At 41.3% G+C, this 60,948-nt stretch overlaps 1 protein-coding gene across 1 annotated transcript; it reads right to left on the reverse strand.

The window, feature by feature from the left end:
• Positions 1–18,260: 18,260 nt before the first annotated feature.
• Positions 18,261–54,619, reverse strand: LOC139712065 (uncharacterized). Its single transcript, XM_071623902.1, has 29 exons — positions 54,490–54,619; positions 50,986–51,234; positions 49,991–50,181; positions 48,466–48,744; positions 47,812–47,900; positions 45,677–45,901; positions 44,851–45,150; positions 42,950–43,060; positions 41,820–41,877; positions 41,175–41,279; positions 40,551–40,708; positions 39,520–39,732; positions 37,581–37,746; positions 33,966–36,944; positions 32,896–33,113; positions 32,198–32,428; positions 31,641–31,769; positions 30,449–30,547; positions 29,605–29,841; positions 28,007–28,227; positions 26,687–26,860; positions 25,557–25,638; positions 24,985–25,149; positions 23,961–24,138; positions 22,996–23,207; positions 21,834–21,930; positions 21,115–21,256; positions 19,760–19,886; positions 18,261–18,592 (listed from the first exon to the last, which is right to left on the reverse strand). Exons 2-29 carry the CDS (start codon positions 51,159–51,161, stop codon positions 18,404–18,406), a joined length of 7,551 nt encoding a protein of 2,516 aa, XP_071480003.1. The 5' UTR covers positions 51,162–51,234; positions 54,490–54,619; the 3' UTR covers positions 18,261–18,403.
• Positions 54,620–60,948: the final 6,329 nt, after the last annotated feature.

Genomic DNA, 60,948 nt, shown 5'->3' on the forward strand with positions numbered 1-60,948 from the left:
ACATGTTCTATTAAGTAGAAGTAAATGAATAGATGTCTCTTTTTGAAATAATCAATACCAGGGGAAAGACAATGCAAAGTGTTGGATATAAAATCTCTATCTCTATCTAATAATTTTGACAAATGATTGGCCACAGAATTTACTTCAGTTTAATCGGACGTTTACATGTGTTGACTTAGAAAAAAAAACAACCAAGATAATGTAAATTCCAATTGCTTTTTGATTTTCAGGAGTATTTACGAGTACTTTTGTTTGTGTTCATCATTTTCCCATTAAAAAGCTTGCTGAGACAGCCCGCAGAGGTCCATCGCCGCCAGTGTACCTGGCAGGCAATCTACTCCTTCAACGCTTGCAGGAATCCCTCAAGAACAAGCAGATGAGGGAACAGATTGCAGTATGTTGAAGACCTAGAGCTATTTTCTATGACATGTTTTTCTCTTTTTATCTATGAGGTTCAGGATGCAAATCAAGGGAAAGCACATGAATTTTACACTAAGAACTAGTTTATGTCAACCAAAACAAAATCAGAAGTCAAACCTTTAAAAGTTAAAGGGCCTTTACTCAGTCATATACTTGAGAAAATATACCAATCAAACAACAAGAAGAACAAACAGATAAATAAGTAGAGTCAATTCCTTGTTAATAGTTGGTAGGTCAGTGTTCTAAATTAATCATTTTATCACTTGTAAATAGGCTATCATGTTACATTCTCATAAGAAAGTGATGTATCATACGATTACATGAATGCCGAAAACATTTCTCAATTGTATCTCCTCATTAATGACAGGCTTTATCCAGCAAGTTACACCATGCTGAGATGAAGGTAGTACGGGCCAAGCGGACAGCAAATTTCATCGGGGGCATGGCCAGCCACTCCCTTAAGAAGGCGGCTCGCGCCCAGGAGGAGACTCGACTGGCCGAGCTGATGGTGAGGCAGGCGGAAGATCGTGCTTCTCGTGCCGAGAAACGGGTGACAGCGATTCAGGAGGATATAAGAGTAGCCGAGACCAACTTGCGGCTGATCGGAAAGAAGGTGATGATCGCTGAAGAGATCGCGGCGAAAGCTCAGCAAAGGGCGGTATCTACTGAAGAGAAACTGGCTCTGGCAGAAGAAGGAACTAACATCGCAGAGGAGAAATCTCGGCTCGCTGAGGAGAGAGCGACACGAGCCGAAGATAGGCTGATCATCGCCGAGGAGAATGCGAGACAGACAGAAGAGAAGGCGATCATTGCCGAGGAGAGAGCGAGGCAGGCCGAAGAGAAGACGATCATTGCCGAGGACAGAGCGAGGCAGGCAGAAGAGAAGACGATGATTGCCGAAGACAGAGCGAGGCAGGCCGAAATGAAGGCGACGAAGGCCGAAGAGAGGACGAGACGGTTCATGGACAAGTATCTGGATGCAACATCACAGATCGAGATCTTGAAGATGGAGTTGGCTTTGGCTAAACCTAAGAAAGATCCCCCAGGGAGCCATCTTCAGGTGAGTACTCTAATAGTGCGTTAAAAAAAAGAAAACATATTCAATGCCATCTATTAAAACGACAATCCGAAAACAAAAGATGAAGTAGAACATCTTATAGCAAATATAGATCATAATTGTATTCATTAAAGTTATGCAAAGAAAAATTAGCACAAAGAATGAAAATTTGTTCTTTTTTTTTTGCCTATCCCAAGGATCTTCAGACTGTCGTGACTGTCGCTTCCTTGGCCGTTTCTCCCTCTCGAAGTCCGCATGCGTGGTGAGAATACTTTAAAAATTTTGTTGTTTTTTTTAATTTAAACGCAATGCCTGTCCTTCGTAATCATTATTTTAGACTTAAAACTTATGCCTTTATAACATCCAGTCAAAATAAGGGTAGAATGTAAATTACAAATCAACTGACGCAGAAGCTCCAATGAAGAAATAAGTGACACAAGCTTATATTACTTCATTGCTCCCTGGCCTCCCCCCCCCCCCACCAAACAAAAAAAAAAAGGTTTTATAATTGTTCAGATTATGACGGGTGAAGTCGGCAAAAGTTATTTCATGCATTATAGGTAATATTGATAGAATGATGTTATTTCAAACGCTTACCTTTAATCGTCTTCTATATTCTGCTCTTTGTAAATCAGTACGCCATGTCAAGCCGCAGGCTCGGCACCTCCTAGCACTCTCCCATCCCCATCCTCACACGGTTCGACGCCAGTCGGCACCGCTGGTCATTCGTCACCCAGCCCCTCTCCTGCGTCAAACTCCCTATCCCCTGTGTAAGATTGTGGCATTTTAAGTGATGTTTCTCATTAAATGAATCTCCTACTTAATGGACTCTTTGTATTACAGAGTGCAGCTAAATGTGGGATATCCAACCATCTTGTCGGTTGGAAAATGAAAACAAATAAAACAAAAAAGTACGTTTACTTGACGAAGAGGGATTGTTTAACATAGAACTGAATATATACAGAAATAAAATTGCAACTGACCATGTAAGCTATCGCAGTTTTAACCGTCATTAATTGACAAAAGACGGCGTTTCAAATCGCGCAGAATTTCGATGATCATAATAGTACACGTATGAGTCTCCTCTCACATCCAACTGGACCCCATGGAAGACCAGCTTAGTGTAGCTGAATATGGGCTATCCAGCCATCTTCACAGATGGAAAATGAACAACAACAACATTGTGGAAGAGTTCTCTTTTTTTTTCTCATCGGAAGATCAAGAATTCTACGGTTAGTTTGCCTCTGTCTCTCTCTTCTTGCAGACATACGCCCCTTACGTCCAAACCGACATCTTCCCATCAGACGCTGGCAACCCCCACTCCTGGGTAAGAACTATTATAACCACAAACGTTGGAAACTATAGCATGTTAACATTTCTCGCAGTTTACCAAAGTCTAATTCTTCGACAATCGATGGTTGATATTATCTCGTTCTTGTGATGATAAACATTTTATCAGTATGCCAACATCATCCTTTCGTAACCAATAAGAATACATGTAATTCATTAAGAGAGAATTGACGAAATTAGTACGACTACAAGATTATTTTGTATTCTCTTTGTCAGGCCTACCAGCACTCCATCTCAGGTGGGTACGACGACTGGGGCCGTTGCCAATAGCAACACCACGGCGAGAACTCCAAGTCCTCGTGGTGCTGCTGCACCATCTTCACCATCCGTTACCAGCAAATCTTTGGTTACCAGCTCGTACATTTGGACCACCACTGATCTCAAGGAGTTCCACCCCACCAAAGGCTCCATCATCCTTGGACAGGGGTCCTACGGCACGGTTTATCTCTGCCGTCACCGCACCACCAATAAACCAATCGCCCTAAAGACTTTCACGCTGCCCTCGTCTATCAGCAAGATGACAAAGAAGGTAACTTTTCTCTTCTCAATCCCTGTTTTACGTATACATGTATATTGTAACTGTGAATTGATCGTTTCTTTATTTTTTTCTTTGTATGTGTTAAAAAAGCCACATTTCAATAGGTTGTCTACTTGATTTTAAAAGTGTGGCGACGATTTTTATGATAATATGCTGATAAAGATCAAAATGATCGTCACAGTTATAAATAAAAATGATAGGGATAATGATGATAACGATAAATAATAAATAACAAGGATATGAGGCTGGACATGTGCATTGGTATTTACGTTCTCCATTCATTTTTAACTTAATTCTCTTTTCAGGTAGCTGAGATTCAAGAGGAAGCCGCCTTGCTGGATTTATTTGGCAGGGAGGAGTGCTTCCCAACGTACCTAGGATGCCTTGAGCTCGGTACTGGGTGTATCGGCCTGGCTATGGAATTCATCGGTAAGCTAATAACAAACTTTGCAATGGTCGACTATACGTAACCAATTTTGCACCCAAACAATTATAAGTAATTGAGAATAACAGTAACGTCAGGACATAGGACACAAGCACCTGACCGAATGATGTCGAAATTTAGGAAACCTCCGATAGTTGTGGCATTCAAATTGGAGAAGGCAGTGAATGTTATTCATAAGAAACTACAATAATGTATTTTGTGCCATTGATTTGTGATTCTAAACAAGTGCTATAGGTCATATTGTTTTCATTCCATCTCACTGAAGTCATAGTCAAAATTCACTGTGAAATCATAAGTTTTACAGACGTCAAGAAAGTTTCAATTCAATATGTATGTTTACTGAAAGAAAAATACCAACTTAAATACTCTAAACCAGCGTTATAATCAAACTGTTACCAGGTGACGCGGTAACGGGAGAGACCGTGACTCTCCACAAGGCCATGCAGGGCGGGGTCCCCACCATCACCCGCTCCAACTGGCTCCGTCTGGCCTTGGAGATCTGCAAGGGTCTTGAGCTCCTTCATCAGAGAGGGTATCTGATGAATGACTTGAAAGAGGACAATGTCTTGTTGGACAAGTCCCCTTTAGGTGAGTTCAAGTTCATCAGACCAAAATACACTATGTCATGTCAAACACACTCGTCCCCCCCCCCCATTTTTAATGAGCTTTTTGCAAAGGTCACTTACGAAATATTTTGATTTTAATCCCTCGAGTAGCACACCTAACGTATCGACGGACAGCTAAGATTTACCAGATTCATAGATTGATGAAAATACTTCCCTCCTTTACATTTCAAAAGTGAGGTTAAGGAGTGTATTTCTAGCCATCATTATTACCATGAATGCATATGTTTGTTCCTCACTATACTCCAAACGCACACACAAGTCTTTTGAATTTTCTTTCTCCAATGTTGTATCTTCGACTCCAGGTCAATGGCGGGCCAGGGTAATCGATTTAGGCATGGTTTCCCGCCAGTCATCTTGCTCCCCCTACTATTTCACCGCCGAGGAGAAGTTGCGATACCTCAAGGGCGAGTTATATCAACACATCGCCCCAGAGGTCGCCGTTCAAGATCAGGCGACCGACGTCCTCAGCGATGTCTTTCAGGTGGGTCGACTGATGAACATAATGGGGCGAGCTGCAGGCGACGGGACTTTAATGCTCATCGGTGCGCTCTGCGGTGATCCCAACCGAGCTGCCAGGCCTGCCTTAGGAGCTGTGGTCCAAGAGCTGGAAAGGATGGTATAGATGTGATGCATCGGAGTCCGAACAGATCTCATAATCTCTCTTCATTACATTCTTTAAGAAAATATTATTTGGTTAGACATGCCTTTGGGATTTTATTGACGCAATCACCAATATGCAAAGACAATATGAATTTTATTGTTTTTAAGCAACGATTTTGTTCATAATAATCAAAACTGGTATCACGATGACGAAATCAAGATGATCAACTTCGAGCCAATGTATGAACAGTGTAGTTGGCATGACACTTATTCACTCAAACAAGGAAATAAGATTATATTTACATAATGCATCAATTTCATTGTGTATGTGCACTGTTCAGCTATGAAATTACCGTCAGACCCATGTCTGCTTTTACCAGATAAGTAAAATAAGTAACGAGGTCTTTCATTCGAAGAGGTTTATGACATCTTTTCGGACTTTGATGCAAAGGTAAGTATGTTTGTACATATTCCTATATCATTATCTCTCTTTTTTAATCATGATCGCTACGTCACATCGATGATGATGTACATGTAATCATCAAAATATACAAAAAGTCACGGTGAATGAAAGATGATTCATATTGGCTTGACTGCAAAAGCCCGTGACCACGCAAAGACAACCAGCTGGGCTGTGACTATTGAATGAAAATTACATTGTGACCGAAATGCAGCAGCTGTATGTAAAATGTTTAGTCCACAGTTTCTTTGCTTGTAATGGTCACAGATGCAAAACGCTGATTTCGTTGTCTCAATGAAAGGGTATGGAACAACACCGAAAACTGTATTGAAAGAGAACGAGAAAAAAAAGAAAACAATTTTCACGATAATTTATTTAACAACATAAATTATCTTCAAATTCAGTGACAATGTCGCCTCAAGTTCCCAATCTCTTTTGAATCACTTGGGGCTCATGCACAACCGGAAGCCTTAACATGCACTCAAACAAACATTGTATTGTGGGAACGGAGATGGAGTAATATTCAAGGTTGTCTATCACAATACAGAACGAGGTGGGGCTCTTCACAAAACAACGATGGCAACATCACAAGCAACATGTATGTTGTCAGGAGATGGAATATTAATTAAAAGGTTGTCTGTCACAGTGTAGAGCGAGGTGGGGCTCTTCACTTTATCACAACAGCAGCAACAAACAGCGGGTAAGTTGTAAGGAGATGCAAATACCAGGAGGATGCCCATCACAGTGTAGAGCGATCAGGAGGGGCTCTTCACAAAACAACAATGGCAACATCACATCAAGCAACATGTATGTTGTAAGGAGATGGAATACTATGAGGTTGTCCATCACAGTGTAGAGCGAGGTGGGGCTCTTCACTTAATCACAACTGCAGCAACAAACAGCGGGTAAGTTGTAAGGAGGTGAAATACCAAAAGGTTACCCATTACAGTATAGAGCGAGGTGGGGCTCCTCACAACGCAACAATCGTAACATCACAAGCAACAGATATGTTGTCAGGAGATGGAATACAAACGTAGAGGTTGTCCATCGCAGTGCAGAGCGAGGTGGAGCTCTTCACTCAATTGCAACTGCAACAACAAACAGCGGGTAAGTTGTAAGGTTACCCACCACAGTATAGAGCAAGGTGGGGCTCCTTGCAACACGTTATCAACAAGACAAGCAACAGGTAAGTTGTAAGGAGATGAAATCCTAAGAGGTTCTCCGTCACAGTGTAAAGAGCGACGTGAAAAGGGGGCTCTTTACAAAGCAATTAATAATTATACTGTATAAGCAACATATACCACATGCAACAGGTATGTTGTAAAGAGATGGAAAAACTATAGAGGTCGCCCATCACAGTGTAGATTACGAGGCGGTCAGGGCTCTTCAATAAATTGCAACAGCAACAACAGACAGCGGGTAAGTTCTGTTGTAAGGAGATGGAATACAACGTACTAACAGGTTGTCCATCACAGTGTAGAGCGAGGTGGGGCTCTTCACAAACAAAAATGAAACAGTAGCAGCAGCAACAACAACAACAACAAACAACCGGTAAGTTTTCAGGAAATCAAATTCAAATTCAAATTCAAATTTATTTCACATGCTAAAAAGAAAACACGTTCACAATACAACAGACGAGAAAAGTATACAGACATAGCACGTGAGGGATCAGTAAAGGCCGTATGAAGCCTATCGAGGCCGATTCCCTTACAAACATTAATTAGGACGCAATTTCCATCAAATATACACAATTGCACTTTGGATTAAAAACGTTTTGTATTTACGTTTAAAAGATGACAGTGTTGGACTCTCTTTAATAAAAGTTGGTAATTCGAATACTAAGAGGTCGTCCATCCATCACAGTGTAGAGCAAGGTTGGGCTCTTCACAAAACGCCAATAGCAACAGCACAACCAACAGGTGAGTTGTTGCATGGGATGTTATGAGGTTGTCCATCGACCACAGTGTAGAGCGAGGTGGGGGCTCTTCACTTCACAACGACAGAACAACAACAACAACAACGGCAACAACAGTACACGGAGATGGAATACTATCAGGTTGCCCATCACAGTGTAGAGCGAGGTGGGGCTCTGCACAAAACAACATTAGAATAACGCAAAAAGAACTGGAAAGTTGTAAGAAGATGGAGCACTAAGGTTGTCCATCACAGTTTAGAGCGAGGTGGGGCTCCTCACAAAAGGAGAATAGAGCAACAACAATGACAACAACAGCAACAACAAAAACCAACTGCTAAATACTAAGAGGTCGTCCATCCATAGAGTGATGTGGGGGTTCTTCACAAAACAACAATAGCAACAGCACAACCAACATATAAGTTCTAAGGAGATGTATGGAATACTATGAGGTTGTCCATCACAGTGTAGAGCGAGGTGGGGCTCTTCACAACAAGTGAACAACACAAACATCACGGTATTGAAGTTGTAAGGAGATGGAATACTACGGGGTTGTCCATCACGGTGTATCACGATGTAGAGCGAGGTGGGGCTTTTCACAAAATAATAGCAACAACAACAACAACAACAACAACACAAGCAACAGGGTAAGTTCTAACGAGTTAAAATATTAAGAGGTTGTCCAGGCTCGGTGGGGCTCTCTGCAAAATAGCAGTATAGCAACATCACAAGCAACAGTAAGTTGCAGGGAGATGGAATACTATGTGGTTGTCCATCACGGTGCAGAGCGAGGGTGGGGCTCTTCACAAAACGATAAGAGCAAACACACAAGCGAAAGATACCGCTGGAAGAAGAAATTACGTTATCGATCACAATGAAAAACGATGACGGCTCTTCACAAACTAACACTGCCTTCATCAAACGCATTCCGGTGTTCATTCTAATTAGGGTTAGATGTCATGTTGTTGGACTAGAAATGATCACAAAATCAAGTCGCAATGACGAGGATGGAAACAGTCCGCCACTCCACCTAGTTTTGAAGGAATATAAATGAACTGCAGACAAAGAAGAGTGTTTTTTAGCTCACCTGAGCCGAGGGCTCAGGTGAGCTATTGCAATCATTCATCGTCTTTCGTCGTGCGTCGTGTATCTCCCGCCGTCCGTCGTGTTCCGCCGTCCGTCGTGCATCGTTGCGTCCGTCGTACGTCGTGCGTCGTTCGCAGAGTGTCGTGCGTATTAAAACTGTCCTGGAAAACCCCATGACGGATTTTCACACACTTAGCAGGTAGCATCCCTTATAGGGGGATATGATCTCAATTTGTCCGAATGGGCATCACCCCCCCCCCCCCCCCCCCAGAGGGTGGGGGAGCAAACTCTCCAAGTTAAGGAATCTTTACAAATCTTCTTAGGATCTATAGAATCAGGAGTGATAGATTTAAATTAGTGCCATGAGTAAAGGTGACGGTAGTTTCAAGTTTGGTCATGGCAGATCGGGGGATGGGGGGGGGGGGGGGGGCATGGACATTTCACTATTTCACTAAACTTGCGGATATCATCGCTCGGGTGATAGAATGTGTATCTGTGCAAATGGTCATCATTCCCTATTTTGGGGTCCTAAGGGGCACAATGCCACTGAGCACTGTAGTGGGGGGGGGGGGGGGGGGGGGCAAAGCTTCCAAATTAAGAAATCTTTAAGAGTCTTTTTCTCTAGAACCAGAAGGGATTTCAAGCTGAGATAGTGCAGAGAGTAAGTAGATTGGTGACTGTAATTTCTGAGTCTGATCATGGCAGATCCGAGGTGGTCTGGGGGAGGTGGTCAAGTTCGGGCCCAGTTTCATGCTTTCTTCATCTTCTTGAAAGCATATTGTCAGACTTTTACCAAATTTTAAAGGTATTATCGCTAGAGTGTAGAATATGTATTTGTATAAATGGGCGCATATTCCCCCCTGGGGGAGGAAGCCCCAAATTAAGGAATCTTTACAAATCTTCTGTGAAATCAAAAGTGATAATCTAAGTCAGTGCTATCCACCAAATAAATGTGAAAGCACATTGGTAACGGCAGTCTCAAGTCTGTTCATAGCAGTTCCGGGAATGGGGGGGGGGGGTGTGTCAAATTTTGGCCTAATTTTCACATTAGTGTTTCTACTGCTTCCTGAAAGCATGTTGTGTATTTATAATTTGTCATCAAATTTGGCAGACTTTTTCACGAGGGTGACAATACATATTTAATACAAGGACCCTTTTGATATTCTCCAAATCAGAGAATCTAAAAACCAGAATACTCTTGAGTGAATACACTGGTGAATGTGCTTTCAAAAAATTAATGGTAGATCTAGGGGTCAGGTAGGGGCCGAATTGGGGACCAGTTTTCAAATTTTGATCTTTGCTTTTTTAAGTACCTGGCGGTATTTTTGCCATTGTGATGGAAGATACAAATAAGTACACACAAATGGACACCATGCCTCCCTTGAGGCCCTCAAAGCTGCCCCCCTCCCCCAAGTTTGCTAAGTTCCCTGATAATGTTCTGCAAGAATGCATGGAAAGCGAACCTGCGATACTCAGGTGAGCGAAAGGTAAGAGCCTGCCCCCTCCCCCCTCCCCCCTCCCCCCTCCCCCTCCCCTTTCTTACCGAAAGGTAAGAGCCTGCCCCCTCCCCCCTCCCCCCTCCCCCCTCCACCCTCCCCCCTCCCCCCTCCACCGCTCTCTTGTTTTGTTTCTCGTTCTTAAAATTGATATACATTTAATTAGCATTTGTCATTTAAGTACAAAGATCCGGTTCGGGAGCTTGCATAGTTGATGTACGATAATCTCCCTCTCCATTTCCTGACTTACCACTTCAATTGTATGAAGCAGATACAGTATCTTTATGACAAGACCTTTGGACACGATAAACTACCTCTATGTGCGATGAAGTGTTTGCAAATAAAAACAAAAAGACGAAGAGTTCCTCACAAATATACATTGTGTGCCTTGAGTCTTCATTTGAAGTTTCTTATTTTTGTCACTTACTAGTAGTAGTTAATGATAGGAGTGAGACGTGTGTCATGTCATGCAAGGGATGCATGAGAGTATTAAACTAGACATATCGCTACGGCTACTGATATGCCTCCGCCATAATGCATGGTTCTCCTAATAGGTCTATAGTACCATGTCTTGACAATGTGTGATGACAGTTTCACACAACTGGCAAAATATTAAAAGGACAGGTTTGACACAAATGTGCTGAATGTTCACTTTCCTAGAACTAGGTTCAATTGGATGAATGATTAAAATGTCAGAGTGCAGGTATTTGGGGAACTGATGATTTTTACTTGACTTTTGACCCTTTTATAAGTTTATGCATTGAGTAATTTTCAAGGTATTGAGGAAAAGTATAATTTCAGTATCAAATGGGAAAATAGCATTATCTAAACCTGGCCTTTGACCTTTGACCTCACAGTTCCAAAGAGAATCACTGTTAGGTTGAACATGCATAAATATGTAAGTTTCATGATGATACCTGGAGTTACTTTCGAGATATGGAGGAAAAAGTGCAATTTAGCACTTTCACTTGACCTTTGACCTTTGACCTTTTGGCAAGAAACTTCCCCAAAAATATATATTGGGTAATACATGCCATACATCAAGTTTAAAAAAAAAAAAACCTTCAGGCATATTGCATTCTAAGGAAAGTAGTGATATTTTGAGGAGTTGACCTTGACCTTTGACCCCCTGACCTTTGACCCACGACCCCAACTTCCCTAGATAATTACTGCCCATCAGTACAAGCATATATACTAAGTTCCATGAAGATACCTTGAACCATTTGCGAGATATGGAGAAAAACAAGAAATTTCAATTTTTTTTTTTTCACAAAATAACCTGTGACCTTTGACCTTTGACCCTGTGACCCTAAAATCCACACAGAGTATTATCCCCCAAGGATATACCCTCATACCAAGTTTGATGTAAAACCACCACACGGTTCTTGAGATATCGACAAAAACAAAATGGGACGGACGGACGTACGGACGGACGTACGGACGGACGTACGGACGTACGGACGGACGTACGGACGGACGGACGACCCGAAAACATAATGCCTCCGGCCACTTCGTTGCGGAGGCATAAAAACCCATCACAAATTAGAGCTCACACAGGGAGAATTATGTAAAATGTACTGGAAACACAGATGGTATATGATCATGCGGGATGTCTGTGCTGAAAATAATCACGTTGATATTGAAAATTACATGCCTGCATACACGTATAATACTACAGTATAAAGGAACCGGGGGGAAAAAAAAGATAAAGAGGGAAACAAATTAACATGCACCAGTGTACAAACACGACTTTGTCCATCGATGAATAATCCCAGGGCTGAGATTGGGGGTTTTGATTTCAAGGCAAGCAGAAGGAGGAGTGTGCGCATTGTTCATTAGGTGGAAGTGTATCCAAATTCTGCAGAGATGCTGGAGTGAATGAAATGAAAAATTGGAAATACATCATAGAGAAGTACACTGCAGTGTGTCTGTGTCTGTGTCTGTGTGGTATTGAACCATACTAAGGAAGCAACTGGAATAGGTCATAAAACTTTTACAGTGCACTCCCGTTATAACGAAATGCTCGGGACCGGCAGTGTTCTTTCGTTATAACAAAATTTCGTCATAACCGAACAAACACAATATACAACAAAAACAAGGAAACCACGTATAGCATTATATTCTGTTTGTTGAATACTCATCGTACACTGGAAAGTAATGTGAAATGGGATGGTACCTTTTTAATTTCGTTTAAATATTACATCTAAAACTGTGCGTGACACACGGAGCAAACACACGGTGATGTGAAGCGTTCTCCCATGCAGAGACGCTATAAAAATGCTTGTTCCGCTACGTATTTTCAAAAGCGATCCGCATTTCGTTATAACGAAGCACATTTCTTTCGTTTTTCTTTGTCAGTGGGGCTCGGAAAAGACTTCGTTATAACGAAAATTTCGCTATAACCGTGTTTTGTTATAAGCGAATTTTGTACCATAAACTTTAATGGCGATAATTTTGGGACCAGAAGTTTTACTTTGTTATAACGAAATTTCGTTATAACTGTGTTCGTTGTTAGGGGAGTGCACTGTACACGGGTAATTGGCAACAAAGTCATGCTGACATTTAAAACTCTCCACATCCCTTTGCCTGGGTGAATCAAATCTACCATCATATTTCTTTTTTTGACACCAACATCTTAAAACAGTACAAAGTACCATTGCAATGCACTTTGAAAAACTTGAACTATTCATTTATTTTTTCCCCACTGTCTCTTATGCAGAATAAACATTTACATGTATCTACCTTCCCAAACAGCTGCAATAATGGGATGATATGTTTATATATTTCATCTACACACAGGCATATAATACAATGTTTGACAATATACACGTATTTACAAAATTATATGTACAAATGTACCAAATAAACACAGCATGGAATATTGTCTTCAGACTGAATACATGGACTGAAATGTCTGATGAGAACAAAATTCAATGGCTAATCATTTTTCTGTTAGACATTATCACAATGAACTGACAAAGAACACTGTATAATAGATTTTACATTGTACCTATCAACTTTAGTAAATCTACAAAAGAACAAAAGAACCGAGGGAATTTTACTCATACAGAAACTGCATTAATCAATGACCAACATACCTTTTTCCCCCACAATTATTTCCATACTTTAACAAGCACAATAACAAATCCATACTGAGTCACACATCTTACAATTACACACACTGTGCTGAGATAGTGCAAAATACTTTTTAGGTGCTATTACACAAGTAACAACATTTATCACCACATATAAACTTATCTTCATACCAAGTACATGAAAAGAAAAATATCCCACAAAAAAAAAAAGAATAAAGAAAATACTGGGAATCCTATTATAACTAGAAAGAGGTATATGTACCACTTTTAAGGAGGGGAATTCAGTAGTCTAAACTATCCATTACTGTAATTAGCTGGTCTCTCTTTCTATTTTTGGTACGTTAACGACAAAGCATCATTATAACAATTAAAATCGGCAGTCCCAAGAACCTTGTTATAACAGGGTTACACAACACTTTGCTCTCCTTTCAACAGTGCTCTGTTTACGCTCCGAATTCATCAAAGTCTGGTGTAATAATGAAATGTACAATGAAGATATTGAGGTGATACACATTGTATTTCAGAAGCCTAGAGGAGGGTGGGGGCATGTGCATTATTGTTGACATGAGTAGAATCAATAACAGAAAAGGTAGACAACAATGACATTATATCTACAAGATTTTCATGGTAGAGACAACATCTGTACCAGAAAGGATCCGATCTTCAGTTGAACTTGATGGCATGTTATCATGGAAAATATAAGAGATTAATATATTCAGACCTGTTCACTGAGAAATCAGTATTACTGACTAAAATAAAGGGCGTATTGAGCACATGAAATGGAAGATCCTAGTTTTCTACTGTTCTATTCTTTTCCACTAAAATATTCTTCAGTTTGAGTTACAATTTTACACAGAAATATTGTGAGCATTTCATTTCATTCATGACTGATTATTCTTTTCTTTTTTTTTGACTTATTTCATCAATACTGGTGGAAACAAAGAATGCTTCACTGCCTGAAAGTACCAACAGTCCCCCACAATGAATGCGCACAAACTGACTAACGTCAGAGATATTTCCTCTACATTTGCACAAATCGACACGCCCACAGCAAAATGGTGAAGACAGTGAAAGCAACCTGCTCACTGGAAGACACTCTCAACCTTTATTGCACTAGAATGAATGCTCTCCAAATCCACTCGACTTTACCATATTTCAGTTTCCAACAAGTACCGAAAGCATCCATGTTACTCAGTAACTCACAAGGGCCAACTCGCCAATTTAAATGTGTCTGCACACAACTTACAAATTGCTCACATTATGGAAAAGAAAATTACTGTACTATATAAAGCTACTTACCTTCTTTGTACTATGATACATGGCAGTGACATTATGTTGGATACATTTTGGACAAAACACTGACAAAACCACAAGTATGCGAACATATCAATTACTAATGCCACATTGGAAAAGAATATTCAAGAAAATTCATTGATAACTTTCAATGCCCTTACACTCATAGATTTGGTCGATTTTATATGAAGTTACTAACAGTAATACCCACATAGCACCAATCTCTGATTATTCAATTAGTAATCATCACTTTTCATGAAACCCATAACGTCTCTGAAAGAACGACAAATGAATATCAAGAAGAAAAATAAAAAACCTACAAGAAAGCAATAAAGCAAATGCAAGACAGCCATGGCATTTGCACAACATCAAATAAAAGATTTTACATCATTTTGACATCATGAAGTCAGAAAATAAGCATCTCAAAAATAGCCATCTTGGTCTCTTTGACTGTAATGTCATTTACTGAGGATTTGTGATAGACACCATGACTCGTATATGACCCACCAAAACAAGAAGGATCCTAAAGTCGCTGATGGCTGAGCCGAGAAAATTGAGTCTAAAGCAGGGTGCTACATAACTTTATTTCACCACTTGCCCGGTTTGGCAAGCAGATTTTCAAATTTGCTGTGAAATACTTGCCCAAATAATGATTTTACTTGCCTGAAAAGAAAGTCTAGAATATAAGAAAATAATATAGAAAATCATGTGTAAGTCAAGGGCTTAATAAAACACTATCACTTGAATCCACCACAACAAACTTGGTCTGATTAAGTGTTGCCGTTGAAATGCATTGGGACTTCTTCACGTAAGTGTTGGAAGGTTGCTGAAATGATGTGTTGCATCACTAAACAGCTATTATCGTAGGGCTTTTGTATGGTTGACTTTGTGGTTTTGTTGGGGAAATAAGTGAAAAAACGGTGTCTTCAAAACCTTTTTGCTTGCCCAATTTGGGCAAGCATTTGTTCTCATTGTTCAAAAACACTTGCCCGAATTTGATTTTCACTTGCCCCAGGCAATCGGGCAAGTGCTTATGTAGCACCCTGCTAAAGTCAGATCATAAAAATCGGTCAGAAATGGTTGGATCCCTGTTTTTGGCATAATTTTGCAGTCTAATCTATCATCTATCATCTGCCGAAATTTTGAAGCTAAATGATCAGTGGAAAGGCAAGAAAATAGCATTTTTTCTGCGCCATGATTTTCCAACTTTCAACGGAACAGAAACGCGTCCTAAGATTTGGATTTAGCATCGCAGCTAGACTCCACCCCTAACAATGAGGGAGTGATCTCATTGGTCAGTGCGTGGCATCCTAATTACTGATTGGTCGTGCGTAGACCGCTAGCACTAAGCTTGAATGAACATCGCGGAGGTTGCTAGGAGCATACTTTCTATTGTCAAGAGATGAAACTGTCTTGCCTCCCCTTGATCATGATAGCATCGGAAGGGAAACTTTGAAGGCGGTTTTCTCGAAACTGATTTCCTTTAAATAACCACTTGACATGCACTAATAAAATCATCGATATCTCTGCAGCCGAGTACTTTTATGAGTCGTGTTGTATATGAAATCAAAGTGGAAGAGTGAGGGAATAATGTCATGTCATTTTCAATAAAATTGTCCTCACCCGACTTTCGGATTTTTTTGTTGTAGCGGGTCACATATATTTTTGCCATGCAACATTATTGTCTCGCTAACTTCTATTTCCACGACACGAGGACCTTCAATCCTTCAGGACATATGAAGTCAACAATTTCTCAGAACTCATGTAGTGGGACTCAAGTTGTGTTTTCTTTTCTTTTCATTTTTCTGTTGTTGTAACAGAAGAAGAAAATGATGCAAATGATGCCATACTCACAAAACTGCAACAGCTATTTCAGTACATAAACCAGACACCTACCTGGTATTCACATTTAAAGGGGAAATCCAGTCCAAATATAAGCTATAGTCTGATAAGAAAGAGTAAAATATTATGAGTTCAACCGTAAAGGTTTGATCAAAATCGGGTGAAATATAAGGAAGTTATGACATTTTGAAGATTCATTAATTTTTCAGGAAACAGTTCTTGGAACGGTCAATATGAATATGCAAATGGCAAAGTGAGCACGTCGTACCCTCTCAACTTGCCATATCGTTCATACATACATTTTGAAATTTACAGTTTTTCATTCAAATGCAATTGTGCCCGAGGCTCAAATCCTGGTATATCCAACTGTTCATTATTCTGAAGTTATTCAATCAGGAATAACATTATGTTTCAGATTTCAATGACAGAAACATTGAATTTTCGCCATTTTTTTTTTCTGTACAGGAACAATGGAAAATTGTGAGGTTATGACATTGTTAGCTCACTCATTTGCATATTCATATCCACTGTACAAGAACTGTTTTGAAGAAATTAGCAAAACTTCAAAATGTCATAACTTCCTTATTTTAAATCCAATTTCAGTCAAATTTTTACGGTTGAACTTGCAAGATTTTAATCTCTTTTTTTTTTTCAGACTAACTTATATTTGGACTGGATTTTCCCTTTAAATGATTTCATATGATGATATTAACAAGTTGCTCATTATATGATTTCACTATGCTGTTTTCACTTCTTTGCCTTTACTCTCCATATATTTTACTTCGATCAAGTCTTTGCTTCAAGGCAATACTGTACACCCAATATATTTAGTGAGTCTGATTTTTTGCATGTCAGGACTTCCCGATATTTTAGTGAGTGTTTACATTCATGATTGTGCGGAGTACAGCAGTGGACGGAAAAATCAGGAAGTGCACAAATTCATTCACACAGTAGGTGCACCATGACTTAGGCCTTCAAAATTATATTGTATATGGGAAATATTCCATAGGATTTTTATTTTCACGAATTTCATGAGTCGGGTGCTATTCACACATTTAAAGACATGGGAAAATATTGAATCTGATCCCGACATGAATGTGGCTGACATGCATGCATACGTTTCTCCATTCAGGACTGTACTCCACGACTGCGAATCAAACCACTCGCAAAATGGTTTGGAAGTCCCAATTCACGAAAAATTAGACAAGATGAATATATGGCGTATACAGTATAATCACGCACCCTGTTCATGCACTATGTACCATTACATGTATGTGTGCATTGTCGCCTTCGTGACAGGATGACAGCTAATATTTTTTGTATGTTGCCGACTCACAAAAATTCACAAAAATAAACACCCCACAAAATGTATGTCATCACAGTAAATACAAGTTCTTCACAGCTCATAGGAAAGTGGAAGAGTCTTTTCGGTGACTATCATCAAACGTATGCCCATGAGAAATGCAGTATTTGATAACCATGCACCTTGCCAAGAGCATAAACATTTTACCATTGCAATGGGCTATCCAGCCATCTTCTCAGATGGAAATGAACAAACAAATAAACAAAGCAATTCCATACATCATTTGACTTTGGAATGACAGTAGCAAATCCAAATGGGATGAGTAAGTGCAGGCCTCAGCCCTCTATGTTTACTCTAAAGAACAGGAAAGGACTTTTGGAACATTTCATACTGAATTGTACTTTTGCTTTACAAACTTGTTGCCGACTCAGCTTGTCTTTCTTGGGACAAACAGCATCCTGTATATGATGTCATCACCGACTGCCAGGTTGATTCCTAGGATCATGCATACAATGCTGTCATTCAGTATGCTTGACCACCATGTAGTGGTCACTTAGTGGTCTGGTTCAGTAATACAGACACTCCCCTTGTTGGTTTGACCCAAATGTTGTGGTCACTTGGTCCAGATGATTCCTAGCCACATTGGTCACCATAGCTCCACCATCAAAAGATAATCAACACAAGTATTTGTTGAGGATGATTCTCACAGACCCTATGCTTGCTAGACTATTACTGTGTGACTGGTGTCACTTAGACTCCAAGAGCCAGTCTTTGGGTTAAATTGATGACCAGGATGTTACCACCTGGTGATCTAAGATTTTTGAGCTGGTCTCCTGGTCAATTTGACTAAAAGATTCAAGTTACTAAGTCTGGATGGGTCTCACAGACATTCCCCTGTCAGTTTGATCACCAGGTTGTGGTCACTGGTGGTTTGGATGACCATGAATGCCTGGTGCTTTCCTGGGACCTTTGGCCTGTAGCTGACCGGTATCCTGACAAAGTGCTTGGCCCGGATGGTGTGGGTATGGTGATGGATGTGAAACGGTTGCTGCGGGCTGAGAAATTTGACCTGATGTAGATAAACAAAGAAAACCAGGAAAAAATAAACTTGGGGCGGAGTAACTACAGCTCACAAAACTTGGCAAGCAGCAAAGAAAGATCTTAATTTCTTTTCTCTACATGTGTACCATGACCTTCCCTACTTGATTAAAGGATCTTGATATTTCCCTTCCATCTATCCGCCATAATTCACCCATGAATTAAGTATAGCAAATGTCTTGAGATGATATATCCAGTTACACAAGCAACAAACGTGTTCTCTCACAAGTTTTTGATGGTTTGAATCACGACAAAAAGTAACAATAAACATTGAGAAAGAAGTGAAAAATAGTACAAACCTACTGAAAAAAGGTGTTTGGCTTTGCATGGCACATTGCACATAGCTGTTCAGCTAGAGGCATATGTAATACAGGCTTTCCAAAATACAGATGAAACTTACAGCCAAACTCTGCAAGTTATTCAACTAATAATGGCTCACATACAACACATCAGCATTCTGACTAATCTTACCCAAAACAAAAAATAAAACAAAAACAAACACAAAAACAAACAAACGTTATGGGAAGCATAATTTCTTCCTCCATTACCATCACTTAAACCATTTAATGCATCACACAAATTGCCATACGAAATTGAAGGACTTTATCTGCAACTTCAAACTTTAACAGGAGTACTAACTTCTTGTAACCACTTCATGGTAATCTAGCCCTCTGTGTAAAGTGCACATTACTGTATCTCATTCAGTTCTTTTTTTTTTGTATTGATGAACAGTGTCACCCATTCTCTGCAACATAAACCTCATGTGTACTTCAGAAAGCGGATGGTCAAGTTAACCCCACAGTATTTTTAACACTGTCCAAAGTCCCTGGCATAGAAAGAGTTGACTGTAGGCAGCTTGTGGACACAAGTGTCCATATGATTACACATGACACATGGTCATTTGTAAACTTGAATGCTCTGATTTCAAAGTAAACAACATTCTTCAAGGTTACTGCAAGTCCCACTGCAATACTTTGTATCACACTCAGGGAAGATTTGTAAAACTCCAGATATATAGGGATGGAAATTTGGGTCAGGATAATGGGGCTGGCAACAAACCCCCCCCCCCCCCCCCCCCCCGCCTTTCCCCATTTCCCTAAATATCTGTAACAATATCAAAAAACAAAGTTTATCTTACGACTTGAGCTTCTCTGCTGGTGTTCTTGCAGGTCAGTTTCAGTGTCTGGGACTGACCAACGAGGGCGGGCTCAAACTTGAGAGTGTCCTCCTTCAGCACGACCCCATGGGGCGTGTCTTGGTGAGGCCTGGAGAAAGACAGATATGAAGAAAGGGATAAGAAAGAATGAGATAGACAGATAAATAACAAGATCGAGAGAAAAGCACGGCTGAAAATATCTTCACATTTTAAAGGGATGGTATAGTATTGGTTGAGGTGAGGATTCAGTCTACAATTTTTGCAAGATACTTAGAAACCACTCTATGAAATGTTAAAGAGCATACAATTCTAAGAGGAATTCAAACATCATTTGATGAAAATAGGTTTTAAAATGGCCGAGTTATCCAAAAACAAAGTCACACAGAGAGATCCTAATAAAAGGTGGGCCCCCCCTCGACGTTTCGCACTATAATTCTGTAACGCGAGAAGGCCTCGTCACAAGGCTTCTTGACTTTCTTCGTTCAAGTCTCGCGCAACTTTTGAGACCAAATTTGCAACGTCTGCGCATACTTTTGCGAAGCCACGCCCATTTTTGTAATGGAATGTCGCCCCAAAACAGGCACAATTTTGTGATTTTGTGTACATTTCCCATGGAAAACGGTGCTCTGTCATGAAAGTCATAAAAACCTAATTATTTTCACAATTAATCACTTTCATTGATTAATTTTGTGCTAATTATGGTAGAATGGTAAGCCAAAAAAGCCCGGGGCCTTTAGGGTTAAGCACTCTGATGAAAGTTCGCAAAAGAAGGTGTCTACCAAGAAGTGAATTTACCTGATCACACACTTTTCACGTCTACAGTGCAGTCTGCCATTATGATACAGCTGATATAAATTTTAGTATGTGATGAAAGACATTTTACTGGTTGGTCCTATTTTCCTAAACTACACCATTGCAGTCCTAGGAGAGCAAAAGAATCAGTCTGAGAGTCAATGAATAATTGAATTGGCTGTATAATGACACTAGTAAGCTCACAGCTACTTTTTCTTTGTTGTTGTATTTCACATCATTGCTTAGGGGTAATTCTAAGAAAACAAATATGTATTAAACAATACTTGAAAATCCAAAATGCACACAACAATAGAACAATGCTCTACTTGTTGACAGTTTTGCTAGGACAGCACCATCAAACACAGTAAAACTGGTGAGTCTTTATATCCTACTCCTACTTTGATGCATGGCCAAAAATTTCCCCAGAGTTCATCATTTTGTGCATCTCTAGTTGGAGATTGTATGCATTCAGCAGCATGTGATGTCGGCGAGCAGTGTCTCCGTAAAGGAGAAAACAAGTCAAAAATAAAAGAATCCATACATACTCTTCATGGGGGGCTTTGTTCCTGTCGAACTCTGGCGACTGCCCTCCCCTTCTCTTCAACCTTCCCACGAGGCTTAGCATGACCTTTGACATGCTGGAGTAGAAGAGGGATCTCACGCTCTGCTCGGGAGCCATGGAAATTTCTGAATCATATAGGATTGAGGGAGGGGGGAAGAGATGGAAAACGTATCGTTCACGTTCACATTCATGTTTAAATTTATTTCCACAAATTACTAAAATTACACAAAAGTACTTCACTAAGTCAATCAATTAGAATACCAAGGTACACACACACCAGGGTATACATGCCAAAAACTATTTATGGCAAATATAGTATTCATGGGTAGAAATCATAATATACCAGTAGTAGAGATTGAGATAGAAGTGATTGACAGAATCTTTGTTTAGAAGCTGTCTTTTTTTTATGGGCAGATCCAGGTAATTTGAAGAAAAAAAAAATGTCGAAAAACTATTCATAACATATGGCACGTTTTAACTATTCATTTGGCCACAAGTGGTGATCAGAGTATCATAAATCAACATGCAATCAATAAATCAACATGCATACATCAACATGCACATTGCATAGATCCTTTTAATAACCCCTCTAAGAACTGACTCCGTACAGTAGCATCAACACTGAATGTAGTACAATACTCATGGTAACGACTGAGTTAATGTAAACACACACATATATACAAAACGTTCCTTCACACTCACCCTCTCTCGCATGCTCCTCTCCCAGGAATTTGACGTCAAATGACACTCCTCTCAGAGGGTTGTCGGCCGAGAGATGAGGTCTGCGATCGGACGGTTTCTGAACCAACGCCCTGCAGAAAGCCGATAGAGGCAAGGCAAGATACGACATTAAAGAATAGGTCTCTCAGCTGAAGGTGGTAGCATGATTTTTAATAGACTTCTAGCATGAAAAGATTAGAAGCCATGGCAAAGACTGATATTCCTGCACTCATCTATTTGATGCATTGTGAAATATGGACACTGATTAATCCTGAACAAACACCTCAAACCATTCATCTTTCCTTTGCTGCTTTATCACCCTCAATTCAACGAACGCTTCCCAGAAATAAGGTAATATACTTTCTCCTGGGGACATTTAACACACAAGTTTTACAAGACTACAGTACTATTAAATGTCAGGTACCCACTGCAAAACCTTTGTCTGAAGGGACGTACACTGTAGCAGACACGTAACACCTTCCCTGATGACGTATATGTCAGGTTGTATACCCAAAACCTCATGTTTGGGAGTTGAGCATCTATTCCCGTGCTCCAATACATGTACATAAACAACATCTTTGCACAATCATGTGACTTTGGAGTGGACCTAACTATTCTCCCAAGTGTGTGTGCTCTCACACTGCTTACATTTCACATCTTTGGTGATCCCTAAATACTTAAAAGCCACTGTAGCAAGGTCAAATTCAAAGTGCAGACGGGGTTCTGCTAATCACAGATTGTGTGCAAGGGGAACAGCTTATTGTGATACATGGTTCTTTGTAAAAGCTAAAAAACCTGACATTTCTTCTGGTTCAAATATTCTGTTTTCCATTTCATTTTTGCATTATATCACCTGATGTGAGATCACTGCTCGCACTGGTCATGTGATTACATTATGACCAATCTGTCTATTTTCTAGGTGTTTTTTTTTTAATGTATGAGTTTTGTTTTCATTTCTGATACATGTATATTTAAGTTGTATTTTATCCGCACGGACCTGGGGAAGAACAGTCTTTGGACTGAAGTATGTTGCCGTGCTTAAATACATGAATGAAATGAAATGAAATGAAATCATTGACCGGCATTCATGTAGGACAAGTAACATATATATACAAAAAAGAAGAAATAGCCAGAACCCTGTCACACACCTCCTGTAGCATCGTCTGAGGACCTCGTCTCCATAGAAGAGTCCAACTGCTGCCACAGTGTGAGGCTGGGAGTCGTGTGGGGAGGGGAAGTCTGCCTCCTGTGGGTTGTAGATCACCGTCAGCGTCTTGCTCATCTTCGGCGATATCACAAACTCGTTTGGCTCCACATTCAGGTGGCTACTCGTCAGCTTTGCCTTCGTCTGGGGATCTGTATCGCAAACAAATGAACAAAGAAAGAAAGAGATAGGCAAAGTATCAGCCGTATCTTCTGTGAAGCCTTCTTGTAATAGTCCCATGAATACAGACAGATGGCTGTGCTTAAACAAACAAAGGCTAGCTGACAATTACAAATTGAATTGCTACCTTCTAATTGTCAGAGAGAAAAGGATTACTTTATCAGGTAAATCTTTCATTAAGACAGTCAGTCATTCTGGGTGATTTTGTAGTCACCTTTGAAATTATAACCCCCCCCCCCTTGGGTCGTTTGGAATTTTCTCCACTTATTTTGATATGCACTTATTGCATCAAGTGATAATTGCAAATATTCTTGATAATAATGATTGCTATTTTTGCATATTTTTTTTTTTCCAATGATATATTTGTCCCTTGGGTATCAAGACCTCACCATCCAAAAAACAAAAATTTTCGAGAGAGCAATTTTTTTTTTTAAATTTTGCAAAGAGACATTAGTGTTGATGTTAGATAAATCAGAAACACTGTTTTAGATTACATTAATAACTGAAATGCTCTAAAACTCAAATCAGTATTCTAGAAATTCAACTTAAATTAAGAGTTTTTTGTTTTTTTGAATACATGCCAAATGAGATACAAGCTCTTGTCACCCCAGGGAAGATATGTAAGTAGAAGGTACCATGTATTTCCATCATATAATTGTGACAAAGGGAATGACATTACCTCACACTAGTATTGGTTACTGATATCAAAGTGCGTGAAAACTTACCACTGAAGCACATGACCTTCACAAAGGCGGCTCTGAGTCCCACATTGCGCACCTTGATGGTGTGTACCGTGTGTTGGCCAGGGGTCAATGCACCCATGTCTTGTGAATACATGTCCCCTCTCAGCTTCACGTCCTCCAGACTGAGATTGCTGACTCCACCGTATCCACTCAGGGGCAGCTTTAGAGGTAGGACAAAGAATTCTTTGTCATAACACAAAAGTGTACCAACTAGCAAGGGCCTTTATTCTTCTGCGTCAGTTCAATATATTTGTAACATGGAACATGGAGCAGGGGAATTTGTCGCTAATATTGTAACTTTTTTTAGGATGAATGCAAACTTGCTTGGGCTGTTTGCATATTTCGCAAGGAATACTACAGGATGTGTTTGCCTCTGCTCTTGAAATAATACTTTGGAAGGAGCTGTGTCCTAAAGCAGATCTCCTGTAAAGTTCAACGCCATCCTTTCAAATCCCCTAATTGGTCCATTCAGGACATATTCTTTTCAATCAATCAACATCTATATCAAAAATACAACTGCACTTTATAATACACACGTAGGTACCTATGTGTTGAGCACATGGTATTATATACGGTGCACTCCCGTTATAACGAAATTCTCTTACAACGATGTAAAAATTCAGGCCGCAACATTATCCGCTCTATGTTTTTTCCTCGTTTATTTGTTCAGTTATAACGAAATTTGGATAAACAAAAGAAAAATGCTGGTCTCGAGGACTTCGTTATAACGGGAGTCCGCTGTACAAGGTAATTCACTAGCATGCTACAGCCATGCATTTGTGGTTGTTTGCTGTATTAGTTTTGGTTTACACACAAGTAACCAGAAAGTGGTTGGAAACCAAGCACTTAGTGCCATCCCGAGAAGTCCGTAGTATTTCTGTTTTCCCACTTCAGTGAGATCTCCCTTCCTTGCCACTGTCAATCTCTATATGTGGGACTGAACACGTGCCCATCTTTGGTCAGAGACCAAGCAATCTCTAATACCCGCTACGGCTGCCCCACTTACTGTGTACTTGCTGTCGCTGTTAATGGGCTTGATGTCCAAGGTCCCCTTGACGCATTCCAGCTGGGTCGGTGTGAAGACGACGTTCACGGTGTAATCTTCCTGGCCATGAACAACAACTTGACGACTGCTGGAAAATTTCTCCTCTGCTCCTTTCCTGCTCAGGAGCTGCAGGGAATGTCATTAAAAAAAAAATAATTTTGTTTCCCATATGTTTTCCTTCAGCAGAATTGTTATATCCACTGCTATCAAGTTTATTTCTATCTTTATTTTCACAAATATCATATTTCATTCATCCGCTGGCTCAAGTTTGTGTGCTTCTTGGTCCCTAAAATACATACCCCCAAAATCTTTGGACATTTCTGAAACGTCATGGGATGTTCGTTGCAAAAGTGCACTGTTCTTTTGTTTTGCTTTGCCTCACCTTGTTTGCAGTAAATGCAATTGCGGAGGAGTTAGGGCCCAGTTCAGCTATGAAAACACAGTACCATTTTGGGAGAATATTTCAAGCCTTTCCAGGAGTCCTGATCAATTCTTCCTACATACATATGACAGCAGAAAATTCTCTTCCTCACCTGGAAATCTTCACTGCCACGGATGGTGAGTTTCAGGGGCAGCGTCTCACTGCCAGTATTGCGGAGGATGGCATTCAGTTTTCTGTAGGGAAGCAAAGTTATGTACCACACTTACAGAAACTTCCAGTGAAGATGGAAACAGCATTCTGAATCAGAGACTATCGACATATAAGGAACCACTTCACCTCATTCCCTGTGCTCGACTCCTACTGGAAAGGGCAATTTATGCTGAAACACACTGATGCATTTCCCTCCTTGATACTTCTGTAGATGCTTAATATTCCACAAGGGTAATATTTCACGAATTTCATGAGACAAAAACACACACAAATTTAACACCCCGCCAAAATATTGCCCTCTGGTTACATGAGTACTAATTATGAAAGCAATATACGTACATGCAACATGGGCAGGCAGCAGTTGCACAGTTTGCGTGTGTACTACATTATGAGGGCATGCATGCAGTACAATATTTGCATTCCTGAAAGCAAAAGCAACCATCTCCAAAATTGTTGTAAAATTCCCATTTTTGTGACATATTTGGTCACTATAACATCATAGTCTCAAGCACATTAATCACATCCTATACCCCTCATCAATGCCTAAATGTTCCATGCAAAGTTCATCCACAAAATGCATTGTTTTTTTTAGATATATTCTGTAACAAATGATGTCAACACCTACAGACAAATGAACAATGTAACATTTTACTTTTGTGAAGTGTACAAAGTAAATGAAGAAAGAGACAGTTAAGTTTCATTTCCATGTGAGTCATTCTGCCAGGCCAAGATGATACAAAGTCAGCTGATATACTGGTGTTCCAATAAGCAAAAATTTTTCTGTTTTAGTCCCATCAAATTTTGTTCAAATTCTTCATAATCTGATTGTTCTTAGCAGCGTTCATGAAGTTCATAAAAGCCTCTTTAGAGTAAGTGTTCTCTTTATTTCTTCATCAGAAATCTGAGTGGTAAATCTGGTAAATTTCCAAAGTAGCACTTACCACCGCAGAGAAATTATATCCAAATGTACCATTGCAAGCTACTATACTTCAGAACTGTTTGAGAAGAAGATTTAAAAAATGTATTTGGGGCACTAAGTCAAATATTCTGAGATGAGGAATTTGGACTCACAGCGATTTTCCCAGCGGTACACCTCCCCATACCATGGAGGACTTGTTGCATAGCAACGGAGGAGCGGCCCTGGTCTCCGCAGATTTCTGCTTCCATTTCTCCTTCGTAAGCCCCTCCCCCTTGAGGATCAGCTTGAAGTTTGGTCCGTCGGGCCGCACTTGGATCAATAGAGGTCTGCACACAAGGGAAATTAGAATCTTGGCTTGTCACATGAAACTCCTTGAAAAAAAAAAAAAATATGGCATTATTAAGCCTCTTGCCTTCAGATTATTGCAATTTCCCATAGGATTAGTGCAAGGGTCATCCAGTACCTGACAGGAAAGGGTTAAAACAGTAGAGCAAAATCTGGGTCTTATTGCATATGCAGATGCAATCAAATATAAATGAGGTAATGTAATGTAAGTCAGGTATTAGCCAATCAAACATAAATAAGATAATCTAATCTAAGCCAGGTATCAGCCAATCAGAACAGAGTATTCAGAAACCGAAGTTTGATTTTCTGACTTGTGTTTGAGCTCAACATTTGTGAAACAGGCATTGACTAACATAAATCTGCCCATGTCAATAAGTTAACATGTTCTCTGGTATTTCTCTCCTTTTTTGGGTAGGGTTGGCATTCACCCCTCTAAACATATAGGCCCAAATTCACAATGGTGGTTTAAATTAAGGCCACGGTTTATGCAAATTTCTCCTGCATAAAAAATGAGGGTGACAGACTGCATATGCCCACAGATATCCAACAACAATCGCACATTGATATTCACAAGTCAATGGTATGCTTATTTCACACTTATTTTAATCCATGGACTAAATCTAAACCACCTCTGTGAATTTGGGACAGAGTCATGAAACACCCTATCCTCTCTGCTTTTAATCTAACTATCATATCTATTGTCAGTGCATCAGAGGTTAGGGTTAACCCTGCCCCAAACTCTGTTACATCATACACGACTTAAAAATGTATGTGCCACTTGAATGAAGCACAAGAATGGATGCAAAGATGGGTATTACAGGTCTCATAAGACCAAGAGAGAGGTCAAGTGGGGTAGAGCTGTTGGACATCTGAGTGACTGGGGGAATCTTGACCACATGACGAGGACATTCAATCATGCTACAGGACTGGCAAACGTGAGGAAACATGCAAATAGCATAGCGTTTATACTCCAATAATATACCTACCTTGAAATCAAAGATATAAAACAATATTATATACAACAGGAAACAATATTACATACAAGAGGGAAAAAATCTGCATGGCTGCTACTCTCATTCTAGCTTCATGTTGTGTGAAATGAGCACAAATTTCCTCTGTGTACTCACACTTCCTCTGGGGTGGACACTTGTTTCGGCGAGTAACTGACCACCACGTCCCGCTCCTGGCTTGGGGCTAGGACCAGGGAGTCTGGAAGGACCTTGAAGCAGTCACCCCACTGGCCAACCCTCAGCCTCAGGTCCAGCATGAGGTTGCCAGCGTTCAGCAGAGGCAGGTTGCGGCTCATGCTGCTTCCCAGGAGGGCTGAGAATCTCAGCGCCTGGTCACGCTGTCGAGATAAAACAAAATTGATAGAATAAGTCCCCATGACTGTATAATCTTCATGATGCAAGTTCCAACTGCACTCCGTATTGCAAGAAACAAGTTTAAAACCTCTCGACTGGAGATATGCCCACTGAGCCAGATTTGAACTCATGGTCTCCTGTTTAACCCTTTTTGTGCCAGGGACTTTACACAGTGTGTAAAGGGTTTTCTGTACCAATCGGCACTCAAAGCACAGAAAGTGTTGAGATGCCAGAGCCTTCTGCACTGCTGCCCCAATGGTGGTACGAGCTCTCTAGACATGAGAATGATGGACTGTAATTCTTACGACACAGCCTGCAGCCATCCGTTAACTGGAAAGAACCTGCATCCTCTAACAGTATGAGAGTTGTCACCTATACGGGTACCCTAGATATCATGGGCATCATTCAGTATTAGCGGTTTTCACACTCCGTCTCATGCCCACCGACAGTGGCTGACGGGGAGAGGAGGGGATGCAACTTTGTAAACAGCATTGCCGTTCTAGTATTCACACGGCTAAAAAAGGCACATTTTTGGCAGAAAACAGCACAAAATACTGCAAAAAAGTAATGCAGCTGGCATCTCTGGAGAGGCTATGCAGGTAGATGTAACACCTTCTAATATTACAAATTAAGCAACTTACGTGCTGAAACCATTATCTCCCTCACAAATAATGATATCTTTAACATCAAATCTCTAAATTTCTGTGGACACAGAGACATTTAATCATGCCCAGCCACATCAAATTTGTTGCACAAGTACTACAAGTCTGCCCGCATACATCTGGTATTTTGTTTGATCTCCAGATTCCCCTACAATGTGAAGCCATGTCTTCAATATGGTACAACTGATAAGTGCTTAGACCTACATAAATAGACAAACAAAACAGGAATACATAAGTATAATGTTTATACACTACCTATACTACTACATTACTATGCCTTTATCATGAGCAACTCAGATGATTACATTGGATTCTGTGAATGCATAATACACATTTCCGCCTAATCTACTTGTATACAAATGTTATACTGCAAACGTCAATTTTTTAACGTGATTAATTTTTCCCACTGAGTGGCTCAAAAACATATTTGCGGGTTCTTGAATTTGTGCTGCACGATTGTCAACCCATTCAAAATGTGCAGAGAAAATTGTGAAGATATTTTGCAGGTTTTAGAATTCCTGCTAGCCAAGAGTAGCTCGAAATGTGCAAAAATTAATGTATCGGGAAAATTTGTGTGTTTACAGTACTAATGTTTCTGTTGTAGAATGCTTCTTTGTTGTTGCTATTGTTACTTTTCCTTTTTATTTCTTTCTTTTTTTTTTCTTTTTTTTTTTTGGGGGGGGGGGGGGGGGGGCTTACCGCCAGCGAGTCTGGCAAATGAAGTTTGGCAATGCCGACTTCAGCAGTCAACTTGAGGTCAGCCAAGGGAACAATCCTGTCTGGGACATCCAGCTCGATCTTTAGGTCAATGTGGACATCTTCCGGTGGACCGAGTGGGTGTGAGTCAGGGCGGGGTCCCTTCTGCTGTGTCCATAGCTTGATAGCAATGGCTGGACGCTGGCCTGGGTCACCGTCCACTGTGCCTGTCGACCGGCCCTAGATATACACACACAAATTGATTATTGAAGTTTATGAATTGTAAATAAAAAGCAAAAATGCCTTCATGGACAACTTTAATTTTTTAACCGCAGATAATATGGCACTAATTGAATAATCTACAATGTATATGTCAATGTGGAATTTACATGAAGCAAGTACAGGAATACTGTAAAAGGAAATAATTATACTTGAAGCATGAAACTTTTGCGGAATGCTGAGCGTGAAAAAATATGCATACCCTGTATTACACTTCATGTATTGGATTCTGTAGACAAAAGCTTTCCTATGCATTTTACTTTTACAAATTGGGGCTGCATGCGATATTTATGGAAGTTTCATGCAAGCAAAAATTTCTGGTATTAATTATTCTGTTTTATTCACTATATATTTTGATATAAATTCAACCCAACTTACTTTAGTTCATGTGTGAAAAATTCTACATGCATTACCTGGAAATGTCCCATGTTATCCCACATAAAATCCACAGATCTGAGAATGGACAAACAACATGACACATCAACCACTGAAAATACAAAATCTGTATCAAAGCACACATTGCAAGCATAAAGATGTCAATTAGTACAGAGCTTTGGAGGGTCTTTACCGGCAGTGTGATGTGGAGGGGTCGCCCTGGCGACGTGGTAGTAGATTGGGCTTGGTTGTCACTGGTCTGCATGGATGCACCATACCAAGAAGCCGAGGTCTACAACAAGAAGAAAGAACAGACATTGTCAGGAATGCAATTCTCCCTGTCTCCTTCAATCTTTTCTACACCCTTCGGGTTAAAGGCCATAGTCCATCTATCAGAACAGTACTCATCTTGGACAGGACAGACAGAAAAGCAGCATCAGAAGTATCAGCAAATAACTACAGGGTAATGCAATCACTAAATTATACATAATAATACACGAAATAAAAGAAACAACTTATACTCATTTGCATCAAATTAACAGTTCAGTCTAGTCAGATGTAGAATCTACATTGAGCAACCGAGATGGACAAGCAATGCTGTAAACCTTGTATTCTAGGGTGCATTCGAGAGCTCTAAAGCGAACCAGAGCAAACTGAACTAGATCTGTCATCTTTGGGACATGATACGTATATGGTATAAGTTTGAAATTGATAGGCAGAGGACTTTCTGAGCTAACCTCTACACAACTTTTGAGGAGAAAGAAAAAGAAGAAGAAGAAGAAGAAGAAGAAGAAGAAAGAATCCGTACAAAAACAGAAGGTGATCCGAGAGGATACTCGGATCACCTAATTAAAGCATACCGTACTGAACTGTGCCAGATTTGGAGCGTTTGGGCACTTTGTGGAGAAAGCATACCTCACAAGTTATTTTTAGAAGAGGTCATGCATTTTGTAGCAAAAGGGTCATTCACCTGCTACGCTTGAACTACTTACAGATGATGTCCCGAACAAAGAGAATGATGTCTTTGCATTATGACATATGTGCATGATACGCGCTTTCTCACAAGCAAACTTTTGGTACGCTTTTGGTACGGTTTTGGAGCACATCAGAAAGTGGTCCACTTTTGGCTCGGTACAGTATGTACGGTACACTTTAGGAGCGTTCGAGCACTCCTGTGGCGTGGGCACGATACGGTACAGTTCGCTTTAGGAGAGCGCTCGAACACACCCCTATTTCAAATATGAGTCCCTTCACAGCAGCTTTCCCCAACTGCTAGACATAAATTTTCATCTACTGGACAGTGCAGGCATAGTGCAGATGCCATACAAAGTTATTGTCACTAAGTCTTGTTTGCAGAACAAAATAACTTCAAGCAATTCACTCACAGTGTTGACAAAGAAGAGACGGACGGGAATAGATGAGAGCCCTCTGTTCATCAGATGAACGACCTTTGACCTCTCGGCGCCCAAGACCATCTGTCCAAAATCAATGGAGCTCTTCGCTGTGCCTTCCACCTGTAGCAGCATAGGAAGATGTCAGAGATATTAAAGTGTTCACTGTCAGAAGTGGGTAGAATATCTTTTAGATATAAACCACACACGCATTAGATTTACAGCCTTTGTATCTCTAGGGCATGAGAAGCAATTTATTGGGGGGGGGGGGATGGGAGGTTTAAGCTCAATGGGCAAAGGAAGTACCTCAAGCACCTTATGAAAATAGACAATTTGTTGAGAAATGGATTATGTTATGCTAAAGTGGGAGTGGAAGATGGTTTAAGCTACAATGCAAAACGGACATCCCCAATGCCATTTGTCACAAACAAGAATCTGTTTTAAAACAGAAGTGGGAGGTTAAGGTAGGTTGCAAAAACTCAACAAAAGGATGTCAGTCTGTCTACCCAGCAGGTTGTTGGAGCTTTTTAGGTGGGGCTTGTCCCACTCACCTCTATTTCTGGCAACTCTGCCACTGCCCTGACCGTCGTCATGAGTGGGGCTGTGACCTTGACAAGCCCCACCTCGCTGTCGGCCACCACGGGACTGGATCCCACCTGGATCGTTGCCTCGTGGATCCCCGGCTGGCGCGGGGCAAAGAGAACCTTGTGGTACTCCCATGTCTGTGGGCCGATGATCAGGCGCGGCTGGGTGACGAAGATGCGGTGATGTTCAGGCGGTAACTGGACAAATAGAACCAGAGTAAGGAGACAACTTAATGTTGTTTGTTTGATTTTTCACAAATTGACAATAATTACAACATCTTACAAATTTTAGTCACACTTTGACATAAAACTACTTGTGGAATCACTAAATACTGCTGTGCTAACTAAAATGCAAATGCCATGACAACCCTTTCAGCTTTGCAACATAAAAGATGTCATTCTTACCTACAGAGGTAACAAGAGTCACTTGAAATGAAAAATTGCTGGAGACAAACACTAATAAAGAAATCATCCATATCTCACCAGTATAAACCACAAGGCAATATATTTACCTCACCTGCTTCTAAAATAACAAATGTGTTTGAAGTAAACATTAAAAGACACCTATAGTTGTTCTTTTTGTCTTTCTTTCATTTGTCTTTCTATAGTTTGACATGAAGATCAAGTAGAGAAGACCAAGTTTCTTGGCATCCCATGGGGCTTACCTCTTCACCATTGATAGAGAGTGCCACTACCTCCACTGTGCACTGCAGCCAGCGGGAGGATGGATTATGAAGCTGGAGGGAATCCTGGGCAGCTATCCCGATACAGGCAACGTCATGGAAACGGTGATGCGGTGGCACCATCAGCTCAGACACAATGGACTGTGGGAATCCTATCAAATTAGGGTGTAGAGGGGCAGAATAAATCCCACAATAATCACCTACAATATATGTTTCTCTCTGATTCATGGTTGCATACCCCTTATAAGGCATTTTCAACGATTAAACATCTTCTTATTTTTCCCCTCTTACATGTGATATCGACATCTCCATCTCTATATCCATTTATTTCTACATACCAGCACATATCTTTATATTTCTAATCATCTACTTACCATCATACCAACTTACATATCTAACATCCAAAAGCAAATACATGGATCTATACATAAAGAATAAACACGGAACTGTTATTGTACATGATATATTACATCTAATGCAGAAAACATTTCCCCTACTCATAAACCATGACAGTTCAGCATCTCCAAACAAAACTGGCCGGAAAGAAATTACTGGGCCTACTTGTTGTGATATGGTGTAACCGAGACCCACCAAGTGTAATCTAGATGATTGAAATAGTATTAGTAGATTGTAATATTAATAGTATTAATAGATTGACTAGTATCCGGAGGTTTTTATCATCTCCTCCCCTTCCTTTCTTCTCTCTCTCTCTCTCTCTCCCCCTAACCCTTATTCCACGAGCATCATGTTGGACCCTCTTGTTTTTCTTCACTATAATGTTATTTGTTATTGGTTGCCAAACAGTCAAGCGTTGTGCTTATTATTGGCAATCGTTCTGTATGCAAATTATTAACATGTTACTCATGTAATTATACTACAGATGTATTGCATAATTGATGAAAATGATGAAAATTGAATAAAATATACTACCAGTATTTTGTACTTTGTTAATGAAATTGCAGAAAGTTGATGTATTTGAAAAAAAAAATGGCATACAGAGAATAAATAAATCAAATCAAATCAAATATCATCAGACAAAACACAAGACTCACTCTGTGGGAGAATGGTGGCTGGCAAGGAGGTGGCGGTGGGATCTGGAGACAGTCTTTCCCTGCCAAGCGGGCGGGATGGGGCTGGCACACCCATGGTGTAGTAGACACTGGTTAGGGCTGCAGCCGTTGGGACTGTCGATGACAACGACTGTGGAGGAGGCACGTAGACACCCGCCCTTTGACTGGCATGCTGGGTCAAGTACAGATTTGTGTGACTTGGAATGGGACCGAGTTGTAATCCCATCTGTCCTGGGGCAGGTTGAGGGAGGCCATCCTGGAGGCTATGTAAAGAAGTGGGTGAAAGCCTCGATATGGGTTTGTCGTTGACGTAGTGACTGAGGAGTGCCGTGTCTGACAGGGCTTGGTTTGTGTAGAAGCGGGATGGGCCCAGAGGGGCTGCTGAGATTGGCCGCTGTGCAAGATCTGGAGCAGTAGTCACAGACTGATAGTGAAGATGGGGTTGTGGGTGTGGCTGCAAAAGAATAGTTTGAGAGACCACAGTGTCCATTCCGGAAGCAAGGACCGGTGGACGCCCAGTGGAAGAACGGAGTTCTGGCTCAGTCTTGCGCTTGGGAGTAGAGCTCATAGAACTACTGTTTGACGAAACACTACCTGTCCGACTAGGACTTTGTGATGACCTATTACTTCTAGGACTTGACAGATTGTCGGTTTCAGCTACCAAAGTCCGATCATGGTCCAGGTCTAGTGATGTTCGCATTTGTCCAGTACTCGGTATTGGAGACTGCTTAGGTGAGTGCCTTGGCGAAGGAGTGGGCGATATTATCTCTCTACTCAATGCCGAGAAATTGGCAGGAAATTCCACATCCTCTGTGAAAATTTCTGGCACAGTGCGAGGGTGCTTGCTCACGTCTGTGGCACAGTTTTCCTTCATATTTGGTGCTGCCATCCTACTGTCAGTACTACCTCCGGAAATCCTTTGCGGATGTTCGCTGCTGAAGCCCGAGTCGGCTTCTGCATCAGATACAAAATCTCTACGGTCTCCGCTGGATCCTTTTCTGTATTGCTCACTGTACTTTTCTTGCTCTTGGCTCACTGTTCTTCTTTCACGTGGAGTCTGCTTGATCCGGTGCTTGCCAATCACAATGTCTGCCTGGCTATCGATTGAGAATCTAGAAGCATCGTCAAAGCTCTCTGGAACTCTGGACGCTTCATTCCTTGTTACTTCAAAGTTTATGCTGTCATCGTACTCTGCAACATACCCACTATGTTGGGTTGACATTTGTGAATTTTGCAGCCCAGTCTCTACTCCATTGAGAAAACTGAGTTTCATGGGAGACACATTGGAAGATATCTTTCCCTCGGGAGACTGTGCTACACCACAATCGTTTTGCGAAATGAAAGAACGGTCAACTTGCATTCTCTCAATGGAAGATGAGTTCTCAAATGACTTTCTATGTCTTCTTGGAATGCTGCTGGAAACCGGGTTTTGTCCCACCATGGCACTCTTTGACCTCTGATGATTCCTATTGACCGGGGTATTTCTGCCGACACCATTTGCGTGATGCATCGGCAGCAGTTTACTGGACGCTGCCGACTGTTTTCTGGTTGGCTCCCCATCAGGAATGGCTTCACTTCTGCACTCAACACCAGGATCTCGTTCATTCTCCTGTTGATGTATAAGGTCATCATCACGGCCCGACTTTAATCTTGCATAGTATTCATTTCTATCAACACCGTTCCGATCTCCTTGCCTCTTTTCCATATGCCCGTTTCCAGAAATGGTATCTCCTGATCTCATCTCTTCTGGTCTGCGTCTCAAGGCTACTGGTGCATTCTCGGATATTTGTGGCCTTGGAATAGTTCCACTGACTAACTTTGGAATGGTTGACAATCTGCCACCATAATCATTACCTCCAGCAGGTTGTCTACTATAACCTTGGTCACGACCAACTAATCTACCTGAAAGAGCATTATGTCTTGTTTCCTTGACATGAATCTCCTGTTGCCGAGGCCGAAATTTTGCCGAAGGTTTATCTCTTGCACTCATCCCTGAATCTTGGCTAAAGTCTGCATCTTTCAACGGTAATGGAATACTTCTCTCAACAGGATCTCCAGATGAGCTAGAAAGCCTTTTCTCGTAATGCTTGTCGACTCCTTGCGGCTGTCGCTGCTTCTCAGCCTGATCACCATGGTCCCCCTCAAGTTCTTGACTCTTGCTCTCTCTGTCCCTCAACACAAGGTCTGTCACTCCACTGACCCTGGTTTGAGATCCAGGACTCTTTCGCCATGTTCTCTTCTGTTTCTCTGCCTTCTTGAGGGTTACCCTAGCAGTACCAGAGTCTCTGCCCTCCTGCACCGATCCACCAGACCCATCGAGCGAGGACCGATCAATGCTGCTAGAGGATCTATCTCCACCATTGAGGACTGGAGGTCTCGGCGTCTGAGAAGTCCTCTGTTTTGCCTCTGCAACATCCTGGTCTGAATTTGTACTCGTTCTCTCACGCCCAGCAGAAGCGTTTGCTCTCTTCTGTCTGCTGTTGGGCAAATCCTTGAGTTTTGGCTCCCTTTTATTACCTGCCCTCTGCGCTACACCATTGCTCTCAGCATCCATATCATCTCTCCTGTGAATCAGATCATCTGCCGCCTTCCGCTGCTTCGACATCTTCAGTATCATCTCCGCCAGCTGCTGAGGGTTGGCGGTGCTGGAAGCCTGGGCAATAGCTGCGGTGATGGAAGTAATGTCCAGCGGCGGCGTCTGCTGCCCGCCATCAGCCCCGGCCTGCGAGGAGGCAAGGTCAAAGTTTGAAGTGTCTCTTGTGCCTGCATAAGTGAGCGAATTCCTATATGGGCTCCTTTCCCCTCCATCAGGAAACTCGATGGGCAGTGCTGCAAGTGATGAGTTGCTCTTTACTGACTGGAGGCTCAAACGTTCATTATTTGTTGTATGATCCAAACTCAAGTCATTCTTGGATCTGCTGGCATGACTGGAGGGCCTGTGTGGAATTGTGGGACTGGCATCTGGAATGGACAAACACACAAAGGTAATTTAGAAAGTAGACAAAGCCAATAGAGGGCGAAGTGACTAATAATATTTATTCAACGTTGTTAGTTTATAGCACTGACAATACACTACATACTGAATTAACCCTTTTACTGTTTGGTGACATGCAGTGAAAAATAAAAATTTTGTCAGAACAGAACTGCTAACTACCTTACACTGTCACCGCACTTAAATTCTGTCATTCTGATACTTTTTCTTCTTGAGATATAATTGCTTTTCATGAATTTCAAAAAAAAAATACACAGTTTTACATGCTACACTGATTGTGTGTCACAGACAGTGCAGAAAGAAATCTCTGATATTTCTAGATATAAACAGCTTGAAGTGCACTTATTGAAGGCTTTGTGCGTTCTCACATTATTTTCTTCTCCATACAATGTTAGAAGTGGATATATATCTCAACAGCACTAATGTTCTTTATGGAGTGGATGAAACACAATACATGCCTGTCTGTAATATGACTCTGTCCAAGCCTACACAAGCATGACATAAATCTTCTAAAAACCTGATGCCTCATGATAATCAAATTGTTTTCATTGCACTATATAGCCAGCAACACAGGACATTACAGAAATGCATCACAAAAAACATACCATGAGTATATTGTCCGACGCCAGCTTCTCTCTCCGACGCCGCGTACACGTCATCAGACTCATCAGAATGGGCACCACCTCCGTTGTCATGGTTACTGGTGCTATTCACCCACGCAACAGGGGGCCTGGGTGGGGGTGAAATTATCGTCCCGTCCCCAAAGTTTGGCTGCAAGAGGGAAGGCAATCAGAAGACATGATACGAGGCATCCATGACCATTGCAACACATCATGCTGCATTTTGAATGGCAAAATTTGACTGCACTGCTGTATCACTTGTTCACTGCTGCTGCTTTCAGCATAAGCGTGACACTCATGTCTGTTCTTTCTAATTTTTTTTTTCTCATTGTGTTTGCTCCAATTTTTGCCTACTTGCTCTCTTTTGCCTAATGCCTTTTCCTTTCTTTCTATAAACAAGACCTGGTAGAAAGCACAATTACTATATCAATTGTTATATTTTCTTGAGCTCTGCATGGATTAAAGGGACTATTTTTCACACAACTGAGAATCTAATTTGGTGGAGCTGGCATAATACATGCTGTCATCTTTATCATAATTTTCATTATTATTGCTGATGTGAGCATCTGGCTAGGCAGAATTGGCACAACAAAACCTCTCATTTATATTATACTTTAGAGTAAGGCACGGCGATACGGTGCAATTAACTCGCCAAAAGTACACCTCAAAGCCTCATTCGCATAAAGTAGACAGCTTGAGTACGCAAAACCGCTGGGGAAGTGTTGCAGGACAATCGCAATATCTCACCTCAGAAGCCATCAAATGATTAAATCTATACAGCAAATTGAAGAAGAAACTATTCTCTAACTCGCAATGTTAGTCATTTGGGGTTTTATTGAGGATAAACCTGTGAAAACAACGTCAAAACTTAGCTTCCAAAACAGAAAATTTGGTCTCAAAACAAGTGCTATTTTTTCACATTTTCCTTCACTGCTCCAAATTGAAACTTCGGTATATGACTTATGGTCGTATATCCATATTGTGTTCTAAATATCTTTTCTGTATCATTTGGCCAACGGATATGTCCAGAAAAAAATCGATATCACTGTCACTCGTGACCCACGTAAAATCCATACACGTAACGTTAAAAGCAGTACGCAGTCCAATGTATCTGTTTTCATGCTGCGTGAAACAGTTGAAGCACATTGCAGGGTTCCTCTCTTGCCCACTCACCACCCCGTGGACCAAAAACCGAAACCTGTCTCATTGCGCCAAACCTGACACTGCTGATTGGCTAAGCATGCACTGACCAGTAGAGAACGCATGCGCAGGAGGATGATCTAGTTGTGCATGTCCAGTATTTTCTCTTAAATTCCGTTGTCTTTTTGCTCTTATTTTCACCTCACTACTAATTGCTAAAACAATGAAACTTCGCAGGTAGTGAGTCTGGTGTATACAGACTAGCAATATGTTAATCAAATGCATATTCATGCAGGCTCAGACTTATGTCCAGAAAAAATCGTAACCCTTTCCCACGGTCGACTCAAACAGAAAAACACACATATCTCGAAAGATACATCCGCACTTTCACCCCAAAATCATATGAAGGATGATATTTCCATATTAGATATATGTGTGAAGTTTCAAGGGATTTGGTGGGAAAATACGGAAGATACGAGGAGGTGAACTTTCAAGATTTTTTTGTCCTTCCCTCCGCACAGTGCAGATGACCGTTACAAATTAAAAAACTTTGGCCTCTTATCAGTGAGTTAATTGCACCGTATCGCCGGGGCTGGAATTCATAACCAATACAATTACAATCATCATCATCATAACTGTTCATATTCATAACATGAATTTAATTTGCAGCAGCAGCAGCAGCAACAGTATACTATTTCACAGTACTAGCTTTTTGCCTGTGCAGTTAATGTGATTGTGTGTGCCATCTCCTCCTCATTCCCCAAAGTTTTGAATACTAAAATACCTTGCCAGAGTGTACGTCTTCCGACAACGACCCCAGTGCTTCTGATCTCATCCCAATGAACGTTCCGAGAGACACTCTCTTGGCATCCTGTTCCCACGGCGACACCCTAGACCTGTTGAGTGACATGCGCAGACTCAGCTGGCTGCCGTCGGGGAGTTCCCACGCAGACGCATTCTCCACATGATCGCCTTGGTCATGTGACATGTGCTCATCCTAGGCAATACAAAAATAAAATGATATTCAGTACATTTTCCCTGGAGTCTTGCATACAGTGTAATGTTAAATTCTTGGCACCTGATGCCCTGAAAGTTGATGAATCAAATTTGCTTGCGAAATACAATTCATTTCATGTGCTTTCTTTAACCCATATCGGGCCAACGCACCTGTGTACACAAACACCCAAGTGGCCCAGCACCGTTTGCGCACACGCGCCAACAAACAGACAACTCTCCAAACAATCGCTCTTCATTAGCAATTAATCAAATTATCATTTGAAAGAGGAAAAAAATCTCTTTGATATGGTATATAACATGCTGCCATTCGATGCATAATACAGTCATAGTACTCAGCGGAAGTGAATTACGTCATTCATATGTCATTTTATTTACTACGGGATGTTCCGTATGTGGCCCCTGTGGCGTTCAGACAAACTATGGAATATCCCATATGTGGCCCGATACGGGTTAAGAAGGATTATTCTCACATGTATGTAATGCAGCTTACAGAGTGCCATCATTTTCAGACAAGTTTACAAACCAATTTGTCCCCAAGTGGAGTGATAGAATGTACATCAGTTTTCTTTACCACAAACTTGACATGTTCAAGAAATTTTCTTTACATGTCACACTCTATTTCATGACAAGGAATCAAGAGACATAGTAGCCACTCCAGGTGAGGTTGTCACAGCAGCTATCGTGTGTGTGTGTATACTTCAAGACTCTAAATCTGTTTCAGGTACAAAGAAAGGCACTTTAGTTTGTCAACAACACCTGCTTGTACTGTAGCAAGGATAATGAGACAGAACTGCTTACCTGACGAAAAATATTCTCCTCTTCAAATATTTCTTCATCTTTTTCAATCATTGCCATGGCGTCGTCTGGAGAGAGAGAGAGATCAAATGTAAGAGACTTGTCTTGAATTATCGGAATGGCACATTTTCTGTTTTGAAAAGGCAAATCATCACAAGAATAATGTCGTGAGTCATTTTAGAAAATGACACAATTGACGGGAACGTGTTTGTTGGCTGTAGATACTGTCTCTTTTTAACGCAGTTTGTCCGGAAATTAATATAGTCCTAGAAATGTCACGAGGGAACTGCTAGTATTCTTTAAACAATTTCTATTTGTGCTGCACACAATTTGCAAAAACAAATTGCTTCATTGCACCATGACAGTTTAATATCTTATGGCTGCTTCTTCTATGAGGTACCTGTAACTCAAGCAGACACAGTCAGTTAATTTCAAAGAAACTTGTTATGTACGATATCACAACTACAATGTTACTGTAATAAATGAAATAGTTCATTTAAAATGCATCAATATACACACACAATTCACAATGTAGTAACACACACACACACACACACACACATGATAATAATAATAATAATGAAAAGAAAAAAAAGATACACCATGTATGTGAGCACATTGACTAACCTGAACCAAAGAATTCTTCTTGACTTTCAAAGCCTGCATCTGCTACCGCAAGTCCATTTTCATTTGAGAAAGGCCCATCATCAAAAGGATTTGGGGCACTGGCCACTATATCATTCACAGAGAGATTGAGGGAGGGAGAGAGATGAAGGAGAAAAAAGAGAGAAGTAGATGAAGAGGTAGAGATAGATAAATAGATAGTTACAGACAGACAGACAGACAGACAGACAGACAGACAGACAAACAGACAGAGACAAAGACACTGAGTTAGGGAGTTATGACTAGCAAGTAAATAGCAAAGAAAATATAATGGCATGAAAGCATTCCCATATGCACATGTGCTGAGGTCACTAAAGGCAAGCACATCACAATCCGAGTCAGTGTTGCCAATTTAATGAGAACAGGATGACAATTTCTGCAGTTATCTTATTCCATGACTTAATGGGTGCAAATGACTGCCCTTGTTTAAACAAAATCTCTCACTGTTCCCTGTGTCTTTGAGTTCAAATATAGGTCATGAAGAAATGTTCTGCACAGTGACTAAATATGATTCTACATGAGCACTCATCCAATTTAAATGGCTACCAACTGAGCAGTTTAGGGCGAGAAAAGAAAAGACAAATAATTCAACCAAACTGAAAGTCTTACTGAAGTGATTAGACATCCCTGAATGGAAATTCGCCTCTGCTGTGTCTCTGGCAGCACTCTGTAATGGTACATGTACATCTTGGCCTTAACAGTACACAGAACTACAACCACACACTGTGGCTGCTTGAGTTTTAACCCTAACTAGGCCGGGCTATTTAGGTAGATGACAGAGCCGGGGGGGGGGGGGCCCTGGGAGGCCCCCCCCCCTCCGGATCTCGGCCGTCGAGCCGCGCGATCACGACGAAAATTGGCACACGCATTGCCTATGATGATATCTAAAGTACCATGAAGTTAATTTTTTCAAAAATTATCATGTACACTATATTATGCTAATTTATCCATAATGATGCATGAAATCAGACAATTTTGTATAAATCACTAAATAAAGCTCAAAACAGGCACATTTTTGGTGTAAATATTCTTTATAGTGTCCTTAGCAAATGTAAGAGAAAAAAATTGCACAATCAGAAAAAAATTTCTTGAGTATTTTATTGTTTTTTGAATTTCTTATGTATTTCGTTGTTTTTTCGACTTTGTTTTTCATTGTTTTTTCGATGAAATTTGTCCGTGACATTGTTCCGAACAAGAAAATGCATTATTAATTGATTTTAATCAATAAACCCCCAAAATAATCATGCTTTTATGAAATTTGCCTGTAAACACAGTTTGCATTGAAATTGTACACAAATTTACATTTTTTAGCAATTTTGGGTCTGACATGCACGTGCATATTTATGCGCAACTTTGGAACCGCGCACCCGGGCATCGCAAAATTTGGTGTCAAAAGATGCGGGAGACTCGAAAGAAAAAAGTCATGAAACGTCGCGCCGATAGCTTCTCGCGATAGCGATACATCGCCCGAAACGTTGAGGGGGGGGCCTCGGAGGCCCCCCCCCGGCATAGTTAGGGTTAAGACAGCAATAAAATCAACTCGAACTAGCTTAACTGAACTAACCAAACTTAATTTACTTTACTGAAATAAATATCCAAGACATATAGAATGCAGAGGCACTTCAATGCCTGATAGACACTGACAATTTCACATTTTCAGTGCAAAGTTTCCAAGAGGAAATAGTCCTGACCTAGCATTTACTCACTCAGCACACTGAAAACGTGAGGCACTCACTCACCTGACGATGGTTTAATGAACTCTGTCGCTGAGGAGAGGGAATCCTACCAAAGTTTGTTGACCCTTGGTCCCAAATATCGGTCTCTCCGATTGGCTGCACTCTGGACTGACTCTGGACACAGGAGAGAATTATATCATATTTGATTACTCACAGAAAACACACAACCAACGCTGCGGGACCTAAGAATTATCCCATGACGGCAAAAATCCTCGATGGACCCATTCTCACAGCTTCAAAATCTTTCAAAAATGTGAATACCAACTCAGACAAAACTTTCAATGATGCATCTAAACACAGTATACGTTTACCTAACTTCGAAATACCAAGCTTTGAGCCCCTTGCTTCATGAAAAAGAAAAAATGATAAGTTTCAGATTTCAAATGATTCTCAGATGTTGAAAATTTGATGGGAAGCGATTGAAATATCTGAATATATCTGAACATATTCTACATATGCTAAACACTGAGCAACCACTAATTTGTAACATGTACAAAAACACGACTGAGAGGTAGCATGTAATACAATTGCAGACACACTGTACTCAAGAAGCAAAGCTACACTGTGCGTGCTATGGGCTTTATGGTGATGCTGCAGAAAAGGTTACTATAAAAAACAAGAGACTCGGGGGTCACATGCTCACCTGAGTATCGCAAGTTCACCTTCCATGCATTCTTGCAGACTCTTACCTGAGTACATTGGAAACTTATGGTGGGGGGTACATTTGTAGCTTTGAGAATGGGGGCATGGTGTCCATTTACACATTCCATCACACTGGTAAAAATACCAGCCAAGTACACTGTACTTTATAGAACGTTGGATTATGCAGCTTGGGAGCTTGGGAAAAAAGACATATAGCCCTATCACTTTTTATTAGAACGAGAGAAAAATATTACTTAACACTCATTAATTTAGGAGGTTTGGACCCCCTGAGGCCCCAAGGAAAGCATGGTGCCCATTCAAACACTTTGAGATCTTATCCCTATGGGAATGCTACTTGACAAGTTTGGTGAAAATCCATTGTTGTTTTCAGCAAGAAGATGAAAATTTAGGCCCGCATTTGGACCCCCCCCCCCCCCATCCCATCCCGCTTCCTTGGGTCCCAAGGGGGTGGGGGAGGGGGGAGGGCACCCCTGATTCTCCCATGAACAAACTTGAAACAACAGTCATCAATATACTGACTCATTGTATTAACTTAGCTCAATCACTTCCAGTTCTAGCGAAAATCTGTAAAGATTCCTTACAGGGGGGGGGGGGGGGGGGGGGGGGGGGGGTCCCCTGGGGCCCCCACATGGGGCATGGTGCCCATTTGATGGAATTGAGATTCTATCCCCCTAGGGATGCTACCTGCCAAGTTTGGTGAAAATTAGTGAAAGGTTTTCAAGAAAAAGATGAAAATTTACAATTTCGGTCCAAATTTAGGCCCCCTGGGGCCCTCCAGGTGGGGCACAGTGCCCATTTGATGGGAATGAGATTCTTTCCCCCTAGGGATGCTACCTGCCAAGTTTGGTGAAAATTGGTCAAGGGGTTCTCAAGTAGAAGATGAAAATGTAAAAGTTTATGCACGACGGACGAAGCATCGACGAACGCCGGACGAAGAGCGATCGCAATAGTTCACTTATAGAAGGCTCAGGTGAGCTGAAAAAAGTCAAATTGAAGGTATCTTTGTCCGTCCCAGAAAAGCGTACTAAAAATAATGGCACTTGTTTGGGGGAATAAGCAAAAAAAAAAAAAAAAAAGAGAGAGAATTGTTCAACCCCTAGGTTTTTAAAAGATGTTTTGGGAATTCCAGGACAGAGTCCAGGGATTTACAACCTTCCACTGTAGCATTTTATATCCTATGGAGTGAACATTATTCATGTTCCTGCCCGTAATTATGTACATAATGTCCAATGGCCACTCACTGTGAATACGTTCATGTGAGGTGCTCTATTCTCGTCATCACCATCCCCCTCATCATCCGCGTCGTCGTCATTATCGTCATCATTTCTGGAGCGGGCTCGTCCATCCACGGCTCCATCGCCATCAAATTGAGAGGCGGTCAGTGTCCAATCCCTACTGCTCCCGTTCATGCCCTGCCCGTGGAATGCCATGAGAGTGGACTGGCCGAAGGTGACCGGTACATCTGGCACCCCAGAACTGGTCGTCTCCCCGTCACTCATGCCGTCCCCACCCCCACCCCCATCTCCAGGATCCAAGATTACCTTTATGACAGGAAGTACACCCAATGTGATTTTTTTTTCTTTGCAGCATCACAAAGCTACTCAAAATATTATCATATCAAGGAGACAGGTCAATTTCTGTGATTTACTCTGATCGAAATGTCAAAAAACAATGAGTGCAACTCTGCACAAATGTAGCTCCCTCGTTGGGCTGCAAATGGCCTACAAATAATAATATTGATAATGATAATAAAGTGGCTACTTGCATAGGTCCACCTTTTGGTGCTCATGGCGCTTCAACAAAAAATGAATGTACAAACACAAGAGAGCAGGAAGAAAACTACGAAACTAATTATCAACTACAAAAGGAACAAAATTCTTCTCAACATAGTAGATTACAATCACGTAATCCTTAATGGAGGAGCAAATCAGTTTTAAGTTTGGATTTGAATGATTTTATTAATGAAAGTTGACGTAATTGAAAAGGTACTTGATTTGTGAGTTTGGTCCTACGACTGAAAAAGGCATGATCCTTCTCCTAGCCTGTAGAATCAGACCGGCTGCTCACCACTTCTCCCTCTGCTGACTGCCTTGGTTCAGCCAGTGTGGCCGATAGCGGATCGTCATCCTCTGAGCTCCCACCGTCTAACTGAAGTCTGGGCTCACGATTTTCAAGGGCGCCTCCCTCAGCGTCATCATCATCATCATCATCATCATTGTCGTCTCTGCCCTCGCCGACTCCAAGCCTGCTCGTCAGATTTGTTGCCACGTAGTGCTGTCTCTGGGAAATCTCCTGCAAGAAGTCAACATACAGGCCACTCCCATTTTAACTCTTTATGTGCCACGGTTGAACCCCCCCCCCCCCCCCCCCTTTGAGTGCCACATTTTTCTGAGACACCAACATTCTCATGCCTTGAGAAAACATTCTGTTTTCAAATCTAGGTTACTTCTATAGAGTTATGTTAAGCTGGACAGATAGGGAATAGTGTTGTAGAGAAAATGCCAAGCTTTGTTTTTATGTTAATTGTATGACAAATCTATGAATGTTTTTCTTTCAAATGACTAGTAGCTAAATATTACTGTAAAGACATGACTATTGCTCACAAAACAGTGACAGAAACTTAGAATTTACACGCAAATCCAGTAGGGAACATCGCTTGATAGTCAATCACTACAGAAGGTAAGCTTCAATGATGTGAGAGGAACCAAAGTGCGAGAAACGCTTTCATTGTACTGCGACATTTGGCGATTTATCGATTGGTATGGGCGGGTTTGTGCATTTGAGCAGAAGTTGGCACGCCGTCGACTGAGTCGGACGTGCGAACATGGCACATAAAGAGTTAACAAAGTCCTTGGGACCAGCAGTTTTCTTCCATCATATCAAAATTTGTTACAGCCGAACAGTCAAGTATCATTAAATACATACAGATGATAATTTGGGAATGCAAATTTTTACTTCCTTGTATTGAGAATTTCGTTATAACGGGAGTGCACTGTATTTCAAAAGGTGTTTTCTTTTCCTTGATTATTGTTCCACACAAAACAGGTCCTCCTTTCATGTTGTGGTGCTGAAAGCACTTTTCCCCTCTCCAGTTGGTGCTCATAAAGCATTTCACAATATATCAATACCCAAGTCTCTAGGATTAAAGACATTAACACCATCTGCAGATAAAACAAAAACCAAGCTTTAGTGCTTCAAAATAGTTCTAAAATGTGAGTTCAGGATAGAAGCAACCAATATAAAAATGTTAATGAGTATAATCAAAGTTAAGTATTGTTGAATACATATAATGTGAACAATAGTTATAATAAAATTGTTTCTAGACTAAACCGTCTACAGTTATTTATTCAGAAAAATAGTGATATCTCCTTATACTTTAGGCTTTATTGTGAAATTTTTATAAGGTAGAATGTTTTGTCATTCAACTGACCTTCACATATATGTATGCATCAAATTTGATAACTCAAATATTGTTTTAAATCACTGCTCCCAATGGTAAACAATACCTTTAATCCCGCACATATCCAGTGCACTCAGTCTACTATGCGGGAAACATTTCAGCCAGGCTGTCATCGCACCCTGCGCACATGCTACATCAAACCATATTAATGTTCAGTTTTCCTCTGGTAACCAACTCATTATATACCTCCATGACACAAGGGAACATTTGGTCCTCTGTCGAAATCTAGTAGAAGCATAGAAAATGAAGTGCCCTTAAAAGACCTTCAGGACCTGGAGTAAATACGGGATATCTAACAACAATCATTTTTCATTCATCACTGCTAAACTAGGAGGATGATGATGATGATGAAGTCTTGTATAGCGCCGGTATCCGCCAAGTCAGGCGCTCATGGCACTTGCTCCAAAATAAATACATAATTCAGCTTAAATTTCATGGGTGCACCGCTTGTGATATGACAGTTAAAATAAAAAGAAATAGTTCCAGGAAGTAATTGTCTCCAAATGTGTAAACATACATTCTTACACATTGGCTAGTTTTTCAATTTGAAGAGATGGGTCTTGAGGGCTGTTTTAAAAGATTCTGTGGTAAGAGCTCTGCGGATATCTAAAAAAATACAACAAACAAACAGATGATACTACTCTGAAGCCCTTTGGCACACACAAAATGGAATATCATATGTACTGGAAAATCTGCATAGGGCTACTGCCCTCCACTCACACGTTTATACCAGTCATCTTACCTGTCTGACAGCATTGATCTCATCTTCAGTATCGATTTCGCTGCTTCCGATGCCATCACTGCCTTGGGTTTGTGACCTTGCACCTGGAACTTTGACCATACAGCAGCACATCAGAACAAAGTGATACGCAAGGGTGCATGCAAGAAAGAGACAATCAACGGATTGTGTGCACTGACCTGTAGCCCCATGCCCAGAGTATGGATTAAGGTAGTGATGCATATCTGCCTAAACCCCATATGAATAACCTATTAGTTGTACACTTGACCCCATATCAGTGTAATGCACATGTAGGTCAATATCAGACTACACAACCTTTCATTCAAGTTTTGAAGACACTTTAAGCTGCTCTATCTCTGAAAAAAATACTGACAACAAATCAAAGTTTATCAGTTCACCCATAACTAGAGAAATACATGTACATGCATTTACCGAACTTTCTGTGAAATATTTGCAATAATTGGATTTTTTTCCATCCCAACTGTATAGAATAGACATGACTACACACTGGGTCCAAAATGTTCTTGTAAACTATGATTAAAGGAAAGGGTGAAAAGCAGACCTTGTTGTTCGGGGAATAGTACTTCACAAAAGAGAGAGTACATGACTATCGCTACTTGGGGAATATAAACATTCAGTTAATAGTGAATTTCTCACCAGGAGTCGCTTGCCCCTCAAATTCCGACAGATCACTTGCGATCCCCCGGTGGGAGTCATCCTCTTGGCTGTCGTTGTCGTAGAACATGATGGAGGGTGCACTCATCTGGGAGAAGGCTAGCCTAGATGGCTGCCCCTCCCTGGGGCTCTGGGACGAGAAGGCGGGGCCGATGGGAGCCGGTGGTGCCATCTCCTCCCCGTCTCCAATGCCAGACCTTGGCGAGTTGGGGTCCTGTGACAGGTCCATGAATTCATCGTCGAGTTCTTCAAGACCTGAGGCTGCAGAGAATATTATTTCATGAGTGATTCAAGAGCAACTACTGAACCTTCAGGCTACTGAACCTCTTCAAATGCCATAAAGATGCGATCATGAGAGCAGACATGTTTAAAGAAAGACCAATTCTTTTACAGATATTAATCACTGTATACATATGGATTAATTAATAACATATGATGACATAAATGGTATCCCGGGGTACCAAATAAAAATGAGCCGTTTTGTTGAATTATTAATTTTTTTAAAAGGTTGTACCCTGGGTTGCCAAAAAGTGGAAATTATTCGGTGCTGGAGCTAGCGCGCGCTAGCCACTGCACTGCACTGCACTGCACTGAAGCACACGCTATTGCTAGCACAGCGTGCCATGCATGCATAGTATAACATGCAGTGACATGGGAATGACTATGTACGCACACACACAGTGCATGCATTTCTCTGCGGCTGTCCTCGAGTGGACCTGAGGTGGCGCTACATAACGTGGTACCCGGGGTTCTACGGTACCCCGGGGTAACGGGTGATGCGTCATATAAGCATTCATGTTGAGGGTTACGATGAAACACACGTTTTTTCCTGTATCCTTTTTTGTAAATTTTGTCTTCAAATGATGCACAAACAACAGAGTTGACAGTACATAATAACCTATTTGTAAGAGTACCGGTACTACCCAAGAGAAATAATCTTCTTTTCTTTTCCTTTAACAATTACATGGTTGCTAGCTAGCCACAGTTGTTGTCAGTCATGGTTTCTATGTTAACATAGGTTGAGATGGAGGTGTGGTATGGACTTAAATGATGAATACATTGAACATTTTATATAATCAGACAATATAGAATTATGCGTGGGTCTTTGCAACTGATTGACAAATTGCCCTTTTCTCACATCATCACATCCCCACATAGCCTAAAATTATCTGGTAATGTTATGAGGACAACTACTTAGTTTGCGGTGCAGTGTCCAGGAAACTTCAGAATAGATTGAGATAAAGCTAGCCTATGTAACTACTAGATAGATAGACAGACAGGGACATGTTGCAGATAGGGGACAAGTTGATGGGTAGATATACAGATAGATAGATAGATTCCATCAATTGATATCTCAATCGACAAAACAATATAGATCTAATACAAAAGCAGACAGAAAGCGGCACTCCTGCAATGCATATTGACAGTCCCCTGCCTTAGGTATCGCTAGTACCAGGTATTTGCTCAAGTGTGCCTTGCTTCCATTTGACCAATGATACAAACTCACCCAGGTCATCAAGGTTCAAGATGCCAAGAGATGTGTCGGTCAGCTCAGAGGGGGCGTAGCTGGTCCTGGACCGGGCACTGTCCGGTGGGGCAGCAGGTGGGTCATCATTCCCATTCCCTGTCTGGTCTGGGGGTCCACTGCCGTTCGGCCGATAGAACTGTGCGTGCGAGTAGTCCAGATCTTGTGGATTGCTGCAGAGATGGACATAAATCACATGTGAGACACAGGTCAAAGAGATTGCGTGGACACTGAAAATGAGGATGACCCGACGTAAAAGGGCGCTGATAAATCATTCTTTGGTACCTTCGGTTGCAACATTCAGGATCATGGGGCTTCAAGAATTGCCCAAAATGCTGTCGTGCAACAATGATAAGCTGACACAGTAAAATCTTGATTACCTGTTTATGAAAGGGCATATTCCTGGAGCACATTGATACACTTTACACCAGCAACAGTACACATGTTAGGTTCTTTTATACAATTGTAGATTCTAGAATGATTGAGGAAACCATAATGGTGAATTCACTCAAACTCAGATTTCTGTGGCTGGAATGCCTTACACAAACTAATTTCTTGGAAGGTGCACTAATCTTTTCTCTGTTAGCTTTTGTGGTCCATGAAATGAAAACAACTTGATAAGAAATTTTAATTTTAATTTGAAAAAATTCAAAAAATTCAAAATGTCATATATATATTTTCTTTAACAACAATGGAAATATGATATTTCATATCTTCTTTGCATCATACAAATACACAAAATTAAACAATAACTAAATTTGTAAACCAACATTATGCATTTATTTCATATCAAATAAAATTGATAGAGTTGAAAACAGCTAAGGCTGTCCTGAAAGGTAAATGGTTGCTTTTAGCCTGTGCCTTCTAACCACACAAATATAGTGTACATATGATCCACTGAGAATACTATATATTATGTTAGTACATGTACAGTACTACACTGTAGATTTTCCCAGTTCTATAAAAATTATTCATACCTCTTTCTGTGATGTAGGAGAGGCCTTGCCACTGAAGATGCCGCAATTGGTGAGCCAATGGAAGACCTCAAAGTGATGTCCTGATATAGGCCTAGAGCTGAATCAAACTGTCTGTCATCTGCAAGTACGGAGTCATTGTCCAGAAATCGCAGCACTTTCTTCTCCTTGCCATTCATCTCCTCCAAATTTCACTATCCCACAGACTTTATAAGCAACATGGAGAATTTGACACTGCAAATGTGCATCCAGCTAGGAAAGGTATGACACAAGATAGGAGAGACCTACTGAAATCTTTGCATCTGATTGACTGAGAGCAAATTCATACGAAAAGATCTACACTAGCACACGCATGTAGAACAATTTAATCATAACTAGGCCTAAAGTTACTAATACATAGTCTTGCATGATGAATATAGTAAGTCTACTACTAATTGACCACCTATTCTTAGATCGACCACCCTCCACAATGGCTTTCTCGTGTAAAAAATGAACAGTATGCGTGGGACAGGGCACAATACATTGGAACATTCAAACATTTTGCTTGATAACACAAATCAAGCAAAATGAGGAGGGTATGTACATGTAAATAACTTGATGAAACAGGAGGAAAAAGAACTGGAGAAAATCCTAAACAGTAATAGATTATATAGACATAATTGATGTCAACACATATTTGCTTCACCAGATTTACATGCTTTATCAATGGAGAACAGGCTGTCGATTAAAATGAGCTTGCACCGGCACACAGTAAAAAATGCCACTTGCGTTTATCACTGAGAATTCTGCGCGTACAATACTAATCAATAATCCGAGTCCGTTACATGAATCTGCGGTATTTTCTGCCATGGTGAAATGAAATTAAGGTGAAACTGAGGAATATTTTCTACGGTACAAGGTAGACTATGTAATAAAAAGTGGTCGATGAGTAGTCTAGTAGGTTCAAGCATGTACAAATGTACATCTGTATCTAGTGTTGGGATCTCACTTACCTCATGCACCGAAAACCCCAACACGTTCGGGTGCTGTTAACTGGTTACAGCGCCAGGGGTCTAGGGTTAGCATGGTTAGGGATGTTATGTGTTAAACTTTTACTAGTAATAAATAGTATTGCCTTTATGCCACTACCATGATTAAACACTTACAGTACTAAGCTCCCTGTTGAGTGTTACACATACAATTACAAATAGGCCGAACTGAGGTTGGCCTCAGGTCGGCTTTCTCATTTATGTAAACAGTCACACACAACTCGGGCCGGCCTCAGGGTGACTCCACTTCAGGCCACCTCTAGTCAGCCGTGGTCCACCTGGTTAGCCGTGGCCGGTCTCAGGCTGGCCTCGTCACATGACCTTCAGCAGGGGGGATAGCCCAGTAGAGTATCGAAATTAAATCTACCAAGCAAAATGTTTGTTTACTTAAAAGGATGCTCCTACGGCAAAGTAGGGAAAGGCGACGTGAGGCGGGCCCATTTGTAAACAACGTCTACGACTTATGAGGAGCGTTGTTGCTCGAGCCGGCCCCGAAGCTCATGTGTAAACGATTCACAAAGCGGGCCTCGCGCCGCCTTTCATGTGTAACAGGGTCCAGGATCTAACAGATACATTATAGGCAGGGCTGCCAACGCTGGAAACTAGTTGAGAGTGAGACTCTGATAGGCCAATGCTAGTATAATTTAGGAGTCAAAATGAGTGAGATCAATAGAAATGCATGCAAATGAAATAAAATTTTAGAGTGAGAAAGGACCAAAACAGAGACTCCAACCCCAAGCACCTTCTGATCTGGAGATTCTCCCGCCCGAAACCCCTAGCAAACGGGAGACTCCAAGTTGATGTGTGAGAAGCGCGAAGTTCCTAGGATTCTAGATGTTCTCTGGTGCTATCTAAGGCTTATTTTTTCAACATACGATAGAAATAAGTAAGAAATCCTTTCCACCGGGAGACACAGAGCCAGGGCGGGGGAAATCAAATCTCAAACGGGAGAACGGGAGATTGTGCAAAAATGGGCTTTCGGCGGGAGATCTCCCGTCAAAAACGGGAGAGTTGGGGTCTCTGCCAAAATGCGTGAGAGTTGGCAGCCAGCCCTGGATAGGCCTACTGTACTGACACTACTGACGCTACTGACACTGTAACGTTGCTTACAGCTAACTTACTACAGTACTTGCACTCCTGCATCTGACTTGCACTGGCTACACAGTCACAAGTAGGCCTAACAGTTAAATTAACATGATTACCATCAAGCCCAAGCCTCAAGGTCCCATCTAATCTCAGTTCGGGAAACCCACTCACAAGGGGGGCCCCTCCTTATAAGTAACCCGTCCCTCTTATAAGTAACCCCGTCCCCCTTGTAAGTAACCCCCGGGGCACCCCTTATAAGGAGTCTCCACGCTTTTTTGCAATGCAACGCGAAAATGAAAGGACTGCGGCAATTCGCTTGATTATGTCCATAAAGCTTCACAAGTTTCCTAGTTACTCACGAAATTTGAGCAAAATCGGTTTGAGGCATCATATCTAAAATCATGGATTTAAATGCGATGTCAAACGACCCACGCGAATGCTGAAATGCGAGCGATTACTGGCGTGAGTGTCGCCAGGCGCGGCGGCGCGGCAATGCTTGAGTGCAGACGTGGCGACTGAGTACGGAGACTTTCGTTCATTCAGGTGGCCCATGCTGAATGAACGAAAGTCTCCGTACTCAGTCGCCACGTCTGCACTCAAGCATTGCCGCGCCGCCGCACCTGGCGACACTCACGCCAGTAATCGCTCGCATTTCAGCATTCGCATGGGTCGTTTGACATCGCATTTAAATCCATGATTTTAGATATGATGCCTCAAACCGATTTTGCTCAAATTTCGTAACTAGGAAACTTGTGAAGCTTTATGGACATAATCAAGCGAATTGCCGCAGTCCTTTCATTTTCGCGTTGCATTGCAAAAAAGCGTGGAGACTCCTTATAAGGGGTGCCCCGGGGTTACTTATAAGGGGGACGGGGTTACTTATACGGGGGACGGGGTTACTTATAAGGGGGACGGGTTACTTATAAGGAGGGGCCCCCCTTGTGAGTGGGTTTCCCGAACTGATCTATATCTAATACTCACACGATCAGTGATTCAGATACTTTACAACCCAACTAGCCCGAGTCAGACACAGGAATTGACAGGCCAGGCAGGGCCAGGGCAAGGGGAAGAATTGGCTAGAAAGCCCAGCGAAGTGCCAGCGTATCAAAATTTAATTCACCAGCACCCTGTTTAAGAGTGAGTCTGGCCAATATTTGAATCCCCACATCACATGTTAACTGACTCACATTCACAGTTCTCGGTATAAGTCCCGAGTATTACCTTCAAACTCGTTTGTAAATTAAACTCTAACACCGAATCTAACCAAGTGTAATTTAACGGGGCATTACAAATATGAAATAGGGTCTAACCAGTTACAATTGATACAAATAAATTTATAAATTTTAATATCACACAGAATTTCTCCTACATTTTACGTAGAAAGGATATTTACATGATTGACAGAACGCTGTGGTTGATTATGTTTCCTGACGATCACCTGTGATAAACAGAATCCGTATTCGTGCATGTATTACCGACGGTTCAAATCCCGGTAGCTTCAAGAATGTAAACACGAAACGGCAACCATGTATCACCATCCGTTTGAAATGGTGTCAGAAGGAATTGTAGGCTAGATTACTATCCCCACTCTTTCACATAGAAAGCGTACCCACTGCACGGTGTCCTACAGTGTACATGCAGGCGGCAGCTGTGCAGCGCGCGCTGTAACGTGCGTATACGTTGATATTCGTATTGTACCAATTGTGCGATATAGTAAAGCGATCGGGCATCCGTCTACATTTTTTTTTTACGTCTCAGAACGTTGCGTCGTGTTGGACTGACGGCTGTAACAGTTGGCCGTAGAGAACACATACACGTAGTAAGTGCGTCTTTGGCGGCATGACGGGCGTGACGGTTGTGCGCGGTCGCAGTCAAGTACCGGTACGGCACGCGTAGTACTAGTATTTTTGATAAAAATTATTCATCCTCTTGCTATTTGAATTGTGTAGCCAGTCCCCCCTTTATGAGTTCAGAATACACTGTATTGTACAATGAATAATGTTGTTGGTGGTGGGTGATAAACGTCTAACATTCCTCTACGTTTTGAAACATAATTAATACCTGGCGCCCTGCTATCTCCAAGACGAAATTTGGATTGAGGAAAAAGTTTCACAATTCAACGTATCTAACATTTTGAATTAAATACTAACTGTTAGCATTTGTTTGGAACAGTTTAGGAAAGAATTTAATGTTCTATACGTGTATTTCTATTCTCCTCCCCTGTTCTCCTCGAAACCCACTAATAAAAGTGAAGTAAAATGAGTTTCTCAATACACACAAAAAAGTTTTTTTGTTTTTTTTTTCTCTCAATCCCCCCGGACATTAGCATTGTATATATAGTTTAATCTGGTATGAGTACTCCACTAAAGCGTGTTTCAGTGTGTTTGTCTACATTTTGCAGTTAAAAGTGTACTTTCATTTTCACTGCACTGTTCGCTGCTCCAATTCAATTCATTATCTTTTTCATATGATAAGCCACATGGCATATTTCGACATCACAAAAAACAGTCAATGACAGTAGAAATACAAGACGTTATATGATCTTTATTTTTTTTTTTACTATACTGTCGATCATGCGTTGACATCGATACAATTTAGAGTCCTATAAAACAAAGAACGACGAAAAGAATAAAAACTAAAAATCACCCCTCCCCCGCCCCCCCCCAGAAAAAAAAAAAACACCCGCACACACACACAGGCCTATACGCGCTATACTTTGATAAGAAAAAATGAATAAAGCGCAGTCCAACTCAGGTGAGCTCACTTTATTTGCCCCATTCGCTCACCACCATACAGCGAGAGGGCCTTGGCAAGAAGCTATAGGACCATCAGCATAATTATAAGGATCTTAAAGGCCATGTCAAGAAAGAAAGGGGGGATAGATGAAGGGGATATAAGACAGCGGTGAAGAAGAAAAGACCGACGGAGTAAGGAAACGGGAAGAGGAAGGTGGGGGAAGGAGGCAGGGTATAAAGAGTAAGAAGACCCAGCCCTGTCCCACATCCCCTCTCCATTAGGCCTATACTATATACTCTCTCGACGGCTTTGTTATCTATAAAGAGATAATGTTCTCTATTTTTTTTTTACTTTGCCTCGTGCAAATCAAGTTTGTTTTTGCTTTTGGCTATTTCCTCTTCAATCAATCTGTATTTTCTCACACTTGCACAAAATGTTGCCTTTGGGGACATTGATTTTGGTACTTAATACAATGAATCTGTAGCACCTCTCTTGCTTGCGTTTGGTGTTGTACCTTAATGTCACGGTGTAAAGCGTGCTTCTAATTTAGCATCGCTGTAATCAAGCAAAGTTTTTTGATAAATCTTAAGATTAAAAAAAGATAAATATTTCGAAGTATAGATAATAAATGGGAGTTATATCATTTTTAATGCCAAAACGTACAAATTGATGTAAGATATTACGAAGAACTAACCTTAATACTGAAGGGTTTGTATTTGACAGCAGTTTCGGAGTAGTCCCAGATTAAGTCCCAAAGTCTTTGTTTTGACGTTATTTGATTTTTAGATTTGATGTAAACCATGATAAAGAATACGTCAAAATATATCGAGACAAAAATTAAAAATCTTTGATGATGTGAAACAGAATGGGTAAATAATTTTGCATTCACTTGTGATTTCTTAGTGGTTTTGCAATGTGGATTGATTGACAACGGTGCTCAACGGTGCTCAACCAATGGAACCAATGGAACGGCAGCATTTTGTCGAGAAATATCTTTCCACGCAGGCCTTTGTTCCGAGGTTTACTTTAGACGTATTTTCACACCGCATGATTCCGAATTCTAGATTCATTGCAACCTCATCGTCGGAGCGTATAGCAGTAATTTGTTATCGCTTGTGATCTGAATAATATTAACACACACCCCAAACACACACACACACACACACACACACACACACACACCCCGCACGCACACACACACACACACACACACACACACACCCCAAACACGCACGCACACACACACACACACACACACACACACACACACACTAATACCACCACAAGCTTAGCCTTTAAACAAGGCGACTCGCTCTGCGTGCCCCCGTATGTAGCGCGTTTACCCCACAAACCTGTTGGCCGGTGTCACAGGCGATCCGTTCCGGCCAGTCGATAAGTTCCGCCGGTGTCACAGGCGATCCGTTCCGGCCTGTCGATAAGTTCCGCCGGAACTTATCGGCGGACTTTGGCCAGTATATCGGATCCCCCGGATCTAATCGGCGGGATTTTTGCCTCACCGCCGATAAGATCCCCCACCGCCGATTCGATCCGGGTCTCTACCGTACAATGTATACAAAGTGGTAATGGGGAAACACCCCTTCAGTAAAATGTACTCTTCCAGTCTCCCTCTACAGCCAATGAACTTCTCCAAATCTCTCTGACCAGCCAACCGAACGAAGTTGCCAATTTGAAACCCGGACTACAAAGCGATTCTTTTTTTTTTCCCTCCCTTATCTCTTTCGTCGTCATGGTGGCGCCATGGTACAGTCACAGAACTCTGCGCTCTTTAGACTAGTAGAGTTCTGCACGATGTGACGTTGGTCATGCCAACCTCTCTCTGATTTGAATCATTTTGAACAAACCGAATGAGTTACTGTAATTGGGATATTCGGCATGCTTCATGTTAACTACTGTAATACAAGGAACTTCATATACGTATGAGCTCAAATAGTCCACCTTCATTTTAATGTCTATTTTCAGGGCACAGAGTCTAATCATTTTAGTGCGATATAACGACCAATATAAACGCCAACTTCATACATGCATGTTGGTTTGGTTCTTTATTTTTTCAGTTGTAACAACTAAAAATGATGGGATGAATTTTGTTTTTGTGTGTTCAGTTGTCTTTATTATATCTTGTGTCCGTGTGTATGTACATATGAATGTGTGTGTGTGTGTGTGTGTTTCTCTTTTGGGGAGGCGGTCTATCTATACACAGAGATTACTTCAAACAGGCAAGGTATTCTAAAGGGATACAGTATGTTTTGGTTGAGATGGGCGATTGAATATTTAACGTTTTGCAAGATAATTAGAAAGCACATTTGAAATAGAGAGCATTACGATTCTAAGAGAAATTGAAAGTATATTATACCAAATCGGTTTAGACTGAAAAAAAAAATACATGTGTAGTGGGCAGATAAGGTGGGTCCATCCTTTAATTAGGGTCTCTTTGTTTATGCAGTGCGTATAAAAAAAAACGCAACAAGATTTTATTTCAAATTTGTGAAGATTGTGTTAACTTTACACCAAAGTGAGTAGCAACATCTTAAAACCATATATCTCCTCTTCAAAATGATATTTATGCATACACGGTCATGGGTGGCTAAGTAATCATTCTTTTTAGACAATGGGTAAATTGGACTTGGGACCAAGTTTAGATACTGCAAGAATCAATGCACCTTAACAGAAATTAACTTAAGAAATGAAATTAATAATCACAACTTACCATTGTTTTTTTTTTCGTATAACTCTTTTTAGCATTACATCCCATGCCCCTCAACATGGCCACCATTCCTTCCCACACAGAGATTAGCTCTTTTCTCCATCTCACGCACAGCCCTACGAATCATTGTGGCTTGATGGCGTAGAGCTTCAAATTCATCAGTGATTCTTTGTCTCAGAGTTGCAATGTCAGGTTGAGGTGTAATGAACACTTTGCTCTTGAGATAACCCCAAAGAAAAAAAAAAATCGCAGGGAGTCAGATCCAGAGATTCTGGTGGCCAATCCACATCATGATACAAGGCAATCACCCGATTTCCAAATACCTCAGCCAATCTATTTCTTACTGCAACTAGTCGATGGGCTGGTGCGCCATCCTGTGCCTATGTGGAGCCGGGAAATGTGCAAACGCCGGGAAATGTGCAAACGCCGGGAATTGTGCAAACGTCTCGCCGGGAAATGTGCAAACGCCGGGAAATGTGCAAACGTCTCGCCGGGAAATGTGCAAATTTCATCAACGGGAAATGTGCAAACATGACGCCGGGAAATGTGCAAAAGTTCAATTTTGCCGGGAAATGTGCAAAAATTCGCCGGAAAAGATAGTAGATAAACTCCATATTAAAACTGCCCATGAACTTCCACCATTTAAAACTGCCCATGAACTTCCACCATTTATATTTTCTTAATGAAATCCTTGACAGATTTTCAACCAAAGTGGCAGGTAGCACGATTATTGCAATGGGATCTCGATTTGTTTATAGTAGCCACTACCCCCCTCCCCCTCCCGGAAAAAGGGGAGGGGGACCTCAAAGTCCCAGAACTACGGTTTTATCGAAATTCTTCTTATATTCTCTAACCAAATAAGAATGAGCTAGGTTGGTTCTATAAAGACATTGATGACAGTATTTCAAGTTTAATGGCAGGTCCAGGGATGCAGGGCACCGGCCATAAGTAGGGAGGAGGTTTCAAATTGAAGCCTCAGAGTCCCTAAACTACGGTGCTATGAAGACATTAATGACTGAAATTGCATGTTTGATTATGACGGATTCAGGGGTGCCCGGATCGCGGGGGGGGGGGGGGGGGGGGGGAGGGGAGTGATGGGGAGGAGAGGGATTTTCTACATTTTCAGTATCTTCTTGAAAAGTCAACGACAGATTTTCACCAAACTTGTCAGATAGCCTCATTACGGTGATATGATCTTTATAAGTTGAAATTAGCCCCCAAGTAAACCCCCCCCCCCCCCCGGTCGAAGGGGGGGGGGGGTTGAAGTCTTAGAGTCCCTTAACTCTGGATTTTTAAATCTTCTTCTGTCGAACAAAAAAGATAAAGTGTTTTAAAGTTAGTGCCTTGAAGACACTAATGACTGAAATCTCATGTTTGATTATGGCGGATCCAGGGGTGCCCCGATTTTGTGGGGAGGGGGGAAGTGATGGAGAGGAGGGGGATTGTCCACATTTACTGCATCTTCTTGATAAATCTCAAGAAGGATTTTCACCAAACTTGGCAGATAGCATCTTTACGGTGATATGATCTTTATTAAATTATGTTAAAATGAGTCCCACCCCCTCCCACCGCCGGGGGGGGGGGGGGGGGAGGGAGGAGTTGAAGCTTCAGTCCCTAAACTCTAATTTGTAATCTTCTGTCGAACCGAAGAATATAGAACTATGTTAAATTATATGAAGATACTAGTTACTAAAATTTCAGGTTTGATTATGACTGGTCCAGGAGTGCCCTGATAAGGGGTGTAAGGGGGAGGAGGGGGATTTTCCACATTCTCTGCATTGTCTTGTAAAATGACGGATTTTCACCAAACTTGGCAGATAGTATATTTGTTGTGATTCGATCTTGATTTGTTAAAATGACCCCCCCCCCCCAACCGCCGAAGGAGGGGGGGGGGGGGTGAACCCTCAGAGTCCCTATACTCTTGATTGTTGTTTTTTTTAAACTTCTGTCGAACCGAAAAAGTTCGTGCGATAAAGACATTAATGACAGAAATATCATGTTTGATTATGGCGGGTCCAGGGGAGCTATGATCGGGGGTAGGTGGGGATGAGGGGGAGGAGGGGGATTTTCAAAATATTCTCCATCTTCTTGAAAACTCTATGACGAATTTTCACCAAACTTGGCAGATAGCATCCTTATGGTGATTCATGAATTTATTTCAAGGGCGGGGGAGGCAGATTTTTCACATATTCAGCTTGTTCTTGAAACCCTTATATATTAGATATTCGCCAAGCTTGGCACGTAATATAGCGTAGCGTATCTATCTGGTGATATGACCTCAATTTGTTTAAATGAGCACTGCCCCAACCCATAAGAAGGGAGGAGATGGAGCCCCCCACCATCTCCGCCCCTTGAACAAGACGAGGGGAGTGAGGTCGTTCGCGTGGAATTCAG

The sequence above is a fragment of the Diadema antillarum genome, unplaced genomic scaffold (assembly GCF_040938485.1).
Source record: "Diadema antillarum isolate AM-2024a unplaced genomic scaffold, OU_Dant_1.0 seq00001754_RagTag, whole genome shotgun sequence".
NCBI classification, from domain to species: domain Eukaryota; kingdom Metazoa; phylum Echinodermata; class Echinoidea; order Diadematoida; family Diadematidae; genus Diadema; species Diadema antillarum.

Bases quoted from the DNA above. Each gene is read 5' to 3' on its own strand.
- LOC139712065 (XM_071623902.1), bottom strand. From the start codon at position 51,161: ATGAATGGCAAGGAGAAGAAAGTGCTGCGATTTCTGGACAATGACTCC. The intron at 23,208-23,960 runs GTAAGTTTTCAC...TTTGCGATACAG, and splicing joins GAAGGTCATGTGCTTCAGTG to ATCCCCAGACGAAGGCAAAG. The intron at 21,257-21,833 runs GTGAGTGTGAAG...TATATGATTCAG, and splicing joins AGAGGAGCATGCGAGAGAGG to AAATTTCCATGGCTCCCGAG.